The sequence below is a fragment of the Canis lupus genome, chromosome 8 (assembly GCF_011100685.1).
Source record: "Canis lupus familiaris isolate Mischka breed German Shepherd chromosome 8, alternate assembly UU_Cfam_GSD_1.0, whole genome shotgun sequence".
NCBI lineage: Eukaryota > Metazoa > Chordata > Mammalia > Carnivora > Canidae > Canis > Canis lupus.
In genome coordinates this window covers 21,825,513-21,897,601 of record NC_049229.1, presented here as the reverse complement: position 1 = coordinate 21,897,601, position 72,089 = coordinate 21,825,513, and the positions used below count along the sequence as shown (strand labels likewise).

The window sequence follows — 72,089 nt, the reverse complement described above, 5'->3', positions numbered from 1 at the left end:
GAATTGGTAGATTTAGCACAACAGACTGCCTTTCCTAATGTGGGTGGACCTCATCCAACGAACCGAACACTTACGTAGAACAAAAAGGCTGAGTAGAAGAAACTCTTCCTACTAGACTATTGAGTTGGGACCTTGATCTTTTCCTGCCCTCAGATCCAAACTGAAATAACTGCTCTTTACTGATTTCAAGCCAGTTGGCTCTCAGGCTGGAAATTACATCATCAGTTTTCCTGGTGAGTTCTCAGGTCATCAGACTGTATCTGGAACTATACCATCGGTTCTCCCGGTCTTCAGCTTGCTGACTGCAGATGTTGGGGCTTCTTAGCCTCTACAATCATGTAAGCATAAGCCAATTCCTATGAATGTATGAATGAATTCACGAATTAATGAATGAATGGTTGTTTCTTTAGAGAACCCTGACTACACAGCCCCGGCAAATTTGGCTTTAGGTAGAACTTCTAGATGGGACAAAGCATCTGGTTATACTACTAGTGACATTTATAGGGGTTTGGCCGAACATTAATCTCTTTATGCAGGTTCCGGTCAGAGAAGAGCTATTTGTCAAGTGTTTGATTTCTGGAACTTCTTTAAATAGCCTTGACCTTCTAAAGTTGCTTCATTTATTCAATGTGAGATTTCCACATTCACCTTATAAAATTTCTGTGTCCCACTAAATAGCACATATGTAAGTGTCTTTTTGTAAAGAATAACAAAGTTGAAAAAAAATTTTTAAAAAGAATAACAACGTTGTACTATATAGTGTTAATTTTCAGATATAAAAGCTTTAATTAGTTTTAATCTGCGTATTAAAATGACAAGCTTGTGATGGTGAGGAATTATGTGACCCCCACTAGCCTGCATGCTAGGAGAATTGCTCAAGAATGGGCCCTATACATTATGAAAGGCAAGAGGCTGCAGAGCGAATGCTAGGCAGACAACAGGTATTGTGTGCCAAGGCTTTCTGAATGCCGAGTTTTAATTTGGCTTTCATAGGGCCGAGATACATCTATTTGTTACCGAGTATCTATAATGTCAACAAAATGTAACCAGAGTCCATAATATCTTTAAAGCATTATAACATGGTTAGAATTTTATAAATAGTTTTCTTTAGGTCCTCTTTGATCTAATGATGTAATTAAAATAAAATGAAAATCAGAATTATGGAACTTTATTTTCATGAATATTCTGTCTTTGTGTCAGTGTAATTCTACGAACCATGCAGTCTCTAGTTTAACTAATAGTTTCAGGAAATTAAAATAATTGATGACAAAAAGTAATTTCTCCATATAATTTTCTCATCTTTCAAAAAAATTTCACACTATATAGCTACTAGAAGATTCCCTACTTAAATCATACTCATGTCTATCAAACAAATGATCAACTGATTTAAAATTAACACAGTTGAAAGGATGAAGCATAGAATATACTGTAGTGCTCTGCTATTATTTAGGAGCTTATTTTTCACTATGATTAAGAGGATATTTCTTTTACTTCTTTTTCAATTGGAGAACAGAAGATTTAAACCCTTTGCACCTATGGAGGCTACATAGGATTTGGGTCTACAAGTGTTGTAGTGTCCTTTTTACTCTGGAGATGGAGATAATTATGCCAGTCTAAATCTTGGTGAGTGAAAAAGAAGGTAACAGTAAATATTTATACTGCTTATCAACTATAATGAATCATCTTTCAATTTTCCTCATTTGCATGGCTAACTGACTGAAAGCCCGTAGAAGTTGGAGATCAAGAATTCAATTAACTTTCCTGCTGAATTTTGATAATAGTTCTTTAATAAATGGTGGTGATGATATAAAAAAGTTAATGCATGTTGCTGAGAAGGTTGCTTGAGTCAGGCCCAAATGGTTGCAAAATTCTCCATGACCCACATTTTAGACTGAAAACTAAATGAAAACTGGAGGATTATTAAAAAGTTTTATTCATTGTGTTGGTCTTCTTCTGATTTCCTACACTAAATTCAGCTGTGAGTTACAAAGTTAAATTTGCCTTTTCCTCATTTTGTCCCAATTGCTCATTTTCTCTGTTAAAAAAATAGAAAAATATTTTAAGCTCAAAAGAATTTTGGTATTTCTGTCACCTTTGTTCTGAAGACAAATTTGAAATACTATATTATTTCAATTAGGCAAAAATAGTTGAGATATAAGACATTACCTGAGAATTAATAGGTGTTAGGAAGTGCTGATACCTTGGGTAAGCTGATAGCTACTGATTTCTTAGTAAAACAGAGTTTTAAGGGACTGCTTGGTGGCTCAGAGGTTGGTTGAGTGTCTGCCTTTTTCTCAGGTCAAGATCCTGGGGTCCTGGGATTGAGTCCCTTATCAGGCTCCTGCCAGGGAGCCTACCTCTTCCTCTGCCTATGTCTTTGCTTCTCTCTGTGTGTCTCTCCTGAATAAATAAATAAAATCTTGAAAAAAATCACAGATTTTTAAATCATTATTGCATTTCTGAGATAAAACAAAAACCAAATAATGTGGTCCAACGATTTTTATTCCTTGTCTTATAAAGTTATTTTCCTATATTATTCTTTTTTTCATATCTGTTCTATTCTTTCACTGTGACTTTCTACTTTATTCTTCAACTTAAATAAAATAGTTTTGTGCATCTGCTAAAAGAAAGGTACTGTCCTAAACACCATAGGGAATGTGAATATTGTGAAGGCTGTCTTTGTCCTTCAAAGGCACACAGTTCTGTGAGAATCTCTTCAGGTAAATGAAACATAAAGCCAACTGATTTACCATTACTCTAGAGTTACAAAATACAAAGAAAGAAAGGTAGCCATACTTCAATTGCTTATAGAGGAATCCACTAAGTCCTCTGGAGAAAAAAAGTAGACTAGAAGTAAAATTTTTCCTGGGTCTGTATATCAGTTAGAATTGATTTTTTTAAATGAGTTACAGAAACTCTACTATAGAAGCTTAGGCAAATAAAAGATTTAATTTTCTCGCATGAAAGTCATCTAGAAGTGGGTAGTCCATGGAGATTATAGCAATCCAAAACTTTCATGAAGGAACCAGAAACTTTTTCCCTTTTTGCTCTATCATCCCTAGTGACAATATTACAAATATAACATATTCCAGGCAGTAGGAAGGATAGCATGAGAAAATATAACACGTGTACTTTTATATTCCTGTCATACTGCACCAACTAGCGGCACAGGTAAATTTAGTATTTTAGTTTTCCAGCCTTTGGAAGGTAAGAAAAACAGAAAGAGATTGGAATCTGTGTTGAGTGTCCCAATTTATAATGACTATAACAATTCAAATATTTGACTTTATACAACCTCTCAGAATTGGAAAGATATGGTATTACTTTTTTTGTCATTTTGGACTGCTACAATAAAAATACCATAGACTAGGTCGTTTAAACAGCAAACATTTATTTCTCACAGTCCTGGAGGGTGTGAAGTCCAGGATCAAGGTCTTGGCTGACCTGGTGTCTGCTGAGGTTAGGCTTCTGACTAGTAGAAAGCTGCCTTTTTGCTATATACTCACTGACAGGGAAATGGGGTGTTGGGAGAGGAAGGGAGAAAGAGAGAGAGGTAGAAGAGAGAGGAAGCTCTCCGATGTCTCTAATGTAAGAGAACTAATCCCATCATAATGGTCCCACTCTCATGACCTAATTAACCCCCAAAGGCCCCATCTCCAAATACTATTACATTGGGAATTATGGTTTCAACATATGAATTTGAGGTGGGGTGCAAACATGCAGTCTATAACATTCCATCCCTGGACACCCAGAATTCATCTTTCCTTCGTGACAAATGCATCTATTTCATCCCAATACCCTCAAATGTCTGAACTCACTCCAGCATCAATTCTAAATCTAACGTCCAAAGTCTTATCTCAATATCATCTAAATCAGATATGGTTGAGACTTGAGGTACTAGTTATCCTGAGGCAAAATTCCTCTCTAGCTGTGAAACTGAGAGGGAGGGAGGAGAGAGAGCACATGAGTGGGGGGAGGGGCAGGGGGGAAAACCTTCCAGCTGATCCCCCCGGAGCATGGAGCCCAATCCGTTACTTGATCCCATGACCCATGAGATCATGACCTGAGCTGAAATCAAGAATCAGACACTCAACGAACGATAGAGGTTACCCAGGTGCCCCTCTATCTCTTCTTAAAAGGATACTAATTCTGTTGTGAGGGCTCCATTCTCATATCCTAATTACCATCCAAAGACCCCATCTCCACATTCCATCAAGTTGAGACTTTGAGTTTCAACGTATGAGTTTGGGGGACACAAATATGTAGTCCATAACATTTTGTATATATGTAGAGTGTATATATGTTGAAACCCCACAAGTATAGAAAAATTAATGGAAACACTATACACAAAAATTGATGTCTTATTTTTGGCAATCAAGTTCTTATAACTATAAAACTTACATATGTATATTTTTATTGGAGTTTGATTTGCCAACATATAGTATAACACGCAGTGCCCATCTTGTCAAGTGCCCCCCTCAGTGCCCATCACCCAGTCACCCCATCCCCCCACCCACCACCCCTTGTTCGTTTCCCAGAGTTAAGAGTCTATCATGTTTTGTCACCCTCTCTGATTTTTCCCACTCATTTTCTCTCTTTTCCCCTATAATCCTTTTCACTATTTTTTATATTCCCTGAATGAATGAAACCATATAATGATTGTACTTCTCCGATTGACTTACTTCACTCAGCATAATACCCTCCAGTTCCATCCATGTTGAAGCAAATGGTGGGTATTCGTCATTTCTATTGGCTGAGTAATATTCCATTGTATATATACACCACATCTCCCACACAAATCTTAAGATTATTTGTTCTAACTCTCTGAAGAAAGTCTATAGTATTTTGATAGGGATTGCATTGAGCGTATAAATTGCCCTGGGTAGCATTGACATTTTCACAATATTAATTCTTCCAATCCATGAGCATGGAATATTTTTCCATCTCTTTGTGTCTTCGTCAATTTCTTTCAGAAGTGTTCTGTAGTTTTTAGGGTATAGGTCCTTTACCTCTTTGGCCAGGTTTATTCCTAGGTATCTTATGCTTTTGGGTGCAATTGTAAATGGGATTGACTCCTTAATTTCTTTTTCTTCAGTCTCATTGCTAGTGTCTAGAAATGCCACAGATTTCTGAACATTGATTTTGTATCCTGCCACATTGCTGAATTGCTGTATGAGTTCTAGCGATCTTGAGGTGGAGTCTTTTGGGTTTTCTATGTACAGGATCATGTCATCTACGAACCTTCTTAGCTTCCCCATACTCTAATCTTATCAGATATTTATACCTATAAATATATAAGGTGATATTCAATATGTTTAGTAACCATAATGATAAATGAACTGATCAATCAGAACTGACAGACTTTTGTGCTGAAGGAGGTCCCAGAAACCTGCTTTGCTAGCATTAAGCCTACTGCTACTGGATTCTGAGCTGTGGAATTTCTTTAGTGGTTCCTAGAAAGGACTGGGATTGGAATAAGACATGTGGGCACCTTGGCAGGACATAAACTGCAACATACCAGTAATATCAGCTGAATATTGCAGTACTGTTTCTAAATTCTATTTCAGGGATTGATTTGTGTATTAATCCTGTGCCAACACCACAATTATTTTTCAGTATAAGTGCAAATTCTTAGAAGCAGTTTCAGATTTACAGCAAAGTTGAGAGAAATGTAATAGATTTCCCATATACCTACTGCCCTTATACATGTAGAGCTTCCCCCATTATCAACATCATGCACCAGAATCATACAATTTTACCGAAAGGATGAACCAACATTGACACATCATAGTCACCCAAATTCTACAGTTTATCTTGGAGATCACTCTTGGTATTTTATATTTTATTGTTTCATATAATGTATCATGGCATACATCCATTAGTATGATACACATAGTATTTTCACTGCCAAAAAATTCTCTATGCCTGCCTGTGCATCTCTTTGGTTCATGCCTACCAACCACTTATCCTTTTATTGTCTTCATAGTTTTGTCTTTTCCAGTTATGTCATATATTTGAAATAATAAGTATGTGACCTTTTCAGATTGGCTTATTTCACTTAGTAATATAGATTTAAGAATCCTCCATGTCTTAAAAAAGAAAGATCTTTTATGTATTTTTATGGCTTGACAGTTCATTTCTTTTTAGTGCTGAATAATATTATGTTGCCTGGATGTACTACTGTTTATTAATCCATCCACCCACTGAAGAGCACAGCTGCTTCCAAGTTTTGGCATTTGTGAATAAGGCTGCTAAACACTCATGCAGAGAATGATTTGTTAATAGTTTGTTGAGGATTTTTTCAGTATCAGTCTACAGTTTTCTTGTAATGTCTTTATTGGGTTTGGTGTTAGGGAAATGCTGGCCTTGTAGAATGAGTTGGATAGTGTTACTTCTGCTTCTACTCTCTGGAAGAGATTGAGAAGAATTGGCATAATTTTTTCCGATGAATCCATCTAGGTCTGACGATGTCTCTTTTGGGAGGTAGAAGGTTGTTAATTATTGATTCAATTTCTATAATAGATATAGGTCTATTTATATTATATATTACTTCTTGTGTGAGTTTTAACAGATTGTGTCTTTCAAAAGAATTAGTCCATTTCATTTAGGCTATCTTGTGTCCCCCCTTTTTTCTTTGTTAGCCTGGCTAGAGACTTAAAGATTCTGTTGAACTTTACAGAGAACCAGCTTTTGGCTTGTTGTTGATTTTCTTTATTTATTATTTCAATTTTATTGATCTCTACTCTAATTATTAGTATTTCTTTTATTCTACTTATTTTGAATTTAATTTGCCTTTCTTTTTCTAGTTTCCTAAGGTAGGAACTTAGATGATTAGTTTAGACCTTTCTTGTTTTCTAATATGTGATGTGCATTCAATGCTATAAGTTTCCCTCAAAGCACTGCTTTCACTGCATCACACAAATTTTGATAATTTCTGTTTTTGTTTTAATTTGGTTCAGAATATTTCAAAATTGCTCTTGAGATTTCTTCTTTCATTTTATTTAGAAGTATGGTATTGATTTATTGATTCTCTTTATTTTAGCTTTATCTAGTTATGTTTCTATTATTGATTTCTAGTTCAGTCTACTGTAATCCGAGAGGAGATAATTCTTTTAAATTTATTCTTTTAAATTTATTATGGAATGTTTTATGACCCAGAATGTGGTCTGTCTTGGCAGCTATTCCATGGGAGCTTGAGAAAAATGCATATCCTGGCACTATTGGATAAAATAGTCTATAGATGTCAATTATATCCAGTTGATTGATGGTGTTGTTGAGTTCAACCATGTGCCTTACTAAGTTTCAGTCTTCTAGATCTGGCCATTTCTGACAGAGGGATGTTGAAAATAATTATGATAGTATATTCATCTATTTTTTTTTTGCAGATCTATAAATTTTTGCCTTATGTAGTCTGAAATTCTGTTGTTACGTGCATACTTATTAAGAACTGCTGTATATTCCTGGACAACTGACTCTTTCACTATTAAGCAATGCCTTCCCTTATCCCTGATAACTTTCCTTACTTTAAATTCTGGGTGTGAAATGAAAATAGCTACTTCTTTCTTTTGATAATGTTATTGTGGCATATTTTTCTCCTACTTTTAATCTATATGTGTCTTAATATTTATAATGAATTTCTCATAGCAACATATAGTTTGGTCATTTTTTTTTTATCCACTCTGACAATCTCTGTCTTTTGATTGGTGCATTTAGACCATTGACATATCACATGATTATTGATATAGTTGGATTAGTATCTACCATATTCATTACTGTGTTCTATTTGTTGCCCTTGTTTTTTGTTCCTATTTTTGTCTTTACTCTTTTTCTGCCTTTTGTGATTTTAATTGAACATTTTCTGTGATTCCATTTTTTTTCTCCTTCCTTAATGTTGAGAGTTTAACTAAGCTGCTGAGGTATTGCTACCTCTGCATCCATTTTGTTTGACCAAGAAGCCTGCAGTGACTAACTCTAGCCTCTCATATAAGTACATGTCCTAGTTAGAAGCCTACAGGATCACAAGTAAATGTTAAATTCTTGATATGACTTCCCCAGAAGCTTTGTGATCAACAGTCTTCCCTGCCTCCCAAAACCTTTCCTCTTATGTGCTCCTTAGATAAGAACTCTGGGACTAACTAAAATCTTATTGTTTTGGTTTGCATTGACCAATCTAGACTTAGTCTGAGATCCTTTTAGTACTCTGTCCACATATCTTAAAAAATATATTCACTCCATGACCCATCTCTCCCTCTATATGTACTCTGTCTTGACCTCTGCAGTGGCTTCTTGAATTTTGTCAGGTACTTCAGCCAAGATCCATAAGTAGTTAAATCCAGTTGGGCTGGATTTGAGTATTTTTCTTTTTCCAGGTGAAATGCTAGAGCCAGTTGGAGTTGGGCATTTCCCTTCAGGAAGCAAGAGGGAATTTTTTTTTTTTTCTGAAATTTATTATGGGAATCTAGTCAAGATCTCTAGGTAAATTCCACAATATTGTGGAGCCCTCTTGGAACTTTCAACTCAGAGTTGTCAGCACTTAGCCTCCAGCAATTTGTCAATTATAGGTCAAATTTTCCTACTCCAGCACTGGTTCCCCTGGCAATTTCTGCTGAAAAGTCTCTGCTCCAAGAAGTCATGACTCTCTACATTCATCAATCTGTCTCTCTAATCTTGGGAGCAGAAGTGTGTTCTGTGTCCTCCCTTCATATATGGACCCAATAAGAGTTGATTTTTCAGTCTATTCAGTTTTTTATTTGTTGTGAGGTCAGACTTTAAAGCTTTTTACATGGGGAAATGAAAACTGGCAGTCTTGGGATCCCTGGGTGGCGCAGCGGTTTGGCGCCTGCCTTTGGACCAGGGCGCGATCCTGGAGCCCCGGGATCGAGTCCCACGTCGGGCTCCCGGTGCATGGAGCCTGCTTCTCCCTCTGCCTATGTCTCTGCCTCTCTCTCTCTCTCTGTGTGACTATCATAAATAAATTTGAAAAAATAAAAAAAAAGAATATTTAAAAAAAAAAAAGAAAACTGGCAGTCTTCACAATATTTTTAGTTAATGTATTTTATAGCATATTTTATAGATTAATCTCCTAATTATATTTTTTAGAAAATAATTTTATATTTTCAGGCAAAATTTCTTCTAGCTTAACTTAAGAATCAGTTTTTTTAAGGTACTTAAAACTTCTTATTGTGATTTTCTTTAAAATTAAATTGAATTTGTGGAACACTAACTACTAAGATATTGAGCTTCATCTAAGAACATGGTATCTACCTTGATGAGAACCAGATAGGATAGGATAACTTATTCAATGGAGAGATATTTGGCATTACTATTTAAGTTCTCTTGACTTTTAGAATCAAGTCCTTCTAACTGTATAAAATATCACATTCTTAGCTCACCTACTATAATTACAAGGTCACTGACTCACTTTAAAATCCTGTTGTGCCCTTGCCCTTCAGAATCTTCTACTAGATTTCTCTTAAAGAATTCACCATAAACTCACTGTCCAGTTTATACCCTTGAAAAGGTCTACAAGTTTATCTTAAATAAGTCCTCACTGAACACAAAGTACATTCACAAATCAATTTCTAAAAATACACAGCTCTTGGATCTATGTAAATTAACCTTGGTTTTATATATGTGTCTCTCTATATGAGTGTGTGTATATATATATGCATACACACATATAGAAATATATATTTTAATATATGATCTTATATAATTTCCACAGATCTTATTTTTAGCAGTTTATATTTTTCTTGATGTGGTAATTTAATTTTCATTGTCAGAAGCTTTTGGATTTGATGATCATGCTCAACAACGGACTTTTACAGGTTTTCCCTGTGACTTGGCAGCTTTGTAGATTAAAGTGTTATAGAATGGTGTGAAGAAGGCGACTTTACATATGAAAATACCTTAATTAGCTAAATAAATATATTTAACTTATTTCACTATTGGACTATAGACTTCTTAAGAACATAACATGAGTCTGAATTAAATTTTTATATTCCAGGGTGCTGAGTGTAACTATTTTGTGACTGGTAGGTGGATGTAGTGATCTAAGGTATTGAAGATAATTAACATCCATTGAGTACCTGCTGTGTGTGTCAGTTTGCTAAGCACTTTCCATGAATTTTACCTTTTTCAATAAAGCTCTGAAGTAAGTACTACTATACTTATTTTACATATGGCTCAGAAATATTAAGAAACTTGCTAAAGTTCTCAGCATTAAACAATTATGGAACTATAGTCAATCTAGGCAATTTGATGTCAGAAGTTCATCTTGAATCTAAGCTAAGTTTTTGGTCCTGCCTATATATGCTTCCTACAGATCCCTTATATTGTGTCTAATATTCTGGTCAGGCCTTAGGAGACCTAAGGCCAAGGTGAGCTCAGCCGCTGACTAACAATGAGACTTTGACCATTGTTTCTTACTTCTAACAGAAATAGTTTGTGTCACAGGCACTTTATGATGTATTATTTAAGTAGTTGTAATGACAGGCAAAATAATGCACTCTCTACCTCCAAATATCTACATCCAAATCCCTAGAACCTGTGAATATGTTGTTAAAAGGGAAGAGGAATTGGGCAGCCCAGCTGGCTCAGTGGTTTAACGCCACCTTCAGCCCAGGGTGTGATTCTGGAGACCCAGGGTCGAGTCTCACATCTGGCTCCCTGCATGGAGTTTACTTCTCCCTCTGCCTATGTCTCAGTCTCTCTCTCTCTCTCTCAAATAAATAAATAAATAAATAAATAAATAAATAAATCTTTAAAGAATGGAATAGGAATTAAGATTATTCATAGAATTAAGGTTGTTAATCAGCTGGCGCTGAGATAGGGAGGGTATCCTGGTTTATCCAAGTATGCTTAATGTTATTAACAGGTCTTTATAAGAGAAGGAGAGAGGGAGAAGCAGGAGAGGTAGAAGAGGTAGGAGAGTTGATGTCAGAGTGGAAAGAAATGCACCAGGAGCCAAGAACTTCTGGCAGCCTCTAAAGCCAGAAAAGGTAAGATAACATTTACCTTAGAGCCTCCAAAAGGAATTCAAGCCTGCTAATACCTTGGTTTTAACTTAGTGTGAGCCTTGCAGGTCTCTGGCCTCCAGAATTGTAAGATAATGAATTCATGTTTTATAATTCACCAAGTTTGTGATGACTTTTTTTTTTTTCAGTAGTAATAGGAAACTAATATAATTACCATTATAAAACTGTAACATAGATACCATTTTCCTAGTTTTGTGGATATGAAAAGGAGGTTCGAAGTTCAAATGGCATATTAAATACAGATCAGGAAATTAACTCAAGTATTTGGACTCCAAATCCAATGCACTTTTTACTGTAAATCGGGGAGTGTGGATGACAGGCTCTCTAAGGTCCATCTAGCTATAACATTTCATGACTTAATGTGTCAAATGAAATCACAGACTAAAATGTGAGGATTTTTTGGCTCAGTTCTCAGAGTGTTTCTATACCAGAAAAGTTGTGGCATTTTTTGCTGCATACCAAAATAGGTGGGGATTTTGTTTTTGTTTTTGTTTTTTCCAAATGTGAGCCTTTTAGTCTTTGCTCCTGGCTCTGAAGTTTAGCTACTTAGGCTCTTTCATTTACCTAAGTAGTTTTTCTCCTTCTGTGCCTGTTAAGGATTTACTGACAGTCACTAAACTGACTTTCTGCTGACAGAAACTAATTTTTGCTTGACCCACTTCTTGAATGAGAGTTGTCTTTCAACAATTCAAAACATTTTGGACAAGGAGGATTAAATTTGTCATTTGTTATGAAGCCTATTACATTATTTATTTATCTATGTGTGAGAGAGAGCATGAAACAGCAGTGAGAAGGGTAAAGGGAGAGAGAGAATCTCAAGCAGACTACCTGCTGAACACAGAGATGGATGTGGGGCTCAATCTCAGGACCCTGAGATCATGACCTGAGCTTAAATCAAGAGTTGGACACTTCACTTAACTCATTGAGCCATTTGGGTACGCCTATAGTTTCTTATATACATGTTAATTAATATATGTTTATATACTAATATAAATACCTTTAAAATATTTTTAATTTTTTTTTAAAGATTTTATTTATTTATACATGAGAGACACACACTGAGGGGGGGAGGGGTGGGCAGAGACACAGGCAGAGGGACACAGGCTCCCTCATGGAGCCTGACGTGGGACTCGATCACGGGTCTCCAGGATCACATTCTGGGCTGAAGGCGGCGCTAAACAGCTGAGCCACCCAGGCTGCCCTTTAAAATATTTTTCACTTATAAATTTTACTTTTTAGTTTTAGCATTTTATTTTCAATAACTATTCACAGGATTTAGAGAAAAGTGTGTAGAAAAATAATCTATATTCTGATCAGATAATTCTTTGCTGACCTTTCACACACAGAAAAAAAAAGAAATAATCTATGCAGATGGATAGAAAATATGAACAGAATAGGTTGATGTAGAATGAAAGAAAAAGGAAATGATTTTTATGTGACTGGTTAAGTATATGTGCATACTTATTAAATTTGATAAAATTTAATCACTTTCTATAAGCAGCATCACATATTAGTATAGTATATGATGTACCCAAACAAGAGAAAGTTCTCCATGGGATGCTGCTTACCTGATCTGGTTGTAACACTTCTAAGTGTTTTTTGTTATTTTGGCTTTGGTTTTTGTTGAATTATTTTTAAGCTCCTTAGGAGTTTTGTCAGAAACACTGTTGCCAGGGTGGGCAAGAGCATTAAAGTGTAGAGGAATGTCCCTGTCATTGAGGAGCTCTGATATTCACTGGGGCTACAGATTATGTCTGAAAAGTTAAATATTAAAATAGAATTCAATGCAAAAGCATAGTATGTACATAACTAACTTACAAATACATCAATATGTTTTAATATTTCATTGAAATGTGTAATATGCAAAGGTGAAAACGAAACCTTTTGTATGTATGGATTATGAATCATTTGAATGCATGTAATATCACTTATTGGGCACTCTTATATCAGGAACTTTATATGCATGAACATAATGATCCCAACAATGGTATAGTGTATCATTATTTTTCCTATTTTATAAATCAGGAAACTAAGGGAGAAGTTAGGTAATATGATGGAGATCACAGGCTAGAAATTCATTGTGAAAATATAACCAGGAACTTTTGATGCCAAATACACGTTTGTTTTTCTGTGTTTTATTGTCATTGTCTGGATAAAAATTCTCTAGTTTTCTTACCCTGGTTATAAACTATTTATAAACTTATAAAGATGCTAGCAATATTTTATCAGGTACAAACACCTTTGAGGCTGATTTGCTACTCAAAGATGAACAATTTGATTTTAGAAATACCTTCTTCCAGGGAAAGAATAGCATTCCAAATGATTTTAAGCAAGTACCTATGCTATAAAAGTAGAACAGTGGAATAACAGATCAGTAGTTAAATTGTGAAAATTCAGAAGTTTATTCATAAGCAGAAGACACCATTTTTGCATTAATTATATAGTTATTAAAATGTTTTCAATTGTTCCTTTTTCTAGAATCAGAGTTACTGCCAAGTAATCATTTGTTCATCCAGTAGTCATTTGTTAATAATGGAAAGGAACCATATGTGGCAAAGTTTAACTCTAGTTGAAATTATTGTGTGCTTTTGTATAAGGTTATGAATTGCTATTTTGAATCAATCTCAGGATTTATTTGTGGAGAAAATATGGCACAAACTGCTACTAATTAACTCCTCATCCATTGTGAGAACATTATGTACTAAAATCAATGAATTGGACCCCAAAAGAGTCCATGTTGAAAGCTTTATAACACATGAATAAAAATAAAAATATATGTGTTTGCATTCTAAAACAATTTCATGGAGATGGAATTTAATGATAGTGATTTTTAAGTAGAAATATTTTAAGTTAATGGACTCAATTAGAATCTAGGTTATATTGATTTAAGGCTTAACTTTCTTTTTCTTTTCTTTTAAAGATGTTATTTATTCATGAGAGTCAGAGAGAGGCAGAGACATAGGTAGAGGGAGAAGCAGGCTCCTCACAGGGATCCTGATATGGGACTCGATCCCTAAACTGGGATCACACCCTGAGCCAAAGGCAGAAGCTTAACCGCTAAGCCACCCAGGTATCCCAAGGCTTAATTTTCTGAATGTCTTTTCTGAAGACATTTTCTAATATATCAAAGCTGGTGTAATTGTCATATATACAAATTACACATGTATGTGCATGTGCACATGTGTGGGTATGTGCATATATGTAACCTTAATCAGAATGAATTACCAATTCATACAGTTCTATTTTAGTCTGCCCTGAGATGCCTTTTTTTTTTTTTTAAATCAGTGTTTCATTTGGGAAAAGGGGCATTTCTTTGGATACACATATGCTGGCTAACAGTTATTTTATAATAATGGTTTTTGTCAGCAATGTGTAAAGAGGTAAAGGAGTTGCATTGGATGGGTAATTTAAGAGTAAATTAATATTAATATTAAATTTGCGATCCAGCCAGACTTTATTGACTTAATTGCTGACCATATCTCAGACATTTTACATTTACAGTATTTCATTCATTCTAAGTTGCATATTTTTAGTTTTCATTGATACATCCTGATTTCAGAGGTCAAAATACAATTGAGGATGTTTTACAATTGTTGACCAGAAAGCAGTTGCTATGTAGTTTCTATTATTATGCATGCAGGGATTTGGTTATAGACATTTATTTCCACATCAACTGAATATGTGCATTGTATTACTGTAAATGTTGAATTTGACATTTAAATGTCAAATAACTTAGATAATTTGAGAAAGGAGTACAGTTGCTGCCTGAAAACCTGCCAGTGATAAATTATGGTAAAATAAATAATCCTTAAAATGTATAGACTTAAATGGTATTTAGAAACTAAGATCTGTGCTCGCTTCGGCAGCGCATATACTAAAATGGAACGATACAGAGAAGATTAGCATGGCCCTTGCGCAAGGATGACACGCAAATTCGTGAAGCGTTCCATATTTTTGAAAACCATATCTGGGGGCATCACAATGCCAGATTTCAGGTTGTACTACAAAGCTGTGGTCATCAAGACAGTGTGGTACTGGCACAAAAACAGACGCATAGATCAGTGGAACAGAATAGAGAATCCAGAAGTGGACCCTGAACTTTATGGGCAACTAATATTCGATAAAGGAGGAAAGACTATCCATTGGAAGAAAGACAGTCTCTTCAATAAATGGTGCTGGGAAAATTGGACATCCACATGCAGAAGAATGAAACTAGACCACTCTCTTGCACCATACACAAAGATAAACTCAAAATGGATGAAAGATCTAAATGTGAGACAAGATTCCATCAAAATCCTAGAGAAGAACACAGGCACACCCTTTTTGAACTCGGCCACAGTAACTTCTTGCAAGATACATCCACGAAGGCAAAAGAAACAAAAGCAAAAATGAACTATTGGGACTTCATCAAGATAAGAAGCTTTTGCACAGCAAAGGATACAGTCAACAAAACTCAAAGACAACCTACAGAATGGGAGAAGATATTTGCAAATGACCTATCAGATAAAGGGCTAGTTTCCAAGATCTATAAAGAACTTATTAAACTCAACAGCAAAGAAACAAACAATCCAATCATGAAATGGGCAAAAGACATGAAGAGAAATCACACAGAGGAAGACATAGACATGGCCAACATGCACATGAGAAAATGCTCTGCATCACTGCCATCAGGGAAATACAAATCAAAACCACAATGAGATACCACCTCACACCAGTGAGAATGGGGCAAATTAACAAGGCAGGAAACAACAAATGTTGGAGAGGATACGGAGAAAAGGGAACCCTCTTACACTGTTGGTGGGAATGTGAACTGGTGCAGCCACTCTGGAAAACTGTGTGGAGGTTCCTCAAAGAGTTAAAAATAGACCTGCCCTACGACCCAGCAATTGCACTGTTGGGGATTTACCCCAAAGATACAAATGCAATGAAACGCCGGGACACCTGCACCCCGATGTTTATAGCAGCAATGGCCACGATAGCCAAACTGTGGAAGGAGCCTCGGTATCCAACGAAAGATGAATGGATAAAGAAGATGTGGTTTATGTATACAATGGAATATTACTCAGCTATTAGAAATGACAAATACCCACCATTTGCTTTAACGTGGATGGAACTGGAGGGTATTATGCTGAGTGAAGTAAGTCAGTCGGAGAAGGACAAACATTATATGTTCTCATTCATTTGGGGAATATAAATAATAGTGAAAGGGAATATAAGGGAAGGGAGAAGAAATGTGTGGGAACTATCAGAAAGGGAGACAGAACGTAAAGACTGCTAACTCTGGGAAACGAACTAGGGGTGGTAGAAGGGGAGGAGGGCGGGGGGGTGGGAGTGAATGGGTGACGGGCACTGGGGGTTATTCTGTATGTTAGTAAATTGAACACCAATAAAAAATAAATTAAAAAAAAAAGAAAAAGAAACTAAGATCTGATCCTAAGTGTTGCTTATTGCTAATGGTGTCACTATTTTTATACGATACACTTATTTACTTGTATATTTACTTTTATATTACTAGGGTAATATAAAATAGTTCCAGAATTGCTAACCCACTCTCCTGTGAGAAACTATTTTACCAACTAGATTACAGTGTTGCTTAATATTACATTTTATTTAGCCTCCTAGTTAAAACCCTAAAGTTTAAATGAGCTCTCCAGTACATTTTCAGACAGACTTAAAAAATCAGAAGAATGTGATCTCCCCATTCTGGTTTAAACATGAAAGAGGGCGACAAAAGGAATGTAGACAGCCTCTAGAAGCTGAAATCAACCCTGGCTGATAGCCAGCAAGGAAATGGGAACTAAATTTTTAAAAATAATAATAACCTAAATACGGGAAAAAGTAGACTCTTCCCCAAAACTTTGAGTAAGGGAGGCAGCTTTGCCAAATCTCTACATCAGCGTGTGATATCACAGAGAAAACCAGCCAAGCCAACCAGAATTTCTGACCTATAGAACAATGAGATGATTAATTTTGTGGTAATGTGACCAAAACAGAAAATGAATATAGTGTCCTTCCCAAAAATTAATAACTTCTATCATGAGAAAAGATCAAATGCATCCAAAATACTCAACCTGTATTCTTCAAAGATGTCAAAGTCCTGAAACACAAGGAATAGGAACAAATAGAAGGGATTACAATGACAATGGCAACTCCATGCTGTATGAGTCTTCAACTCATTTGAACTGAAACAAAGAGTAACAGTCATGAGAGAACTGTTGATGTGAAATGAAGTCTGCAGTTTGGTTTATAGTATTCTACCAATATTAATCTCTAAAATTTCAGAATTATACTATCATCACATTCACGATAACATTGGGAAGCACCCTGCTGAAAATGGAAATGCTCGGTACGACTTTGTAACTCTTTTCTAAATCTAGAGTTGCTTAAAAATAAAGAGATTGGGGGTGGTCACTTTCTTGGAAGGGAATCTTAATAGAGGAGCAATCTGAAATGTTGCTTTTCCAGGATGCCTTATCTCAGAAAATGTTGACAATGCCAACTAAAAAAAAAAAAAAAAAAAAAATCAAGAGAGATAAACGTTGGTTATTCTAAAAGCATTTTCATATTTTATTTGTTTAGCTCTTTTTTTACATACATAAGTAAATACATTATTTTGACTAAATTATTCAAGAGTTCAAGTATAAAAATTTAAGGGATTAGAAAGAATTGTGTCATAACTTAATTAGCCATATTTACTGTGGTATAGCGAGATGGGGACATTTACAATAGATGGTATCTTAGGTGTGGAAAAAACACATTTTTATATCGCTTAATCCTTATAGCATAAAGGCAATGAAATACACTCATTATTATTCTTTACATAGGGGTAAACTAAAGTTCAGTAATATTAAGTAATTTGCCCAAACTCATAGTATTAATAAAGGACATAGCTGAAATTTAAAGCATTCTTGTCATACTAAAGAGACTATAGTCTCTTTTACATAAAATATGCTACCTCTCATAACAAATCAGAGTGTACACCAGGGCACAGACTGAACCCTGGATTCACAAAACTAAAGTCCTAACCTCTTGGACCTGCACATCTAACATGCAGCATATGGCATAGGAACTAAATGCTGCAAATTAAGTAATTAAACTTATTTAGAAGGGTGAAATATTGAAAATGAGAAAATAATCGCATGACAATTTATTCTTTTGGATGTTAATTATGTTCTGAGACCCAAAGTAGCCATAAATTTGACTGATTTTATTTTATTTTTCTTTAGATCAAATAAAATAGTGAAGCATGCATACTTTGAATTGTTTTAAGTTATACTTAAATTATAAAATTTGTCTTATTAGAGATAGTGAAGTTAAGGGTGATGGTGCTGAATATTCTCATTTAGAAGCTCTTATAGCTTTTGTGTGAAATTGAAACACATAACAAGTTAACAAAGTTTGTAAAGCACATGCTATCATCCTAGGCTTTTCAAAGGCACTTGAGAAAGGAACACGGAAGAGTAAACAAGAAGAGTTTAGTTTGTAGACCATATTTCATCTTTTATGTCATGCCAGTCAAAATATTTCCTGTTTATTTTGCAGCTTTCTCAAATGAAACATTTTAGAATTGATATTTACTCTCAACTTGGTGTCTTGAAAGTGGTATTTGAATAGCCACAAAGTTGACATAGTAGGAATTTGAAAAAAAAAAAAAAAAAAGATGTGGAAATGCGTAATTTAGGTAGCTATCTACATAAACAAAATTTTTGATACTTTCAAAGTTGGGTTAGTTGAATGAGTCAAACTAATTGGCATTCTTTATGTTTCCAGAAACAAGATACTTTAAAAAGAAGTCTTATTTTTGGCATTATCAAGGTAATATCTGTTCATGATATATTCAAGCTATTAACAAAAACCTACATAAACTGAAATCCACTCCAGATTCTAATGTGCAGAAATAATTTCCATCAGTATGAGATAACTATTACTTAGAGACAAGAGATCCATCCTTCTATCTAAAAACGGATTTTCATGTGTGCTATTAAAATAAAAGGTTGCATGCTATTCTTCAAATAGAACAAATACGGGATTGACATTTCAGTAATTTTTCATCTCCTTATTCATCTTTACAAAAATTGAGCATTAAAAATCTCTCTAAAGTGAGATTATGCAATAAATTAAGACATTGTAACTTAATATATTTTTCAAACTTAAAAAAAAATTTAGGCATCACTGATGAACTCACTGCTTGAGAATAAGAGCAATTTGCACTCTGACATTCTCTTCCATTGCTACACTTTCAGATTAAGTGTTTTATGTGGTCAAGCTTCTAATAGTTATAGTATGTTACATAACCATAATTCACACAGTTATTTAGTAGAAGCATTATATTTAAAGGGATTTGGTGTTCACTACTGTACATTTACAATGGCTTCTTCATTCTGTATGTTTATTTTGATGTCTCTTAATAGTTTTTTTTTGTTAAATGCAGCTTATGTTTCCCCCACAAGAATTTTAAGTACTATAGATGCAGAGATATTATAGATAATAGGTATTGTCTGCTTGAATATATGGAATTTTCTTTTTTCTATACTATAAATATATGAGAGGAAGTCTTGATTTTGAGCACTTTGTACTGAATTTACCTGGAACTCTGTGTGGTCTGTCAATTTACAGATTGATTCCTTATTTTAAGGATAGCTTTCTTTATCCACTATTTCCTATGATCAACTTAAGCCTTACTTATTGTTAATAATTTGTTGTTCAATTGTCCATGATGTCTATTTCATTCCTTGCTGTAGTCTATTTTATTTAGTTATTTATTTATTATTTATTTATTTTTAAGAGATTGTATTTGTTTTTTAATGAGAGACACAAAAAGAGAGAGGCAGAGGGAGAAGGAGGCTCCATGCAGGGAGCCCGATGTGGGACTCGATCCCAGGACTCCAAGATACCGCCCTGCGCCGAAGACAAAAATTCAACCGCTGAGCCACGCAGGCATCCCAGTCTATGTTACTCAATACTGTGACTTTGTTCCTTAATGTATTTTAGTTCCCTATTTCTCTTTAATTCAGTTTCTTTATCATCACCTATATGAATTCTTATTTATCAAATTTGCTTTCATAAAAAAATGTTCTAATGTAAAACACTGTGGCAAATATCTTTCTATTCTTTGGATTTTTATTTTCCTAGCCTACATTCTTCACTTGGCCTTTGCATTCTATAGTTCCTTTTTTCCTGCTCAAGTGTTTTCTCCATTTCTTTAGGGGTGGGGGGAATCTCTCTAAATTTATCTGTACAGGATTAACCACTGAGGGACTGATTTTCTGTCCTATTTCTAAATACTGAGGGAAATCAGGGCACTTGACTGGCTCAATGGTTGAGCTTCTGCCTTTGGCTCAGGTGGTGATACTGGGGTCCTGGGATTGAGTCCCCGCATTGGGCTCCCCACAGGGAGCCTGCTGCTCCCTCTACCTATGTCTCTGCCTCTTTCTCTGTGTCTTCTCGTGAATAAATAAATAAAATCTTTAAAAATAAACAAATACATACATATATACATACATAATGAGGGAAATCTTGAATTTTGTTTAGACTTTTCTGTTTCAACTGTTTATCCAATACTTTAGGATATTTGTTTCTTAATATTCCAAACTGGCATATTAGGGGAAAATATCTGGATGAGACCATAATCTGAAAATACCATCTAGAAATTCAACACAGCCTTATCATGATCATTTCTGTATTTAATTTGAGCTTTATCTTATTACATGAATAGTTGTTTGTTAATGTTTTATTATTCTTAAAGTATAAATAGAAACAAAAGGTAAAATTTTAGTCGAAGGATACATTTATCTAATTTTTAATGGAAAAATATGGCTAATTATGCTATTCTTTGTATTTTTGTTCTTATTGTCAGAAGGTTTAAATACAATGTATAACACTAGCATTAATAGCAAGATTAGAGGGAAGTATATATTCTATATGTCAATGTATTTTTTCTTGTTAATAATGGGACTATAAACTGCTCTTCAATTTTATAGCAAGAAAATATTTTATTTTTTTTAATTTTTATTTATTTATGATAGTCACAGAGAGAGAGAGAGAGAGAGGCAGAGACACAGGCAGAGGGAGAAGCAGGCTCCATGCACCGGGAGCCCGACGTGGGATTCGATCCCAAGTCTCCAGGATCGCGCCCTGGGCCAAAGGCAGGCGCTAAACCACTGCGCCACCCAGGGATCCCAAGAAAATATTTTAAAAAGTAAACTCTGCCGCAGGCATCTGCTGTTTCCCTTCACTATTGTATGATACCTCTATAATATCTATCTGCTAGAGACAAGAGTTCCTGCTGCTATATCAAAAATGGAAGCTTTCGTTTTCATTGTAATAAATATTGTACTTCAATTCCAAGTTTAATTATGGAAAAATAGTACAGCATTTGGAAGTATGGTTTTAACTGTTTGATATAAAATATCTATGTAACATAAAAACAACTAAAATGCTCTTTCAATGAAAACATCTGCTTTAAAGATTTTTTGACAATAATTTTAGAAGTAGTTTAGTTTTTATATTTATTTATTTATTTATTTAAGATTTATTTATTTATTTATTTAAGATTTATTTATTTATTTATTCATGACAGAGGCACAGAGAGGCAGAGACACAGGCAGATGGAGAAGCAGGCTCCATGCAAGGAGCCTAACGAGGGACTCCATCCCTGGTCTCCAGGGTCACGCCCTGGGTTGAAGGCAGCACTAAACTGCTGAGCCACCCGGGCTGCCCTAGTTTTTATTTTTAAAGAGTTAGTTTTCAAATAGCTTCTGAAATACCAGTGTGTACAGAGAAAGTATCCTATTAAGGCTTCTTGCTGGGGCTCTAAATTTTGTATGCTTGAAGTTGTTTTGGAGAAATCTGATTAGACCATGTTCCTCCTGTATTCCTATTAAATGATGGCAGTATTATGCTTCCTGAAAGCCTTGGGTTTTCTGCCCTTGGCTTTATATCCGTGTTTATTTGACCACAAATACTGCTTTATTGTCATTTGCAAAACAGTTGAGCTCTAAGGCCCTGATTGCTCCTCCGTGGTAGTTGACCATTAGACTTTATGCTCGAAAAGTAGTTAGTAGGTTGAAAAAAAAAAAAAAAAGAAAAGGTTCACATGCTTTTCTCTGAATGTCACAACTGATTGCTAATATTATACCTTCTCCTTTCATTTCAGTTTTACAAATGGCAAACTAGAAATTCTAGCAGAAGGGGAAAATTATGCAGAAAGTTAATGCTGAAAGTTAAGGAGGTTGAACATTTTTTTCCCAACAGAAATAGTTCCCCACATTCCTTCTATAGCTGAAGTCTCTATTACAACACAGTCTACAAGAAAAAGCTGACAATGTGAACAGAAAAACCACTGAGCTGGGCAGCTCAGAAGAACCATCAACCCAAACTTCCCCCTTGACAGCAGTAAGTCCACCCTAGGTTACAATTCAGCTGAATTGCTTGTGTGTGTTGTCTGGAACGATTTTTCTTTTTATGAGAAAGAGGGGAAATTATCCAAAATCCATTGTCTCCAATTTATGTGATTAATGGACATTAACCAATATGTGCAAACATAATAGGAGAAAGACAGGTTAGAAGAGCCTGCCAAAGAGGGACTCTTGAGTATACTCCCTCAGGCTTAACTCAGCAGTTAATCAAACAGTTCTTCACCTGCCATTAAGGCTTTCCTCAAAGGAAGCAAAGTGGAGGATCAGGAAACATCACTTTGGAAGCCCCTTTTACCTTCCCCAGAACAAGTATCAAACATTTGTTCTCCATCAAGGTACAACTTCAGGTTTATTCTCCTATGTGTGCTCGTCAATATCCTTCTCTAATGAAAGCGTTGGAAAAAGATTCCCATCCCCCTATCCCTCCACTCCCCACCAAAGATTTTGTTCCTATGTCGGTGGTAGTGGTAGTGGTAGTGGTAGTGGTGGTGGTGGTGGTGGTGGTGGTGCTGTTTTCATTTCTAAATGAGAAGTTACTATATCTGTTTGATCATGACTATGTATTAAAATAGAAACAGCATGAGTCAACCAGGGATGATCTACAGTCAGCAAGAGTACAAATTTTTTTTGCTTAGCCCATCACGAGGTTTCCCTGTTTCTTATTTTCAAGAGGATGGTAGGAGGCTGTGATAAGCAGACCTGAGTCACTGTAGGGATTCAAATGGAAATGACAGTGCTTATAAGTTTAATTTACCACATGTAACATTATTTATAATGTATCCTAAGGACCTTTGTAATTGCAAACCTTATTTCATTCATGGAATCCGCACATTGACACTGATATTAATGATTAATACTGCTGAATTTTTCTCATAATATTATTCCTTGCAAAATGTTTCAGCATAGTTAGATCTTCAGATGTTCCACTTTCCCAATTTGTACAATGAAGCAATCCTCTAGAGTTGACTGTCCCCTGCCCCCCTCCTGTCTTTAGATAGCTTGGTTTAAGAAGCCTATCGGCTTTCTCACCACACAGAATTAGTCATTTATACTGACTCTTCAATATGACACCTGGGATCTATTCAGCTCTGGTAGTGTTATTGAAACTTCAACTATAAAACTTAAATTCCCCAAATCTAATGATTTCCTTTTCCTTTATACCATGGACACTATGGGATTATCTTTTAAGACAGGTGATCCCATCCTGATGATGAGTTGCGTTGGGAAATGGATCTAAATGCAATATCCTGAATTTGATTGTCCTAAATCGTATTTTTTCCTAAAAATAATATTAAAAAATGTTTAGTATCTTTGTTATCAAGACATACAATTTTCTACTAAAAATAGGGATTAACCAGCCATGCTATTACTATTATAAGTGTATTATGACTCGCCTTGCAAATTATAGACCTTTTCATTGTAGGTCCTCAATAATAGTAAAATTATATTTTACCACTTTTATTCCTTTTGTTAAGATGCATACACCTCTGTTTAATGTCTACTCAACTTAATTTTCTTTAGTCTTTGTCATTTTAGTTGTATCTATGTCTGTTAACTTATACTATCTCAGGGAATCTCAATCCTAGTGCCATAATGAATCCTTCTCTCCATAGACATACATTCTTGGATGATAACCTTATTTTTAAAGAGATTACTTTGACCAAATTATTTTAGAAGATTGGCTCCAGATAACTAAATGATAGCTGATAAGAGAAATCTTAGCATTATCCTTGAAGTAGATATCTGATATCTGTTTGGCAGATTTATTTGTGTGTGTGTGTGTGTGTGTGTGTGTGTGTGAATTCTGTGTTTCACTGAAATATTAACTATATCAGGGCATACAAAATAATGAGATTGAATGAGGAATTCTTTTAACTTAATAGGCAATTTTCTTTGATAGTTTCTTGCCTCTTACTCATATAGATATAACACAGGGAGACTTAAATGGCTCTGTTCCATATTTAGCATAAGATTTAAGATTAAATACAAATTTTATATCATGAAAGTAATTAAAAATTCACTACTTTTCCATTATGTGTATAAAACATCACTGACATTCTTATATTAATTAGTTTTCTAGATATTTATGATAGAGATGACATAAGATTGTATCTATGTGATGAGAAATTATCAGCTGAATACACTGAGAGATGGATTTCACAAGCCTCTCCTAATTTTTTCATCCCTATGTATATTTGTGTGTTTCATGTATTGAAATCTTAAAATATTAAGCTATTTCAATTTGGCAGCCTAACATAACAAGAAATCCGTTAACAAAAGAAAAAGTGTTATTTATAAAGAAAAAGTGATATTTATATATCGCTATATATATAATTCTATAGTTAACACATTTTTATATTAAGCAGAGAAGCTTAAGTAAATTAAGAACAGTACTATATATTATTGAAACAAAATGTGATTAAATATACCAAGGTCTAATGACTAAGTAGAAGAGAAGAAACTATAATTCAATATGAAACAATCAAATAACAATTTTATAAGATATTTCAGCTGCAGTGTTCCTTATCAACTAATTTTCCATTTAAATAAATGGACATATAAAGAGATGTGAGGCAATAAAGTGAGTTTTTTGGCTAAAACAAATTTCTTCACAATTAACATTATGATTTTAAAAACCACATTTTACCCTAAATGTTTTCACATGATTAGAAAAAAAGATTTAAAAATATATCACTGGAAGAATTAGGAATGTTGGCATAGAAATCAGTGAATGCAAGAGGCTTCTAAATTTCTTACACAAGCTAATGTGTATTTTCTATGTATTTAGCCTAGTATAAAGTTGTTTCCAGAGTCTTTTTCCTTCATAGCTGAATAAATAATATATAACATGATTTCCTCTTGAAAAACATATTAACAAAAATATAAAAAAACAAAAAAATAAAATGTAAATTTATTAACCTTTATTACTAAAGGTTAATAAAGATTGAAAGTCAAATTTTTAACATACTCACATACTGAATTGCCATTTACAATCTAGGACCATCTATTTCGATTCTGTATGTATAAAAAACAGGAAACAGATTTCTATTTGTGCACAGCACAGCAAAAAATACAATTTGAAGAATGATATATCAAACATTGTCCCAATTTTGTATGTATTAGAATACTGAACACATGATCAGCTTCTTTAGCAAATTTGTATTATAATTAATTTTTATTTTCAATGAATTACCCATTTACAAGCAGTAACAAAGTTGAAAGATGTCATATGTTCTTCACCCAGTGCCCTAAATGGTTATACATTATGTAACTATAGTATAGTATCAAAACCAGGAAATTGACATTGGTACTATATATATACATAAAATTCTATGTCAATTTTATTATATGTATAAAATCATGTAACCACCACTGCCATCAAGGTACATAACTATTCTATCTCCACAAAAATCTACTAGTGTCTATGTTTCAGTAAAGAGTAGAAAACTTACTTTAAGTCCCTTTATCCTCTCCTGTTTGTAATATAATTGTCTTAAAAATTTCTTCATACAACGGGCTCCCTGGAGGGAGCCTGTTCTCCCTCTGCTTATGTCTTTGTCCCTCTCTGTCTCTCATGAATAAATAAATAAAATATTTAAAAGGGGGAGTATTTTTAGGGATATATCCACTTATTCCCAAATAAAGCTAAAGCAAGAGATATCAGCTATTTATTATATTGGTGTTTCCCAATATGCCGATTTCTGATTAAGGGAAAAGATTTAGGATCTTCTTCAGTAGTAGAACTAGAGGTGAGAACAGCTTAATCTGTGTGTTATTTTGTGAAAAGTCCACAGATTAAATAACAAATGCTTTTTTTTCTTACAAGAAAAGTAATTTTGAATAGTTCTCATATTCATATATTCAAAATAAAAATGCATTGTGAGGTAAACATTAAATTACTATTTACCTATTACCTGTATTACTAATATAATTTTGCATTTTATGGAAGTGCAGATTTAGATTATTTTCCACTGTTTGCACACTATTCATCTTCTTGGAGACACACCATATATCTTAAGTTCCTTATAGATATTTTTTAATGATATCATCTATATTTCTAAGGCCAACAGTTCTATGAGAAATAATGTTGCATATATGTCACCTTACATAAAAGACACAGCTGTGGAATATATTTCTGGTAATTGAACAGCCAGGTAAAATCAAGGAGCATGTACCATTTTATATTTTCATCATTAATCCATGAGGCCAAACTTTCCACACTGCCCTGACAACTACATTTGTTATAGACCTTCTCAACTAAGAAATTTAATTTTTAATAGTTTTTCAATGTATTTTTTAAGACTCTGTAGTTTTGATTTGAATTTCATTTTGTATAAGTGAGATCATGTATTCTTATATGCTACAAATACTTTTCACCAGTTTGTTATTAGTGTTTCGACATTGTTTATAGTATTTTTATTCTCCTTTGGGAGTTCTCAATTTTCTTATAGTGCAATTTCTCAATTTTGGATTTTCAAATTTTGGTAATTGTTAAAATAGTTTCCAACACTTTATCTGTTGTGATTCTCCATAGCAACTATCACTTTATAATACATGATTAATTTATTACAATTACTTATTACATGCTTCTCCCATAGTCATGAGCACAGAGATTTTATTGAACTGCTGTATTTTCTGCACTTAAAATACTACCTGGCATAGAGTGATCTATAAATATTTGTTGAATGAATGAGTGTAGATTTTCTAGATTAGAACTTTGTACAGAATAATGTAAATAGTGGTGTACAGATTGTATTAGAGTTGGAAGTCCAGTTGAGTAGTATTGTTCTTTGTCCATTGATAAATAACTAAGAAAAAATTCTAATTAAAGATCAATGATTAGGAGCTAAATAGTGATAGTATGTCATAACCATAAACTGTCTGTCATAGAAAATAAGAGTCTTTGTTTATTCTTTGAAAGATAATCAAATGGCTAATTTAAGTTTATATATATATTACACACACATACACACACACATATATATAAAACATATAGATATATGTATTTTTCTATGCTTTCTAGAGTAGCTACTTAAATTACCAATGGAAACCATATAAAGGTTAATTTTTTCAGTGTCTCTACCTATACACTTTAACCCTGTTTTAAATGTTGAAAACTGACACTTCAAGAGCACTTCCGAGACTACTGAATTAAGAAGGAAACTCACCTCATGAAAAATTTGCAAAAGAAAAAGATAAAACAAAAAGGAACTGCCAAAGAATAAGTTGGTAAATTGACACTTGATGTTCCCTGAAAGGACAGAATTTAAAAGTATTTAGAAAGAGAGAAACTGGGGTGTAGATGTGGGAAAGGCTAGAAAGTGAAGCTAAAAGACCTAAGGGTTGAGTTTGGTATTGGTATTGGTAGTTTTGGGGGTTTTCTTTGCAATATGCATTAGAAAAACACAAAGATAGTGCCAAAAATGTGAAGGCAAGCTTCTTGCCACTATATATATGTTATTAAGAGATGGTCGACAGGCAGGCAAATTTTGTTACCTTTACACAATCCGTGTTACTGAAAATGGAAATTTAAAGAATGTGCTTGAATCTGTTGAGTGAAGAGTACATGTGGCCATACTGAAGAAGGCAATTGCCAAAGAGATGACTGTAGTAAAATTAAGAAGTAAGGTGCTGGGATTGAATTGTGTCTCCAGAATTCAAGTGTTGAAGTTCTGCCCCAACACCCTTCCCACCTCAGGGCAGGACCTTATTTAGACATGGGGTCATGGAGTAATATGGGCCCCTCATCCAATATGTCTGGTATGCTTATCAAAAAAATTGCACACACAAACAGACTTGCATGGGAGGTAGAGGATACAAGTAGGGAAAAGATGGCCATCTATAAGGCAAGGAGAGAGGCCTTGAAGAGGCGAGGCCCCTCTGTCACAGCCTTCAGAAGGAAACAAACCCTGCTGACACTGATTTTGGACTTCCAGCCTCCAAAGCTGAGAAAGCAAATTTCTTTTTGCCGAGGTCCCTCAACTGGTAGTACTTTATTATGGCCTTTTAATTACACAACAAAATTGTTACTGTAAAGTTTTAAAGAAATGAGTTTTCACTGAAGAATAAATATTACTTTATCTGGCATAGGTTTCCAAAAACTATTCTGATTCTTAACAGAGGTCTATTTTTTTCTCAGCTATTTTTTTTTCTTTTTATGACTACTGGCAGATTTCTATTTATTTTCTGAGGAAAAGCCCTAATTTTAAAGCCACTTGCAAAGAGATATTTCTTTTAAGCAGTTTCTAGCCTTGTCTACTAAGAGTCAAATCATTGCTAATGAATATGGCAATTAATGCACAGCACAGCTACAGGTTTATGGAATATAAGAAGCAGAATTTCTCTGGTTTTGATAGCTACAGTTCTTTAACGTTAATGTTTTTTGAACTCTAAATAAAACAATTTCTCGCCAGTTTCTACAAGCTACAGAAGATCTGGGGAACAGGGTTCATTTTATTATTCCAAGGACATTTCAAACAGAATACAACTAACCCAACTGATCATGGTCAGAGAAGCAGGTTAATCAGTTTGATCTATTTCCTTTAATTTTTTTTCTATTGAAGTGTTACATGTTTATTTCTGAATTTGCAACAAAAAAAGTAGCAGAATACACTGATAATATAAGCAAAAGCCTAAAGCACAGTGGGAATGCATTCAGTAGTTAAGGAATAGCACTCTTTTTTTTCTATTTATCATACAATGCCATTCTGAGCACTGTTACACTTGGGTTTATGACGAATTGGCTTGGAATTATAAAAACTGAATTTTCAAATAAATGACTGAGGTACTATTCCATATTAAATATTTCTAAGTGCTTCTACATTTACATATTAAAAGATAGATGTCCCACTCTCCATTGTCCTTAGATCTGCTCTATGAAAAATAAAGTATGTGACGTATAAAACAGGTTTTAACCAACACGGTTCTTGGTAATCATTTTAGGATAAAGCTTTATGATGACAAATCTTACAAAAAGTTGTTATTTTCAAATCAAATCAATTTTAGTTGTAACTTTATACTTGGCCACAGGTATTGCTATCTACCTGTACAATTATATAGAAATAGATTTTTTAACAGATATAACTTAAAATATTTAATAGTTTTATCTTAATTACTGAGCAAGAAAATTATACTAGAAATTGGATTCTAACAGAATTAAGATTGTCTAGATAAGAAAGTCACTACTACTATAATAGCTAATTTGTAAGTGTTTTGCATGTACCAAATAATTTAATCATGACTACAACTCTCTGACAAGAAATACTATTAGTGAGGTGCCTGGGTAGCTCAGTTGGTTAAGCAGCAACTCTTGGTTTTGGCTCAGGTCATGATCTCAGAGGCTTGGGTTGGAGTCCATACTATTAGGGAGTCTGCTTGAGGATTCTCTCTCTCCCTCTGTCCCACCCTCCTGCTCCTGTGCTCTTGCTCATTCTCTCTCTCCTCTCAAAAAAATATGTATTTCTTAAGAAAAAGGATACTGTAAGTATTTACTTTTTCCAGATGTAGAAATTGAGGCATGGCCAGGTGAATTGAGTGCTAAGTAATTAAAATCAAATATGATCTGTATAGTGTAAGTAAATAAATAGTATTCTTCATTCATGCTAGGGACAGAAATCATTTTGGCCTAAGAAGGTAGAAAATGAATTCATAGAGTTGGCAATGTTTGAGCTAAGTTTTGACATGAAAGTAGGAATTTTACAAAGGGAGAAAAATTTGCCAGGGGAAAAAATATAAGATGACTGAGAAGAGCTCATCTGTTCTGTTCATGTCAAGACTTTTTCAGTGGAAAAGAGCAAAAACATACTAAAGCTGGCTCAAGAAATAAGGGAAAGCTTATTTTTAAAAGGCACAAAAATCTCAGTGAAATAGTATCTAGAAAGTGTGATGAATCAAGGCAGTCTGTCCATATCTCCCTGTCTGCCTCTGTTTGAGTGTCCTCATTGACTAAATTTCTGAGCCTGAATCTCTGTTTTTCTTTTCTAATTTCTGCTCTGTTATTTTCTCTGTACACTCATAGCTGATGGCTTCTGGCTTCAAAGTACATGACTTTCTAGCTGAGGTCTCCATGGATTACTATATTTATTCCTCAATGTACAAAATATAAGTTGTCAGAGAATTCTGATTGGCCTAGTCCATCTGTTAATGCCACAGCACATAAGTTCTTTAGTATATTACACTATAACCAGAAACTGAGTTGGGCATGACCCATTCTATTGTCAAGTCTATAAACAAGCATTCATTAACTAAGTGTACTGGGTACTAATATAGGATAGTAATTGGCTCAGTATGGCAGGTATATATGCATTTGGTACCTGGGAGTAAAGTAGGATAATGGACGGCTTTCTTTTTTATGGTACTGACCTTGATCAAGGTCAGTAGGGGGAGGAAGGAGTGAAGAAGCTCTAATTTTTGAAAACTTTGTGTCATAATCATACTAGAAATAACTCTTCTGGATAGGTGAAAAAAAAGTAAGTTAAGATAGATAACAGGGGGACAACTGTAGTGATCCAGGCTAGAGAAATAATTCAAAATGACAGGCACCAATCCCTAACATTGATGGCAAATTTAAATGTTCACAGAATGTCTTTCTGATTCTGAAATGTTACAGAGGAGGGAGTGTTTGTTACTTTACTATTTGGGAGAATGCTTTGAGGGGTGAAAACAAGAAAAAAAAAGTATAATGAAACAGAGATGCAAACCAGAACCCAGAAATTGGTGAATGGAAAAGCAAAAGGAAAAAGGGATTTATAGGAGTTTTGTATCAGCTATATTATTTTTCAATAGGGAGGATATAGAAGAGACTCCTATCTTTAAAAAAAAAATAATGGCATGTTTTAGCCTATAAAAAACAAAAGCATTTTCAGACAAGAGCAGATGTAAAGAATTTAGAAGGAAAATGGAAGTAATTTGGTAGTTCTCTGGGGGTGGGAAGATATCTATAGGAAGAAAGTTAACTTAGGAATAGGCTACTAGGGAACCCTGGGTGGCGCAGCAGTTTGGCGCCTGCCTTTGGCCCAGGGCGCGATCCTGGAGACCCGGGATCGAATCCCATGTCAGGCTCCCGATGCATGGAGCCTGCTTCTCCCTCTGCCTGTGTCTCTGCGCCTCTCTCTCTCTCTCTCTCTCTGTGACTATCATAAATAAATAAAAAGTTAATTTAAAAAAAAAAAAAGGAATAGGCTACTATTGGAAAAACAGTTCCTACCTTGAAATTATTCTTGATGGAGGCATTAAAGAAAAAAAATCTAACATACTGTAACAGTAACAATAATAAAAGACAACCTCATATTAAACACTACCATATATCACACTAAGTAAGTACTCTATTCAAGTTATTATATCTAATCTTTATAGCAGCTCCAAGATGCATATAATATAATCATTTTATAGAGAAAAACATTAAGTCATCAAATAAGTTAATACTCAAGTTATTAAACATTTCAGCAAGAAGAGTAGAAATCCTTAAACTGTGTTCTTCATGTTGCATTATGATATCTCCTGGAGTACTGTTGAGAGCAGACAAGCACCATGAGAAAATGGGATCATGTAATTCTTAAGTTTATAATACTTAAAAGAGAGGCTGTTAGATATAAGCAGACATAAGCTCCATAATTTAGGGGCTAAGAAACCACATTCAAGATGGCATAGTTTTAGATTTTTGAAAGCAGATTTTTTTTTTTTTGAGAATGAGGATTTCTAAAAATTAGAAAAACTTAAGTTTTATTACAAATTACAGAATAAAGAAGGAGAATGTAAAAGATCAATTAAAGAAATCGAATATGTGAGGATTTTAAAGGAGCACAGATTTTACAAGATTGCATCAATGTTGGAACAAATGTCTTAGATAGAATAAAGATGTACAAGTGACATTTATAGTGTCAGGAATACTAAATGATAGATTGTGCCAAAAGCCTGTGAAAATTACTCTTAAAAAGAATGTATGTGTTTTAACTATGTGAAGTGTAAGAAGACAGGCAGAGACCTCTATCACTTGAAGATCTAATATGAACAAAATAAAAATGGAATAATATCTTTAAACAGGAATTTAATCTCAAATCTAAATGTGCTTAAGAAAAAAAAATGTCTTAAGAAGAATGATAACCAACACATAAAAGACCACATAGCTGTTTTAATGAGACCAGTTTTTTTCTAATTATTGAAAGAACTTTAAGATATACAACAACTCATTGGAGGACAGAATCATAACTTTTTTTTCTTCAGAAAAAAAGGAACGTTGTATAATCTATTAATGGTAAACCTAATAAAACTCTGAGATTATTCAGCAGATGTTTATAAACATTTATAAAAGAAAATGATGCTTACTAAAAGTCACCAGAGGCCTACCAACAAATTTCAACAAAAGTTAAATTTAGGGACTCCTGGGTGGCTCAGTGGTTGAGAGTCTGCCTTGGGCTCAGGTCCTGATCCCAGGTCTGGGGATCGAGTCCTACATCAGGCTCCCTGAGAAAAGCCTACTTTTCCCCCTACTTCTCTCACTTTTTTTTTTTTAAGATTTTATTTATTTATTCATGACTGACACACAGAAAGAGAGAGAGAGAGAGAGAGAGAGAGAGGGAGAGACACAAGCAGGCTCCATACAGGGAGCCCGACGTCGGACTTGATCCCGAGTCTCCAGGATCACACCCCAGACCGAAGGTGGCACTAAATTGCTGGGCCACCGGGGCTGGCCTCTGCTTCTCTCTCTTTGTCTCTTATGAATAAATAAATAACATCTTAAAAAAATAAAAATAAAGTTAAATTTATTAAAATTTTCAACATGCTTTATGGCTGTTTCTTTCTACTTCAATTTTTCCCCATTTCTTTTCTTGTTAAAGAACCTTTATTTTCTTTTGTGGAACCATCCCCAGTCTCCTTTAGGTTCTTGGTGTTGGTCAGGCATGGGTTAGGTTTTGTCAGATAATTCCATCTCTTAGACAAGCTGATTGAATCAGCTAGACAACGAACAGACGCCTGGGATGTTTCTGCAACCATCTGCAAAAAGAAAAGCCCCTTCCTCAGGCACTAAACTAGAGGAATGTGAGTTTGTGTTTTTCTGGTGGCCATTTTGTGTTGTGATTGAAACTTAACTGAGAATGTCACCAACAAAAGAGAATTTCTAGACTGAGTGAGACAGAATTCTAGCAACAAGATTGATTATTTGGAATATTCAGGTAAATGAAATATTGTTTTTGCTTATGCCACTTTGAGTTAGTTGGAACTAAAAGAGTTCTAATTCTGAAATTGGTCCTGGGAAGTGGAGTATTACAATTAGAATACTTAACTTGTGGGTTAAGTTTATTTGTTAAATAACACAGAGTGAGAATTCTCCCAAACTTTACTTGAAAAATTAGTGATGATTGTTATAAAGTGGAAAAATTACTTATATTGCCATGTTCATGCAAATTCACTTGGTTCTCAGATTTTTAGTTTTCTGAGACTAGGCTTTTGGAAATTCTGTACAGAAATGGCAGTATTTTAGAATGTGTCAACTAGTTTTTTGGTGACTTTCAGTAAGTTCCTCCAAGAAAGAGATTAACTTCTTCTCAACAGCCTCTCTGAAAATAGAAGAACCTAAGGAAGAAAAGCTCTTTGTGCCTGCAACTATTGACACCTGATGGCTGAGAATCTGATATTCCTCAGTTTGACAGGACTGTAAATCTTAATACCATGCTCCAAGCTAGAGTTCATGGTGGAAAACACAGCGAAGGAAGTAAGAAGCAAAAGAGAGATAGTGTTAAAACCCTGGAGGAGGGATCCCTGGGTGGCTCAGCGGTTTAGTTCCTGCCTTTGGCCCAGGGCATGATCCTGGAGTCCTGGGATTGAGTCCTGCATTGGGCTCCCTGCATGGAGCCTGCTTCTCCCTCTGCCTGTGTCTCTGCCTCTCTGTGTCTCTCGTGAATAAACAAAATCTTAAAAAAACAAAACAAAACAAAAAACAAAAAACCCTGGAGGAAACACTGTCCTTCCTCATGTAGCTAAGTTTTCAATTTCTGTCTGACAAGTATAAAAATTGCTCCCATTGCAGCATACCATCTATTGGAAAACAACCTTAAAGAAAGAACTATATTAGTTCTGTTGTTGCAGAAGAATGGCCAAGATGGAAGCCATCATACCTATTTCTAGGGAGGTGACAGAGCACCAAAGCCTCTTGTATAAAAGAAAGAATTCCCAATTAATGTCTTGATTCTAGAACTGTGACTGGACTAAACCTCTAGTTTTGGTTATTAGTCCATGAAGCTTTACATTTATGGTCTAACTATAGATTTCTGAACCGTAAAGAACTTTGCCTGGTAAAGACCAAGAGGCATGCTTATTACTTAGAAGTCTTGTGCTCTGCAGCAATTTAACTGTGAGTGAATCTTGCCTCTGTGTCCTTAATGACTTAAGATAAATTTTATTGGATGGATCAAAGGCTCAGATTCTCTATCTTGAGGGAAAGTAGTTAAAGAAGTTTCTTTCTCTTTGTAACCATTGCCTTCCAGGCCTACAAAGTCTCTTCTCTAAGCACAAGCCTGATGTCTGTTTAATGCCCTAAGTGACCTGAGAAACAACTGCAATTTAAGATTTAGTATTATTCATAGAGTTGAAAAAAACAAAAACAAAAACAAAACCTCAAGGTAGAAGACTAAATGTAAGTAAAATATACATATTTAGCTGTATGTTTAAGAGGGTGTAGGTACTGTGAAACAATATAATTGGTCCCTGACTGTGTCTTAAACATTTTGGTCTTGATACACTTAAATAATCACATTTAATTTCCTCCAAAGATGAGAGGCGGTGCTATTTGGAAATCCCAGATTCTACCACTAAAGATGACCCAAATCTAAGAGAAAGTTGGTACTTAGAATCTAAAGTTCTAAGATAGTAGAATGAGGATTCAAAAAGCATCCATATATTTTTTTTTTATCACCCATGCATAATTTTCAAAAATTTAAAACATTCTCTTAGAGACATAGAATAAAATGTCAAAATTAGTCAACTCATTATTGAAAGAACCAGTAAACCAGTAAATCAAGCCCAAATGTGAATTAGCAAAATAAGGATTAAAGAGTCTCCCCAAAAAGGCATTAAAAAACTGAGATTGCTAGGCTAGATAATGGTTAATATCCTACAAGGCAATAGAACAATAGCTTTTGTATATTATCCTTGATGCTGAACAGAAATGTGCAAATTAACATGTAAACTCACAGAACTTTGTTTTATAGAAAACAACAAAGATAAACACAAGTGTATTTCCCTTGATCAAGGCCAACAAATTATGCCTGTTGCCCAATCTCCTGTTTTCATAAAGTTTTAATGGAGCACAGCCATATCCATTAATTTATGCCCTGTTTTTTTCTGGGTTGAGTAGTTGTGATATATAGACCGTATAGTCTGCAAAACTTAAAATACTCTAAGAAAAAATTTGCCTATCCTTGCCTTAGATACTTAAATGATATTTAAATAACTTTTACTAACAACCTCTCTCATTTTGATAATAAATTTCTAAACAGTATTGGTGACAAAAAGGTTCTTTTTATGTGTAGTTCTGCTTGCTAACATAGGTTTAACAAGAGTTGCTAAATGACTATATAAGTCTCTTTTATTCATATAGTGTCCAAATAACTATGGAGACCTGGTAATTCTTTCAAGAAATTTTTATTTAAAAGTCACTAAAGGTCTCTACAATTTCTTCTGTCCTGAGGCTCGAAAAACCAAGTGTAAGAGCCTTTCTTTACCAGATTTCTCCAGCAGTTATCTGGAGACCACCAGATTTTTTTTAATCTTCCTAGCTTTCCAGGAGTCACCTTCCTTACCACCTGGGAAGCTGGGACCCTGGAAACTGAGTGAAAAGCCTGTTTCCTTGAAGAGATTTAAAGATGTTGATCCTACATATAAAGTGCAGTCCCTTTTCATTAGTGGTGGAATTGTTATTGACTTATTACAAAACATAACACTCCAGGTTTGCTCTTGATTGTTGCAAAATCAATTTGACAACGGTTAAATTCTTGTATAGACAAGGGTTAAGACTTGTACTTAAGTTGAATAACAATATTATGAAAAGTAAGGAGACAGAATAAAAGGAATTTTTACCAAAATCACTTTTCTTTTGAACAAAAGTACTCTTTTTCTTGAAAAACAAAAAGATATCCCATTATTTTGTATACACAGTTGTATTTCTTTGCAATTATATCCAGTGTACATTCAGTCACTCATATAAATTATAACTGAACCAGATTAACTATTATTTCATAGAGAATATTGGGAGTTGAAATACTGAATATTGGCAATTAAAAATTCTTGTTATACAAGCATTTTAGCAAAGTAGCAAAGCTCATGTTCCTACCTAATGACCACTTTACACACTCACATCACTTTTTCACCAGATTTAAGCCCTCTAACATATAAAACTAAGAAACATAGCTTTCTATGTTCTCAAACTGTACTTTGTGACCAGTGTTTCAGTAGTCTATCTCAGGTAATATTAGATATGCAGAGATTACTTAATAATGAACTCGATATTATTCAAGGCTTTAAATTTAAGGATCTGAATTATTTTGAAATTAACATACTACTGAGCAAAATTATTAAAAGTATTTTTAGAAATATGGCTTCATTTAGCAGAAGCTATAATTATGCAATTTTTTCAATCCTAAACATGATGTAAGAGTTACATTAGTTCATCTGCTAGTAACCAGTGTAAGAAGTTTAGGAATTTCAGAATACCTAGTTCTTCTATGAAAAGCAAAACCCAAAACATTAGATACTTGTATTATATCTTAAATGGATAAGGTCAGAAAAAGCCTATTTGGTTGGTTTGTTTCTAAAAATTTCAGACCATCTCGTTGGTCTAAGGATTCATCTTGGTTGACTGGATTTGCCTTTTTATATAAAAATGTTGCTAATGTAGCAGGTTCTGTAAGAGTAATTTTTAAAAGGCTATCACTTTTATATTATTAGAAGTTTAATTTAAAAGAGTTCTTGCTAACTATTGAGGAGGATTATTTATTTATTTATTTATTTATAAACATGTGTTAATCTCTCCAAACCAATCAGAATAGAGCTGAACTGTTTAAGAGATTTTTAAATCTTATTTGTTCATATCCTTCAAAGATAGGAAAATATTTTACACTTGGTAAATCCTTTTCTAGTTCTTCAGTCTCTGCAGTGGGTCAAGACAAAAGAAGTAGGAAACATTCATAATTCGGATCTCAAAGGGTAATCTTTCTAAGAGTCTAGACATATTTTCTCTATTTCTATGAAGTCATATAGAAAGTTTGAAAGACCAGAAAGAAAAAAAACAAAAATCTAGGAAACCATTTTTTAAAAGATTTTATTTATTTATTCATGACAGAGAGAGAGAGAGGGAGAGAGAGAGAGGCAGAGACACAGGCCAAAGGAGAAGCAGGCTCCCTAAGGGGACCCTGATGCGGGATTTGATGCCAGAACCCAGAATCATGCCCTGACAAAGGCGGACACTCAATCACCAAGCCACACAGGTGTCCTGCTATGTTAACTTTATTAATGAGGAAATAGTGAAATGGTAAATCTAGTTCAAAGGACAATGAGAAAAAAGTAATTATAGATATTAAAATATTGAGGTAAAATTGATAAATATAGACCTGGGTAATGTTTTACAAGTTAATCATATATCAAACTTTGAAGTTATCATTCTTATATGACAAAAATCTAAATTAACATGTAATTCCACAGTGTGAGGGCTCCAGGTGTACAATAAATAGCTAAGCCAATCAATGAGGTAAATTGTCTTCTAGACTTGAGTAATTCTCAGGCCAGTTTGTTAAACATCATTCTGGAAGTCATATTCTCCTCCTACTGCCTTATTTCCAAATTTTGATTAATTTTCCTAGTATCTAATAGATACATGACACTGTACTGGTGCTGGTATAAAATAGTGAACAAAATAGACATAAGTCTTGTCTTTATGAAATTTGTAATTATTGAGGAAATCTGACTAACAAGCAAACAAATAACTTCTGTAAGTGTTTGTAAAAAGTACAGAAGTTTCTGATATAGAAAATGATGCTGAGAAAGAGAGATGATTATAAATAATAATCAGGAAAAGCCTTTTTGAAGGATCAAACAATGGATAAAAAAACTAAAATGAAGATGAGGAAAAAGCATTCAAGATAGAGAAAGCAACATGTGCAACATATCTGAGGAGGGAAAGCATTTGGCATAGACAAGAAACGAACAGTGTGATTTTATTTTTATTTTTTACTTTTTAACAAAGTGTACTTTTTTCATTTTTTTAATAATAAATTTATTTATTTATTTATTTATTTATTTATTTATTTATTTATTTTTATGATAGTCACAGAGAGAGAGAGAGAGGCAGAGACACAGGCAGAGGGAGAAGCAGGCTCCATGCACCGGGAGCCCGACGTGGGATTCGATCCTGGGTCTCCAGGATCGCGCCCTGGGCCAAAGGCAGGCGCTAAACCGCTGCGCCACCCAGGGATCCCAATAAATTTATTTTTTAATGGTGTTCAATTTGCCAACTTACAGAATAACACCCAGTGCTCATCCCGTCAAGTGCCCCACCAAGTGCCCGTCACCCATTCACCCCCACCCCCCGCCCTCCTCTCCTTCCACTACCCCTAGTTCGTTTCCCAGAGTTAGGAGTCTTTATGTTCGGTCTCCCTTTCTGATAGTTCCCACACACTTCTTCTCCCTTCCCTTATATTCCCTTTCACTATTATTTATATTCCCCAAATGAATGAGAACATATAATGTTTGTCCTTCTCCGATTGACTTACTTCACTCAGCATAATACCCTCCAGTTCCATCCACGTTGAAGCAAATGGTGGGTATTTGTAGTTTCTAATGGCTGAGGAATATTCCATCGTATACATAGACCACAGCTTCTTTATCCATTCATCTGTCGATGGACACCGAGGCTCCTTCCACAGTTTGGCTATTGTGGCCATTGCTGCTAGAAACATCAGGGTGCAGGTGTCCCGGCGTTTCATTGCATCTGTATCTTTGGGGTAAATCCCCAACAGTGCAATTGCTGGGTCGTAGGGCAGGTCTATTGTTAACTCTTTGAGGAACCTCCACACAGTTTTCCAGAGTGGCTGCACCAGTTCACATTCCCACCAACAGTGCGAGAGGGCTCCCTTTTCTCCGCATCCTCTCCAACATTTGCGGTTTCCTGCCTTGTTAATGTTCCCCATTCTCACTGGTGTGAGGTGGTATCTCATTGTGGTTTTGATTTGTATTTCCCTGATGGCAAGTGATGCTGAGCATTTTCTCATGTGCGTGTTGGCCATGTCTATGTCTTCCTCTGTGAGATTTCTCTTCATGTCTTTTGCCCATTTCATGATTGGATTGTTTGTTTCTTTGCTGTTGAGTTTAATAAGTTCTTTATAGATCTTGGAAACTAGCCCTTTATCTGATACGTCATTTGCAAATACCTTCTCCCATTCTGTAGGTTGTCTTTGAGTTTTGTTGACTGTATCCTTTGCTGTGCAAAAGCTTCTTATCTTGATGAAGCCCCAATAGTTCATTTTTGCTTTTGTTTCTTTTGCCTTCGTGTAGGTATCTTGCAAGAAGTTACTGTGGCTGAGTTCAAAAAAGGGTGTTGCCTTTGTTCGCCTCTAGGATTTTGAAGGAACCTTGTCTCACATTTAGATCTTTCATCCATTTTGAGTTTATCTTTGTGTAAGGTGCAAGAGAGTGGTCTAGTTTCATTCTTCTGCACGTGGATGTCCAATTTTCCCAGCACCATTTATTGAAGAGACTGTCTTTCTTCCAATGGATAGTCTTTCCTCCTTTATCGAATATTAGTTGACCATAAAGGTCAGGGTCCACTTCTGGGTTCTCTATTCTGTTCCATTGATCTATGTGTCTGTTTTTGTGCCAGTACCACACTGTCTTGATGACCACAGCTTTGTAGTACAACCTGAAATCTGGCATTGTGAGGCCCCCAGCTATGGTTTTCTTTTTTAAAATTCCCCTGGCTATTCGCGGTCTTTTCTGATTCCACACAAATCTTAAAATAATTTGTTCTAACTCTCTGAAGAAGAAAGTCCATGGTATTTTGATAGGGATTGTGGTGAGGTCTTTTTCTGGTTTTGGAATTAAGGTGATGCTGGCCTCATAGAACGAATTTGGAAGTACTCCATCTCTTTCTATTTTTCCAAACAGCTTTAGGAGAATAGGTATGGTTTCTTCTTTAAACGTTTGATAGAATTCCCCTGGGAAGCCATCTGGCCCTGGACTTTTGTGTCTTGGGAGGTTTTTGATGACTGCTTCAATTTCCTCCCTGGTTTTTGGCCTGTTCAGGTTTTCTATTGCTTCCTGTTCCAGTTTTGGTAGTTCGTGGCTTTCCAGAAATGCATCCATTTCTTCTAGATTGCCTAATTTATTGGCGTATAGCCGTTTATAATATGTTTTTAAAATCGTTTATATTTCCTTTGTGTTGGTAGTGATCTCTCCTTTCTCATTCATGATTTTATTAATTTGAGTCTTCTCTCTCTTCTTTTTTTATTTTTTATTTTTATTTTTTTCTCTCTCTTCTTTTTAATAAGGTGTACTTTTAAATGGCACAAATAAAACTGGCTTGATTAAAAAAACTCAATATATAAGGTAGGGAGGGTTCATATTTATCAGAAGCTTACATAGAAAAGATATAAGAAATTGAGTAGATCATAAACTCAATACTATTTAGTTGTGTGGTAAAGCTGCCAAACCAACTAAGGTAATCAGGTCATATTTAAACACACACACACACACACACACACAAGAATAAAAAATAAAAACACATTTTTTATGAAGAAAGGAAATCATTAAATTATGGGACTTGAGCTCATGGATAAATGGCAAAAGAGTGGAAATAGAAAATGGGAAGGAGACATTAGTAGAAACCAAATCCTGTTGGGAACACCAGGAAGAATTCTAAGTATATAGAAAGAAAGAAGACCTAGTAGAGATGTAATAGTTATCATTAGGAGAAGCTACTGCTATGTAGGAGTATAATTAGATTGATTTTTGTTTAGCTTCAAAATGTGGAATTAAGCCTGGTGAATGGAGGTGAGAGGGAAGCTAATTGTAAGAATGAGTTCCATTAAAAAATAAAAATTCTATCATGTGTTGTAGCAGTTGCCAGTTGCTCATTACCAGAAGTTTTCAAATTGAAGTTGAACATTAGTGTTTCTTTTCTTGGAGAGGAATTTAAGAATAATGCCTATTCCTGAATTGGTCAAGCCATGTATTTAGGTTTATAAATTGCTTTAACTTAATTTCTCTTTTTTCTATTTCTGAACCTGTTGTCCCGTCCCACTCCTCGTGTCCTCCTCCCTTTGCCTGTCACTTGTTAACAAACTGACTGTTGTGTGGTGTTGCTACCAATGCAGCATTGTTCATAAATATTTTTTTCTTTACTTCAATCTAGAAAATAAAGAACAATGTCATTTTCCAATGGTTATCTAATATTAGAATGAGGAAGGATCTTAAAGTTCGTTTTTTAATAGACTATTTTTTAGAACAGTTTTAGGTCAAAGCAAAATTGAATGGAAGGTACAGAGATTTTCCATAAGCCATCTGCCTCCCACATATGCATAGTCTCCCCCATTATTAACATTCCCTATCTGAGTGATACATTTGTTATAATTGATGCATTGACACATCTTTATCACACAATCTGTAATTTATATTAGGGTTCCTGTTGTACATACCATGAGTTTGGACAAATGTATTAATACCTATTCACATTATAATATCATACAGAGTAGTGTCAATGCCCTAAAAAATCCTCTACTTGACTAATTGATCCCTTCCTATTTCTTAATTTCTGGAAACTACTCATCTTTTATTGTCTACATAGTTTTGTCTTTTTCAGAATATCATTTAATTAGAATAATACAGTATGTAGTCTTTTATAATTGGCTTCTTTCAATTAATAATATGTGTTTTAAGCTTTCTCCATGTCTTTCAATGAATTGATAGCTCATTTTTTAGGGTCAAATACTACTCCATTGTTCAGGTTATGAAAGTTTAGAATAAATAAACTTACGTACACATACAAAAGGGCATTTTAATCGCTTCTGTGCTTTGGCAATTAAGAATAAGGCTACTATAAATGTCTGTGTGCAGTTTTTTGTGGGGACCTAAGTTGATGACTCTTTTGGTAAATACTAAGAAACCGAATGTTGGATTTTAGGATAAGAATAAATTTACAAGGGATCCCTGGGTGGTGCAGCGGTTTGGCACCTGCCTTTGGCCTGGGGCGTAATCCTGGAGACCTGGGATCGAATCCCACATCGGGCTCCCGGTGCATGGAGCCTGCTTCTCCCTCTGCCTGTGTCTCTGCCTCTCTCTCTCTCTCTCTCTCTGTGACTATCATAGATAAATAACAATTAAAAAAAAAAAGAATAAATTTACAAGAAACAGCCAAATTGTCTTCACCATTTTTTTCATTCCTACTGGCAATATAAGAGAATTCCTGCTGCTCCACACATAATCACCAGCATTTGGGTTTTCGGTGTTCTGGATTTTGGTCATTGTAATGAGCATGGTGGTAACTTTGTTTTAATTTGCATTACCAGGGTGACAGAGTGTCGTTTTTTGCACTTATTTGCTATCTATATATTTTCTCTGATGAGGTGTCTGTAAAGGTCCTTGGGTAATTTTCTAAATGTGTAATTTCCTTTTTTTTTTTTTTTTTTTTTTAAAGAACTTAAAGGCAGCCAGGTGGCTCAGAAGCCAAGGGCCAGATCCTGGAGACTGGGGATCGGATCCCACATCAGGCTCCCTGCATAGAGCCTGCTTCTCCCTCTGCCTGTGTCTCTGCCTCTCTCTTTCTCTCTGTGTGCGTGTGTGTGTGTGTGTGTGTGTGTCTCATGAATGAATAAATAAAAATTTTTAAAAAGTAACAAAAAGAACTTAAGGCATATAATGTTTTTATATACATAGTGAAATGAGTAGTATATTAACATATTCTTTTCCTCACATAGTTACTTTTTTGGTGGTAAGAGCATCTGAAATCTACTTCTAGCAAATTTCCAATATACAATACAGTATTATTAACTATAGTTATCCTGCTGTGCACTAGATCTCTAGAACTTATTTATTGTACATGAGCAACTTTGTACCTTTTGACCAATGTGTCTCTGTTACCTCACCTCCTTATCCTGCTAACCAGTGTTTTACTTTATGTTTCTATGATTTTGAGTTTGTTAGATTCTGGATATAGTTTAATTCATGTAGTATTTTTCTTTTTTAAAAAATTTTATTATTTATTTATTTATTTATTTATCTATTTATTTATTTCTTTTTTATTGGAGTTCAATTTGCCAACATATAGCATATTACCCGTGCTTCATGTGGTATTTTTCTTAATGTGTATGCCTTATTTCACTTAGAAAAATATTCTCCAGGTTCATCCATGTTATTGTCAATGACAAGGTCATTTTCATTTTTAAGGCTGAATAATATCTCAGTGCTTGTATATGTGTGTGTATAATTATGGTTTCTTTATCTATTATTCATCCATCAGTAGACACTTAAATTTTTTATGTCCTGGCTATTGTGAATAATGCTACAGTGAACATGATTGGGTTGTTTTCTCTTGGATAAGTTTTAAGAGTTCTTTGTATATTTTGGATTACAGTGCTTTATCAGATATCTTTTTCAAATATTCTAGTCTGTGACTTTTCATTTTCTATTGTTTTTTACAGAAGAATTTTTAATTTTAATGAAGTCCAGTGTATCAGTTATTTTTATGGCTCATACCTTTTGTGTTGTATCTAAAAAGGCATACCTTACCTAAAGTCATCTAGATTTTCTCCTGTGTTATCCTCCAACAGCTTTATACTTACACATGTTATATTTAGGTCTGTGATCCACTCTGAGTTAGTTTTTGTGAAGAGTACAACATCTGTGTCTAGATTCACTTAAATCCCACTTAGTCATTGTATAGAATTCTTTACACATTGTTGGATTTAATTTGATAATATTTTGTTGAGAAACTTGTGTCTTGGTACATGAGAGATACTGATCTGTAGTTTTCTTGTAATATCTTTGTCTAGTTTTGGTGTCTCAGTAATTCCAGCCTCAAAAAATGAGTTAGGCAATATTCCTTTTCCTTCTATATTTCTGGAAGAAATTGTAGAGAATTGGTATAATTTCTTACTTAAATGTCTGGTCAGATTCACCAGTGAACTCATCTGGGCCTGGTACTTTCTACTTTAGACATTTACTTACTATTTATTCAGTTCATTTAATAGTTTAGAAAGAGCTTGTAAAAGAGATTTGTTCAGGGCTATTCAGATTGTCTGTTTCTTCTTGTGTGAATTTTGGCTAATTGTATCTTTCAAGAAATTGGTCTATTTCATCTAAGTTATTAAATTTATGGGTATAGAGTTGTTCATAGTATTTCTTTATTAGACTTTTAATGTCTATGGGATCTGTAGTGAGGTCTCTTATTTCATTACCGTTATTAGTAATTTGTATACTATCTGTTTTTTTCTGAGTTACCCTGGCTAGAGGCTTACAGATTTTACTGATCTTTTCAAATAATTAGCTTTTGGTTTTATTTATTTGTCTCTATTGATATCCTATGTTCAATTTCATTGATTTGTGTTCTAAGTTCACCTAATCTTTGTTCTTTCCGAAAACATTTATTGAGTTTTGGCATATGCTTGATACTCTTTCAAGCTCCTGGAAATGAGTAATGAAACAACAGATGAAATCCTACACCAGAGATCCCTAGGTGGCGCAGCGGTTTGGCGCCTGCCTTTGGCCTAGGGCGCCATCCTGGAGACCCAGGATCGAATCCCACATCGGGCTCCCGGTGCATGGAGCCTGCTTCTCCCTCTGCTGTGTCTCTGCCTCTCTCTCTCTCTCTCTCTGACTATCATAAATAAATAAAATTAAAAAAAAAACAAAAAAGAAATCCTACACCAAAATGGCATGTAAAATGTTCCTGTGACAAAAAAAATGAACAGGACAGAATGTAGATCTTATAGATGATATAAAGAATAGTAGTTTTTACTCTAAGAGTGCTGATTTTTTTAAATAGATTTTAATATTTTTGATAGAGTTGAATAGGAAAAAGTAAACATGTAGAGGTCATTTATGAAGTCATTCAGTAGTACAGATGAGACTTGAATTAGGCCACTTGATATATATTTGTGGTGGTACAATTGGAGAAATGAACTGACTTAGGAGAAGATTTATTGGTACAATTAAGAGGTTTTTGTGGGGGATTGATTTAGATATATGAGAAAACCACGTATATTTTATCAATTATGATACAGATGTTATTTTTTGGCTTGTGGAAAATATGCATAGTATTAGGAAACAGGAATTGTTTACTCATACTAAATAGCATTTAAAATAATACAAGTGCTCCAAGTAAGCTGTCTTTTTTGATATCAGCTTCCCCCACTTCCATACACTTTTTTTTTTTTTTAAGCCAAATATAACCTGTCATTCACTGGCTCAAAAATGAGTTGGGATGTCTCAATTTAGAAATTATTGTGAAGAATTCTTGCAAAGTAAAGGCTTGGTATCTCTGTGTCCATTAGGAAATATTTGTAGAACAAAGTGTATCAAATATACATTTTATTTATGAGGACACCAAAGCATTAATAAATTTTATATTCTAAAATTTATCACTATTATCAGTTGAATAATAACTTTTACTTTCTTATGTTTTACTATTTCAGAATATTGGGCAACATCTTAATTTCAAGATGCTTAACATTAATACAGTAATACATTTAGTAATATAACTTGAATTTTTATATGTGCTCTGTTCAGTAAACATCCTGTACAATTCCTACTAACCATATTTTTGAAAACCTAATGAGTATACTTTTAAACCTACTCATAAAATAGATGATGTTGTCTACTCATAAACTATCTAATAACTAATATGTGTATTAGTGACTTATATTAGTCTTTCTGCTAACATCTCTTAGCTTACTGTATATCAAGTGTATATGTCTTATACTTCTATATACCAGTCTTCAGTCTTTAAAATAATATATCAAACTGAAAGTTACCATAAAGATTTTACTTAGGGAATAAACTTTTAGTCTGATATTTAAAGCTCTACTCATTTGGTCTTCAAGTTTTTCTTCTACTAACATGATCAAAATAAAAATTACTTAGGAGCATTAAATATATGTCAAAAATTTTCTACAAGTGTTTAATATTTCTGCAACAGTATATAGAAAAAACAAGATTTGTATTACAAAGAGAATCTTATGTTCACTTTGGCAGTACAAATACTAAAATTGGAATGATACAGAGATTATCATGGCTCCTATGCAAGGATGACATACAAATTTGTGAAGTGTTCCATGTTAAAAAGAATTTTAAAAAAGAAATATTTTCTGCAGCTCAATTTTCAAAATCATTATGCCATGAGAAAAATCAATTCAGATAATAACTGATTTATGATCAACTCCTAAGGGATATTTATTTTTTTCTGTGTATCCATTGAATAATACTCAAAGAGCCCTGTTTTAGAGACCAATGCAACATTTATCTCTACTTTTTTTTTCTTTCTTTGTTTTCCTATGCTATTGATTTGGGATAGTGAATATCGTTACAATTGAGGTCTGATATCCTGGGCTGAGCTTTTCCTAAGAACATCATTTGTGGCACAGATTCTGTAAGATGTGGATTTTGAGTGGTACATTTTGACTGCTAAGTGCTTAAGCTATTTTTACTCACTTGGCCAGCCCTACTTGCAAGCAGTATAATACATTTTCTTAGGTGACTGGCAAGATTTAAGAATGTAGTTAGAAACATTTATTATAGACGTTGGCCTAAAGGGTGGCCTCTAAGACATTTTTTGACCTACTTTTAAGCAAGAAATCACACAAAAATCTGTTGATCATTGGGATAATGGAATTTAAAGTCTAGGAGTGCCTAATTACACTACAATGTTAATTATGAATATTTGCTATCAAATGCATTTTCACATAATCATTACTTCTGAGGATCAGAAGCATCAGATAACAAAATACTGTGTTTTAACACTTTTATAGTGACCATTTACTGCCCTTTGTCATAATGGCATAAGGTATCAGATTTGACTTACTCAACATGTTAATTCAATATGAATTTCCTCTGTGGATTATATTTCTTTCATGGTCAGAACAAAGTTATGCTTCTCAAACAACTGGGTTTCTTTTTAATTCTTTCATTTCACCTCATGTGTCAAAATTATAATGAAGATACATAGTATTGTAACTCTTGTGTTATCCCCCTGGGTCATATCAGGTTATGATTGTCTGCATGATTAGGTTACTGATGTTGCCAGGCACATCTTGCTTGTTCTGCTAATTTCTTTAGACACATTCTCTCAAAGAGAAAGAACAGATCAGATCTTCTGCATCTTAACATCCTTAAGATTTTTTTAATATTTTGCAATATATTTGTTTTAAAAGAGGATTTATCCACTTTTGAATCTTTTAAGTATTATAAATTAACATACAATTACAAAACTTTATAGAATAGAGAAGATATACAGTGCTTTTTATCATGATTGTAAAGTGATTGTATAACAGATAGGAAATAGTATGTGTCATATTGTCAAACAACAAAAAATATTAAATAGGTAAAAACCAAGATTCAGGTTATGAACATCATCATGAATACACGTAAAAGGAATATGTGCTGTCTAATGTTCCTAAATAATAATAAATGTATGTCGCAATTCAGGGAAATTATCATATAAGATAGGCAATCATTAATTGAATCACAGGGCATAAATGAATGAATGATTTACAGATTCCAACTGAATAACAATATAGATACCATTTCCAACATATTGTTTGGTCTTTGTAAAAATTGCAATAAACTGTCTTTAACCCAGTTCCCTTGGCATAGACTCTGAAATGGAGATTTGTTAACAGTAAGTTTATTGTGTGTGTGTGTGGGTCTCTCAATATCAAAATCTGTACTGTAGGGTGAATGTGGTGACCCCCAAAATCATACATTGAAATACTATCCCTGACGGTGATAATATTAGGAAGTGAGATTTTTGGAGGTGATTATTTTATGAGGGTGGAACATGCATGCTTGGGATATTAGTATGCTTATAAAAGAAATTCCAGAGAGTTCCCTCACTCCTTCTGCCAAGTGAGATTATGGAAAGAAGAGGGTCCTTATCTGACACCATATCTGCCAGTGCCTTGATCTTGGACTTCCCAGCCTTCAGAACTGTAGGAAATAAGCCTGTTGTTCATAAGTCCCGCAATCTATGGTATTTTGTTATAATAGCCCAAATGGAATAAAACATCCTGTGAGGGAGGGAATGAAGGAAACAGGATCCAGTACACATACTGCAATGCCATGGGGAGTGCTGCAGGTGGGAGGCCCTGGAAGTTGGGAATTGAGACAGAAGGGCTGAGGCTTAGTGTCCATATATAGATCAGGAACTGGGAAAGGCTTTCAAGCCAGTATGAAGCAGCTCCCTTGGGCTGATGGGAGTTCTAGGGGAGAGATTCAGCTGTGAACTGGCAGCAGGTGACACTTGTAGCAACTGAGGAAATGAGGGCTTTAATCTGAAATTATGTAAAATAAGCAGCACACCCTAGCATTTACTACTGATCAATAACCCAATATAACCTGGTGTTGTTCAGGACTCTAATATACTCTTCTAGTTGTCATGAAAAGGTAATGACCATTTATCAAGCCAACTAATATTTAAAGATGCTTATTTAATAAGTATGGTTTAAACAATACAGTAATATGGTGAAATGAAACCATTTAATACAAAAGTAAATTATACATGGATAAAATAGAAGACTCAAGTTATAAATGCAGCAAGAACTTCTTCAAAAATCAGTAAAACTAAAAAGAAAATGTAAAATATGCCAAAATACTAACAGTAATAGTTGTTTTAGATGTTTTTCAGAGCAACATTTTTTTATACTTTTCTTTCAATTTTTTTTTTATCAATGAACATAAAATAAACAAGTGATTTTAAAAATAATGACTGGAGGAGTAGCTTAGTATGTGTAAGTTCAGAAGAGAGATGTAGAAATCATGACATTATTCAAAGCTAGGTTTCAGTGTCCTTAGGACAGACACATTGCATACTAGATAATTTTGCAAGCTTTGGATTTCTTGGTTTTGATTTACTTTGTTTCCAGGCATTCCGTTGTCATTTTTAGCTTGGTTATTTGCCCTGAAGGTTGCATATTATTTCTGCTAAATCAAGACCACACTGTCCTGAAAAACAGCATATTATTCTCTATATAATGTTCGTAGATAACAATAATTTTTCAACTTTATGTTACATTTTACTGCATCCTTAAGGAGTTTATCCAGATCTCTTTGAGTTGTTTTGTTATTTTGTTCTTTCATATCACATATCTTATAGTCTTATGTAAGAGTCCACCCTACTCCTACTCTTGAGTTTTTCTTGCCCAAGTATGGTGATCTCTAATAACTTTTCTAGAAAAAGTGAGCTATTTAAAGCCTTGGGATATGTGAGGCATTTTTGGAAGAAGAGTGTTGGGAGAGAAAGAAGAAGGAAAGAAGAAGAAAGAAAGAAAGAAAGAAAGAAAGAAAGAAAGAAAGAAAGAAAGAAAGAAAGAAAGAAAGAAGGAAGGAAGGAAGGAAGGAAGGAAGGAAGGAAGGAAGGAAGGAAGGACGGAAGAAGAAAGAAAGAAAGAAGCCCGCAGACCTCCCGCCGTCCCTCCTACCTCATCCTCCCCTACATCAATCCCCATCCATCCCTCCCTCCCGCCCTCCCTCCCGCCCGCCCTGCACCATAAGTTGAAAAAGAGAAAGAGAAGGAGGCAAAATAGATGGTGAGAGAAAATAGAAAAATGATTTCCAGTTAGTATGTCTGTCTTCATTCCATTAGCAAGAGAAACAGCATTGTAAACCCCTTATCTTTGCTGCAGGGCTAATCACATTTCCTAGATGCCTAGGTAAAGGCTGTGCTGTTTTAATTTTAGTGCAAAGGTATCTGTGCACTAAACCTATGTTTTAATAAGGTAAATAATCTATTTTAGATATCTCCTATCTAAATATAGTGCTTTTGTATTAGCTGAATTTTCGTGTGATAAATTCTCCAGGCTGTCACCAAAATAATATGTGGTTGTGTATATATGAAATAATTGCTCCTATAATGTGCTATGCCTGGCCTCAAAGTAGATACTGAAATGTTTATCAGCCCTGGCTTGTTTCTCGTTATTAGAACACAGTAGTTCTGAAAACTCACCAGAATGTTATTTTTTTAAGCTGCTCCTTATCAGCTGCTTATCCACCAGAATCAGGCAGTAAGTGACATATTTTATGGAACATTTTAGTATTTCTAAATATCTATTAGATAGTATTTATTTTTACTGCCATAACTGGATAATATGGGTAACTGGTTCCTCTGTAAGAGAGAAGTGGAATTTGTATGTAATATGCTAACAGAAAAAAATTGTAAAATATAGGAAAAGACAGATTCATGCAGAAAAAATTAATATAACCTTAAAATGTCAAATCCTTATAGCATTACAAAAGTCAAAATATAAAAAATTATCCTTTGAGTAAAAGTAGGATTGTTAATAGTGTATAAATAGTTTACATTTTATTCTACAAGTGAATATGCCTTGTCACAGAGAGGCAAAGGAAGGATATTGTTAATGTCCCCTGTATATAAAGTTAGATTTTAGTAAAAATTTTAAAAGTAAGCTCAAACATCAAAGGCAATACATCTATGAATCACAGCAAACATATAACAATAGTTGATGTCTATAATTACCTTGAAAGAAGTGATTTAATATCTAAGACTAGAGCATATTTCTTGACTGTACCTTTTTCCCCTTTTAATTCCGGTATAATCAACATAGGGTGTCATGTGAGTTTCAGGCACACAATACAGCAATTTGAGAATTCTACAAATTACTCAAGGCCCATCATTATGAGTGTGCTCTTAATCTCCTTCACCTGTTTCATCCATTCTCCCATCTACCTCCTGTGCTTTTATATATACAAGGCATCTAGACACATGGGTATGTGGAAATCATACTATATAGGAAGAAACTCTGCATTAGGATATGGTGGTGATATCACTAATCATTATCTAAGAAAGTAGTATAGAAAAATAGATAAAACAGTTACATTTAATATTTGTTTTATAGATGGATATAAATAAATAACAGCCTGATCATTTTGGTCACTCTTGCCATGCTGGATTCCCAGAACTGTGAGTGCATGGACTGAAAATTTCACTTCAATGTGAATAACTTGAATCCAATCAAAAGATTAATTAATCTGTGCAGTTTGTTCAGTAGTGGAAGCTTCAGTTTAGCAGCTTTTTAAATGCAAGTTCAATTTAGTTGTTTCCACCCTCTTTTTCCTCTCTTGCATTTTATTCTTTTAAACTAAGTGCTACTCATCTAAGATACAGATGAAAAATGGAGATTCAAAGAACAGTGCTGAAGAAAATGCAAATGCATACTTTGAAGGCATAAAAACGTATAGGTTATCACATAAAATAGTATGGAATGACCAAGGGAAATTATATAAAGCAGTAAATGGAGGTGGATTAGAGTGAGTTTGCAAAAGGGCAAAGGAAAAGTTCATTGCCAAAAAAAAAACAAACATGAGCCTAGGATCAATATTTTAAAATGACAGCATCAAACTACTGTCACATTTTTTAAAGGTTAGTTAAGGCAGGGGTTTTAAGATTCTTAAGGAACTTAGCAAATGCTCATTAAATACAAGCTGCTACTATTATCTGCCATATAGCTTTTTAAAAACAACTATTTATTTATTATTTATTTTAGAGAGAGCAAGGGATGGGGAGAAAGAAAGGGGGGGGGGAGACAGAGAGAGAGAGAGAGAGAGAGAGAGAATCTTAAACAGGCTCCATGCCCTTCATGGAGCCTGATGTGGAGCTTGATCCCATGACCCTGAGATCATGACCTGAGCCAAAATCAAGAGTTAGATGCTTAACCAAATGCACCACCCAGGCGCTCCTATATGTGTCTAGTATTATCTTACATGAAGTGATTTTATCACAAATAGGCAGGGTTGCTGCCCTTTAATATTCTTAGATAATAAACTTAATATATGTATTTTAAAAATAAATGTTAAATAAAACCTATTCTGATGTTTTTCAAATTAGGAAAAAAAAACCTTCACTTCTCTGGACTGCCTTAGAAAAATTCAAATAGTTATATCTGTTAGAAAATTACTGCTAGAGAGTAATAGAGGATATAAATATTGTTAATATTTATACCTACATTTGGGATGTAAGGTACGAAAGAGACAAAGTGAAATTTAAGGGCTACAATAAGTAGCTAGCAGATTTGCAAATATTTTACGGATTTTAAAATGAAAGCTTTAGATACATAATAATAGTAATCTCTTTTTTTAATTTTGGATTGATTAACACACGTTTACTTATGATATGACTGTTAAAATCTAGTTAACAGTGACATAGTGCTAAGTCTAGATAATGAACTTTTTCTCTCCTCTAGAAAATGGTCCTGTTCTATCTTCTGTGTATGAAGGCAAAGGACAAGGAAATACAAACAAATCCTTTCACTTGCTCTGACCAAATAAAATTTCTGATAAGCTTCCTTCTGCCCCACCTACCCCAGCTTTCCAGTCTTCCACATTCCCCCCTTCCTTTCTCCCTTCCTAACTTCACTGAATACTTACCATGGTATTATGCTACCCAAATAGTCATTTCTTCTTGAATTTGATTTTTCTTTCTCTTCCAATAAAGAAACTATGCTCGATGATCTTAGAAGAGTGGCCATGAAGGGTGGCTGGTTGGCTCAGTTGGTTAAATATCTGCCTTTGGCTCAGGTCATGATCTCAGTGTCCTGGGACTGAGACCCATCTCTGGTTTCTCTGCTCAGCAGGGAGCCTGCTTCTCCCTTTGCCTCTGTCCACCCCCCACCCCCAATTAATGTGCTCTCTCTCTCTCTCTCTCTTTCTCTCTCAAATAAATATTTAAATAAATCTTAAAAAAAAAAGAATGGCCATGACTCATCACAAAATCCTTAATCTCCAACTCCAAAACACATTTGAACAAATTCTTTGTTGATTGTCAATTATCTACAACCATCATTAATGTAATATTTTTATTTAGCTGGGTAGTTTAACTTTATTATTTTTTTCCGAATAAGTTATACTCATTGATTCATCCCCTTCCAGCAAAACTTCAACAGAATTGTCCAAAATTAAAGGACAAAATGTATTTTTCACCTATATTCCTAATTTTAATCTTATTTTTTAATATCAGTTGGAAAAATCATTTTTCTTTCTAAAAATCTTAAATAAATGCTTGGCTAATTCCATTATAAAATATACAGAAAGCATTACTTGAACATTTATGTCTTAATTAATTATTTGTTGAGTGCTAAACAGCAGTTGTGACCCTGTAGGTGTCATAGTGATTTTCAACTGGATATCCCAATCCTCCAGGAACTCAGTCTATAGGAGGCAGACATGTTCATAAATAACCCTTATGAGAAATACTATGAAAGCTATTTAGCAAAGAAAAGAGGCAGATGGTTTGCAAAGACTGATCTCATAATCATTGAACCTTCACATTTTTGATATTTAGTGAAATGAGAAACATATGAAAGTTAGAAAGCCCCATATAATAAGTACAAGCTTTGTATCATGCTCAATAGATTCTACGGTTCAGAAGGAGCAATCTTTTCCATTTATGAGACCTTATGATAGGTATTACAGGAAGAAAATGGAACTTGATAAGGCAAAGAATGGGAGGAAATTCAAATGAAGATAGCAGACTGTCTCTAAAACAAGTTGAACTGAACTCCTCACTTTGATCCTCTGGTGCAAATATTGTTTTGCTGCAGTAAATGGTTTTTTTTTTGCTGCAGAGTTTTCTTTTTTCTTTTTTTAAGATTTATTCAAATTCCAGTTAACATACTATGTAATATTAGTTTCAGGCATAGGGTTTAGTGATCTGTCATTTACATACAATACCCAGTGCTCATCACAAGAGTCTAACACCCATTAGCCATTTAATCCATCCCTCCACCCACTTCCCTCCAGTACCCTTCAGTTGGTTCTTTATAGTTGAGTTTTCTGGTTTGCCCCCTCTCTCTTTTTCCCCTAATGTTCTTCTATTTTGTTTCTTAAATTCCACAGATGAGTGAAATCATATGGTATTTATCTTTCTCTGAATGACTTATTTCACTTAGCAAAATAGTCTTTATCTCTATCCACATTGTTACAAATAGCAAGATTTCATTCTTTTTTATGGCCTAGTAAAAATTCTATATTCCATGTGATATGTATATGCTACATCTTCTTTATCCACTCATCAGTGGATGGCCTTTTGGGCCTTCCCATAAATTGGCTATCGTTAATACTGCTACAAATATCTGAGATGCATGTATCTCTTTGAATTAGTATTTTTGTATCCTTTGGGTCAATACTTAGTAATACAATTGCTGGATTGCAGGCGTGGAGAGAGGGGAACCCTCTTATATCGTTAGTAGGAATGCAAACTGGTGAAGCCATTATGGAAAACAGTATGGAGTTTCCTCAAAAAGTTAAATATAGAGCTACCCTGTGGCAGAGTTTTGATTGAAACCATGTGCTAGTCATCGCTGAGTAGAAAGATTAGGAATAAACTGGGAATCAGGAAATTTTCATTCTGATACAATGGTTGACATTATTGTGTGAGTGACATTTGCACAAGAAATGAAATCTAATTTCTTGATCTAGGAGACAAAAATAATTTTGAATATACCTATATTGCTTACAGGATGTTATAACCATGAAATTAGATAGTAGCCTTGAGAAATTAATGTATAATCTCTCTCTCTCTTTTTGGTACAATAATCTTGGGCTGTATAGGTATAACAAAAATGCCAACTAGTTGATTTCTTCTTTATTTCACTGGACTCTATCTCTCTAGTTTCTTCCTTTCTTCCCTGGAATTATTAAGATATATCATTATAATGCTGAAAAATTATATTTGATGAATTTCCAAGATAAACAGTCCTTATTATTAATAGGTGTTAGGTACAAAAACTTTATTTCAACAGTTACCTTTTTGGAAATTCTAAAATATCTTTAAAATATCTAAGACAGATATTATAATGCATTTAACTATAATATGGAATCAGAGTTAAGTTATATAGCACAAGGCTAATTAATGGCAAAGTTAATACACAACCTGAATTCTGGAATCCTATTTCATTGTTTCTCCTGAGTGTATAGAGCAATATGTTTGTTTTAAATTTTTATTATATTTGAAAAGGGAAAGTGCTGCCCGTAAGAACCACTTTTAATTGCATATCACTTGCTGTTTACTTTAGCTAATCAGAAGCATTAGTTCCCCTGTGGGGAAAATTAACATTTATAAGATATATTAAAGATCTTGTTAGTTTATCATATCTCTGGAAAGTGTAAGTGTATTTCCTAACTAAATCTATGCATAAATTAAGTAGAATTATAATTGTGTCTTCTATTAATTTGCATTACGCTTGTCTATTTTTGTTGTATTATAAATTTTTCTAAGTATGTACTTCTGTTTCATAATTAAGAATAAACCATTAATTATTTTCCACTATAACCACCCAACTCTTTAGGTTTTTGATAATCTACGAAGCATTTAATGATTAATTTTTATATAACTAGTAAAAAGCTTTAAAATATTAAACTCTATGGGCTTGAAATTAATTACTTTGGACCTATTTTCAGTATAATACTAAGCATGAACAAGTAGTTATTATTTCTGATATTACTACATAAAATACCGATAATTATATCCAGAGTGGAAATTCAATTACAAAACTTGACATCCATGACAAAGTTGCAAACAGGCTATCTACTTTGATGATTTTGAATTGTTGCTAGGATTGTGGGTTTATCATTGTATAAAAGTCAGCTGATTCCATTTGTTAAACTGTATATTGGAAGTTATTAAAGTATTATATATATTATATATGCATTTGTGTATTTCACTCAGGTTGACTTTATGACCATTCTCAGCTAGGCTTATTGGAAGAGAAATTTAGTAAAATACATATGGTATGAACTGAGGCAAGAGTTTAAAAAAATACTTTTAAAAGCAGTTTATATATCAGTGCCATTTAACCTAGAAAATAAGAAAAAAAATCCCTCCAAAGTTCCATTATTTACCTATCTTTTTGAACATGACCTAGAGACCTATTTTAGGGCATTTTAGAAAGTGGTTTAATAACTAACATGAATGGAGTGTTTGGAGTACATGGCAAGGGAAAGTTGAGAGATGATCTGTTAAAATAAAGCCTAAACAAAATCTTTATGGGGCTCTAAGATTTAAATTGGCTGTAGTGATGTGAGAACATTTTATTGTCTGGTATACATAAAATTTATTGTTCTGGTTTGGTAGATGCAATTTATTTGCAAACTGGCAATTACAGAACAGGGTATAGTTTAATTATAGTGGTCTATATAAGTGTGAGATGTAGTGGGATTCTTACATGATTGGTTTTATGAAGGAATAATGAAAGCTTCTTCAAGATTAATGAATAAAGATGACAGTCTTGAATTCAGTAAAACTCCAAAGTGCCTTATAAATGTATAGCATTAATATTCATGCATGTTATCTCCTTCAAATTATAGCAATAAATAGTAAGTTTAGAATCAGAACATAAATTTTTTTAGCTTTTTATTAATCTTAAAGATTAATTAATTAATTAATTATTAATTATCTTGAGGGATAAAGAAAAAGTATACTAAATTCATAAAGTTGGTTTATTTGTGTTGCATAGTTTACTGAATTTTATAATGGTAAACTGGTTATATAGGAGTTACGTTGTAGCCTATGTAGGGTCATAAGATAAGGATCAAGATATCCTCTAAGTGATAAGGCTAGAGAACATATCTTTGTTATTATTAAAATAATTATTATTTTTGTAAAATATTTTATTTATTAGAGAGAAAGCATGAGTGGAGGGGAAGGGCAGAGAGAGAAGGACAAGCAGACCCCTGGCTGAGCAGGGAGCCTGATGTGGAGCTCCATCCCAGAACCCTGAGATCAAGACTTGAAGTGAAGGCAGATGCTTAACCGACTGAGCCACCCAGGCACCCCTAAAGAATTATTCTTTTTTTTAAAGAATTATTCTTAAAGCTGATGTCTACTGTGACATTTCGTCTATTTTCATACTTCAGGTTTTAGAAATATGAAACCAGTGAAAATCTGCTTTTAGACATGAGATTTTTTTTTATAAGCAAAGATGAGAATTTCTTTTTTTTTACATATACAAAGTTACTTTATTTTATTTTTATAAATTTATTTTTTATTGGTGTTCAATTTGCCAACATATAGGATAACACCCAGTGCTCATCCCGTCAAGTGCCCACCTCAGTGCCTGTCACCCAGTCACCCCCACCCCCCGCCCACTTCCCCTTCCACCACCCCTAGTTCGTTTCCCAGAGTTAGGAGTCTTTCATGTTCTGTCTCCCTTTCTGATATTTCCCACTTATTTTTTTCTCCTTTCTCCTTTATTCCCTATCACTATTTTTTATATTCCCCAAATGAATGAGACCATATAATGTTTGTCTCTCTGATTGACTTATTTCACTCAGCATAACACCCTCCAGTTCCATCCACGTCAAAGCAAATGGTGGGTTTTTGTCGTTTCTAATGGCTGAGTAATATTCCATTGTATACATAGACTACAGCTTCTTTATCCATTCATCTTTCAATGGACACCTTCCTTTCGAGGCTCCTTCCACAGTTTGGCTATTGTGGACATTGCTGCTAGAAACATCGGGGTGCAGGTGTCCTGGCGTTTCATTGCATCTGAATCTTTGGGGTAAATCCCCAGCAGTGCAATTGCTGGGTCGTAGGGCAGGTCTATTTTTAACTCTTTGAGGAACCTCCACACAGTTTTCCAGAGTGGCTGCACCAGTTCACATTCCCACCAACAGTGCAGGAGGGTTCCCCTTTTCTCCGCATCCTCTCCAACATTTGTGGTTTCCTGCCTTGTTAGTTTTCCTCATTCTCACTGGTGTGAAGTAGTATCTCATTGTGGTTTTGATTTGTATTTCCCTGATGGCAAGTGATGCAGAGCATTTTCTCATGTGCGTGTTGGCCATGTCTATGTCTTCCTCTGTGAGATTTCTCTTCTTGTCTTTTGCCCATTTCATGTTTGGATTGTTTGTTTCTTTGCTGTTGAGTTTAATAAGTTCTTTATAGATCTTGGATACTAGTCCTTTATCTGATAGGTCATTTGCAAATATCTTCTCCCATTCTGTAGGTTGTCTTTTAGTTTTGTTGACTGTATCCTTTGCTGTGCAAAAGCTTCTTAATAGATGAGAATTTCTATGTGGATCTAATGTTCCCAATAGTAATCACACATATGATTACATTAATTACATATTCCATAAAATTACTATACATATCTTTATATATATGTGTGTATGTATATATGTAAAATAAGACATAACTTTTTGTAATATAAACTTATTGTTTGTGGTTGTCTAGTTCTTGTGTGTTTTCCTTTATAACTTAGAAGAAACACACAACATGAAGCAAAGTCTATCATGCTTCTTTGGTAAATGAAGTACTTGAAATCCCCAGGTACTTTTGTAGGAGCTTTTATAGAAGCGTGTGAATGACATAGCAAACATTAACAAAAATACTGGTCTAAAAGGATACAACCTTGAGCTTTGTTTGCTGTGTGTTTAAGACAAGCCAACTTGAATTTCCTAACTGTGTGTGTAGCTGTAAGAGAGCATCTTTATAGAGCATTAGATGTTAACCAAATGAAAGACAACCCAAAAGAGAAGAGGAAGGAAGTAACCTGAGACACATTATGAGGCTAATGTGATCAGTGAATCTCCCACAAATATTATGGTATTAGGTCTTTCTGTCTGATCTTAGGCATACTATTGTAATACTACAGTCTTGGAAGTGTGAAATTAATTTAAATGCTTTCTATAAAAGAGACAACTACTACACTAATATGTAGGTAATAACCAGACATTAAAAAATTCTGAAGAAGATTATCATAGGAGGTATGAGATATTTTACTTGGAAATGGTGACTTCTAAGATACAATTGATAAGCATTTTTCATATTTAGAAATATGTAGTGCATGACTTTAGGTTACATTTTGTTTTATATATTGGTGTACACTAACCTGTGTAGTTAATAAAGATTAAGCTATTAGAAACATCAAGAAGGCCAAGTGTACTTCTACAGAAAATATCAAACTAGAATGCAGTAGTTTTGTTTAACATTTTACTTAAATTGTTTACATTCTACACTAACCATGTAAAATATGATATTCAAAATAGTTGATTATTAAATATATTGAAAATAAATTATTTAAAGGACACATTTCCTTTTCAATTTTCATAGTGCATGATTTTAGATTCCTAACTAAGATTATAAGGAATTTAAAATATTAAGCAGGTCTGATTTAAATTTCCGAGAGGATAGCACACAGATCACCCAAATAAGCAGCCCCAGGAAAGGGTACCTTAAAGTAGTCATAATATAAAATCCTTTTACTGTATTTCAGAATTTTAGTTTCCCAAGGACTCAAAATATTACTAGTAAATGGAGAAACCAGTTAGAATAAGCTCTTTGTAGCAAAATAAAAATAAAACAAAACAAAACATATGTTCTCCCAAACTAGTGAATCTTTTTAAAGACGGGAAGCAGTATACAATCTTGGAGTTTGGTCCCATGACAGCTGGTAATCAACAGAAGCTAGCAGCCCCACTGGGGCTCACTTTATTCTTATTCCTTTGATTCTGAACTGCATTTTAAGATTGCACACCAGCTGCTCTTTTAGAAACATACATCCATACAACATTCTTGCCTTGAGATTAGTTACTTGCACATGTTGAGTGCTGTGAGAACAGATTGAAAGTTCCCTTTGGAGGGTTGCCCTAGTGGCACACCAATAAATGGTGAACTGGTACTGGTGCTTGATACATTAAAAATTATTTTGTAGCCAGAATAGATCCTTAATATAAATTATAGATTTAAATAAAACTGGTCACACACTAAAATTTGGTGGCTTATATATTTTAGTGGTAAGAATGGCCCCAAATTAATGAATCTTGACAAGCCACTTAAAGTTTACTCTTGATTTAATTGAAGCAAGGTAGGCAAAATGCTCGTCATTTTGAAGCTTTCCATCACCTTCTGAAATCACATCTAGAAATAAAACTCTTTGGAGCTTTTCTTAATAAACTAAATGTATCTGGATAAATGAGAGTAAGAGCTTTTCTTTTAGAAATGACTTAACTCCTCCAGTTGATAAGTTAAGTATCTAAATTGGGTTCTTGGATTATAGTTCCTAAATCTGATTCTTGACTTCAAGTAGGAATAATTTAACAAGCTAGGATTGATTTTTTAAATGTATTTATTTAATTTATTATTTTAAAATGTGCCTTATTTTTTTCAGGTAAATAGAAACAAATAACATTTTTTCATTCTCTTGAACACACAGAATAATTGTTCTCAGCAATGACTTTTTAAGATTATAGATAAAAGCATCAGGGATAATTTTGGGATATTTTTAAATGATAAGTTTATTGAACTTCTGGTAATGAGTGACATAAAATGAAGATTATGGGATATCTTTTGAGTTAATTTCAGTATAAACTTAACATTAATATTATTAAAATAGGTAAGACCAAGACATCAGGCTGTTTTAATTGACATAATTAAGACACTGAGTCATCATACTGTATTGTATTATAGTCTTATCTTTTTATTAATTAGAGCAGAAAATTTCGGAAATGCTGTTGCCTTTTATCACTTTGTTTCTGGCAACTCTCTAAAATAATTTGAGGCTATTGTACTAGTTCAAAGCAACTTTTTAGGTGCTTAAAAATTAGAGTAAGATTAGAAAACTACTAATCCTCTTTCCCCAAAGTGAGCTGGTATGATGGATCAGACTTAGATAAGTAGTATCATCTCTTTTCCTCCCAAGGACAGGTCCAAGGATTCCTTCCTCATAGTAGAAGTAATAGATAGTTTTTTAGACTAAAACCCCCAGAAGTTAATAAAAGTATTAACTTGTGGGCAATGGCATAGCATAGAGGTTAAGTGTACAGCCATACAATCCAATGGGTGTGAGTCAAATCCAGTCTTGATTATTTTTGACTTAGACAAGTTACTTAATCACCTGGGACCTCAGGTTTCTCATCAGCAGAATGTGGGTAAAGTCTCTACTTCATAGGGTTGGGGTCATGGGTGAATGATGTGAAATACATAACATACTCCACAAAAATTAATGGCCCAGAAAGGAAAAAGGTCTTGCAAAAAGTAATTTTGGATGTAACATGTGCTGGGATAGATGGATTCATAGAAGAATGAAGAGAGAGTTCTTGGAAAACTACACCCTTAGACTAATAAGGCTTTCAAAAAGACGTAATGCATGAGCCACAACTTTCTAAAAGATAGATATTGTCTTACCTATTCAAGAAATGTTAACCATGGGAAAGGTACTAAAGTATGAGAGATTGAAGTATGCAAATTAATTACTATAATACAGGGTATAAAGTGTAGGAAAAGTAAAGAAAGTGTTATGGGTTATAAATTATTTCAATTTAGAGTGCCCAAGTCAGAGTCCTTAGAAGCAATCATGTTTGCACGCTGTATCTTAAAGAGTGGGCAATCTCATTATACTCATTCATGCTTACTGGTCCCTTTATTCATTTTTTTTCTTTTTACCATTCATTTTGTCTGTGAATCATCTTGCCTTACCCTTTTATTTCTTGCCACTCTAAGAAAGCTTGTGCATTTTTGAAAAATCACTTGATTTAGTTTTGAATAGGTAGTGCATGCAGTGGTTAGACAAATTAAAAGCTAGGATGGAATATAACATGAAAAGTATATTTTTGAAAAGTATATTTTTCTCATTTCTTGTTTTTAAATAATTGCTGTGAGTTTTCTATTATTTTACAAATATACATTTTCAGTATATATACTCAATTTTTTCTTTTTATATAAATATATTATGCATGTGTGTATACACATATACTATTCTGTTCTTTCTTTTTTATTCAAGAATATGCCTTTCATAAGTACATACAGAAATGAATTTTTTATTGTATTAGCTAATCAGTATTTTACTATATGAATGTGCCATAATTTAGCTATAATAGCTCCATTGGAGAAGTTTAATGTATTTCTGATAGACATTCTGCATTCTGATAGACATTTACTGCTTTCCCACTTTTAACTGTTAAAATTTTAAAATATGTTTTTTTATTACATATCTATGTTAAAATATATTTTTTGTCTTAGGAACATAGTATAATATGTCAAAATATTTCAAAGAGTGAGCCATCCCGAAACTTCTGAGAAAAGTCTAATTTTGATTGTATTTATTATTTGGTTGCTGGATACTGTAGGCTAATATTTGTAGAATTTTTGAATATTTTTTTTCTGTTTCCCCCCATTATTATTTCTTGGGTGTAGTATATGTTAAATTTTAACGAAAGTTTCCCTTTTCATTCCTCAATACTTTGAAACCATTTATATAGCATTAAATGTGTCAGATTCTTTTTTAAAAAAATGTGTCAGATTCTTAAAGGAAGTTTTTGTTTGTTTGTGTTTGTTTTGTTTTGTTTTGTTTTGTTTTAGAATTCCCCTGCAAATGCTTTTGTAGAGAGTTTATTTAATTCTGGAAGAATATGTTGGTTGTCTTTGACAAATTTCTTCTTGCTTTTTTTTTTTTTTAAGTAAGGCATTTGACTCACATATGGTTGTTCACCAGTTAGGACATCCTATTCATCTCTTGGCATATATTCTACTTTAAGAGTAGCTGCATACTCTCTAGGCTTTGTCTGAGACAGACCACTGAAAGTGTCCACTCTTGATGGGATCCCTGTGGTTCACTAATCTTCATTACATTTGGCGGTTTTTTCCTTATTTTTCTGTGTAGAAGTTATGAGATTTTCTAATTTCATTAGAGATAGGTTCTGTATTTCCATGTTGGTTTCTCTGCCTTGTTTTGGGGGCCTACATAGTTCTAAGTATAAAAAATTAAATACTTTCTCTTTGAAATTAAGTATAGACTGAATCGTGACCCCAGAATTCATATGCTGAAGCCCTAACCCCCAATGTGACTATATTTGGAGATCAGATCCTTAGGTAATTAAGGTTAAATGTGGTCATACATTAGGTCCCTAATCTGATAAAATGGATGTCCTTATAAGAAGAGAAACAGAAACCAGACCTCCTCCTAAAAAGGCCATTTGAGGACACAATGAGAAGGTGGCTGTCTTCATGTCAGGGAGAGGGTTGTCACCAAAAAGACCACTTTGAATTTATAGTTTCCAAACTCCAGAACTGTAGAAAAACAAATTGTCTGTTTAAGTAACTCAGTCTGTGTTAATTTTTTAAATGGTAGCCCTAGCAGACTAATAGATTATGTAAAAAAGAGCCATGATTGAAAAATTAATAAGAAAACTTGTTTCCAATACTTGCCTAAATGTTTTAATTCCAGTTAGTTAACATACAGTGTTTTATTGCTTTACTGTGTTTTCAATCTTTAGGAGTGAAAGAATATCCAAAACTTTAGCGTTTGTCCTTAAAAGGAGAATAAGATAGATATAAACAGGTTAAGTGCTAATTTTAATATCTGATAGTATCTAAATGGCTCCATTTCTCAAGATGCTCTTTTATGTAAGACCTAAGATTCTTATGTCCAATTATATTCTTTGTGAACTACTGTTATAATATAGCAGCAAATAATTAGATGACACATTAAAATAACCTGTGTAGAAGCAAGAGTTCTACCTTTCTATCATTGTCAGCTGTATTTAACAGTTACTAATACTTAGTCATTCATATCTGTAGTTTCCACAAAAGATTATTATATAAAACCTAAACTTCTTATGAATATTAACACATAACCCAGCTTATGAAAAATGGTACATGTGAGAGGAAGAGGGAGAGAGATTCTAAAATATGCTTTGAAGTTTTGTAATTCTTTAATATGTGGTCTTGTCTTCTGAGTAAGCAGTATTTTTCTGCTATTGTTAACAACCCTTTACCGTAGGTATGGCTGGGTTTTTTTGTTTGTTTATTTGTTTTTTTTGTTTTTTTTAGATTTTATTTATTCATGAGAGACAGAGAGAGAGACGTAGAGACACAGGCAGAGGAAGAATCAGGCTTCTCGCAGGGAGCCCAATGTGGGACTCGATCCCGGATCCCTGGGATCACAACCTGAGCCAAAGGCAGACACTTAACCACTGAGCCACCCAGGCATCCTAGATATGGCTGTATATCTGATTCCAGAAAACATATTTTTATCATTAAATGACCCTTTTTGTAATTTTTAATCGTTAGTGGTGATACTTCTTTTCTTTCTCTTATGTAGATTTTACCCACTAATCAAAATTTAGATACTGTTATGGACTGAAATGTGTTCCTTCAAAATTTATATGTTGAAGTCCTAACTTCATGTCACTGTATTTACAGTTAGGGCCTTTAAAAAGGTTAAATGGTTAAGGTTAAGGTTAATTGAAGTCATAAAGGTAAGGCCCTAATCTTATAGAAATGAAACAGATACCAGGGAGTGTTCTCTTTTCCTCCACATTCCCACAAAAAAGAGGTTATATGAGCACACAATACTATGGAGCTGTGGGAAGCCAAGAGGGAAAAGTCAAGAGGAAAAGGCCTCAGAATAAAACAAACTTGGTCAGCACTTTGTTTCTGTTGGGCATGCCAGCAGTCATGACAGCCTAGGCAGACTAAGATTCTAGCCTAACAATCAATAAAACATGATAATTCTGTAGCCATTTAATATCCTTTTTAAAACTCTGTTTTGCCTCTAATTTATATAATCTTAATTACATATTTTTTAATATCTTTCTCATTTTGTCAACTAAATGATAGATTCTGAGAGCAGTTTCATCTGGTTTGTTTTATACAGCTCTATCACCTAGCAGAAGGGTGAGTACAAAAACAGAACCCTAATGATTTGATTGATTAGGTATCTTGAAAGTTCTTAAAAAATGGAAAATTTACCTGGAAAATTATACAATTATTTTTTTACTCTTGAGTATAACATTTTAAGATGAATGATTTGATAAACAGCTCAAGTTTTAAATACTCTTAATTCAGTAAGTTTTAAAAATTTGACTCAATACCTATAAGATAAATACTTATTTTTTCTTATTGTGATAATCACAATTAATACAGTATTATGGCAATAAAATAAGGTGAATGTATTTGAACCTTTGAAGATGGAGATCTTGCCTAGGACATAACATAAATTTTAATGAATATATATCCTATGATTTTTGAAGGAAATTTATAAATAAGTATTCAGAACTATATTAGAAAAGTGATTTAGAAAGGATAGCCTTTATATTTCAAATAAGTGTTTCCAATTAATAATATTTAGCATGGGTCTACATTTTGTCAAAAGTTTATACAAATAGAATTTTGAATACGTAATCGATATCAGATCTTGAAGAAATTAATTTAATTTTCCATGAGTACAATGATAACAGAATTTCCATAAGTTATAACAACTTGTCATCAAACCTGCTGGTTTTAATGCACAGGACTTATTTTTTAGTTGCTGAGTTGAAAATTGGTGTTGGCAGACAAAAAGAAGCTGGTTTCATTTCAAGAACACAACTAAATGCTAATTATAAAAATGGATGTAATGTTTACCAGAGGGAACATTTTTCACAAGCCTTATGAAAAGAACTGCTAGTCAGTGCTCAATTAATTAAGACACCAAGAGAGTTCTTTTTTCCTGTATTGTATTAGCTCAGTATTAGTCATGGAGGAGATAAAAGCAGGAAGTTAAACTTTTTATTTGCTGTGTTTTTACTTTTGCATTTTAAAATGATCCATCCTGCCTTTCTATACCAGTTGTTGGCATTTTGAGTTACATTTTTCCCATCTTTGATTATGAAGCATCATGGGAGAAAGTAGAGAAAGGATGTTTAGATTGATAAGTTAAAGGGGCTATTAATATTCATCAGGGAGTGTATAGTTTACTTTCAATGGCATAAACATAATGAAACAGAAACTCAAACACAAATAGGTTTTCATATTTTCTTTCTACTGTGTTTCTTTGAATGGTAAATCATGTTATAAAAATATTTATAAGAAATATAAAGAATTTATATGGGTTGAATAATTTGTGAGGAATATAAAGAAATGATTGGCCAAGAAGGGTAATAGTCTTAAAGATCTTATGTTCATTCATTCATTCATTCATTCATTCATCTCATTATGTATTCCTTTATTTATTGTCACTAATGGCCAGTAATCTTGGATTTAAATCATTAAATCCTAACTTTCTCAACTCCTCATCCTACCTTTTCCCCAAAATGTTATTAAAATTGTAGGCATATGGAAGAATTTTATTTCTTGCCCCAGTTTTGCATAGCCATTTGTTGATATTTGTTGGAGTTCCTAATATTTCAGTAACTGAAGTAACCCTTGATGAAAAACGTTTTTTGAAGATTATTTTTTAATGACTTTTTCCCCAAGCAGAAGTATATGGTGAAAAACACAAACACAAAAGCCTCTAAAGAAATCGAACCAATACATCAACCACTGGAATTTTTTAAAACACATGTATTTTTAATTCAATCACAGTCTTTGAATTTTAAACATGAATCTTTCTCAGCCTGTTGCAATAAAAACGGAGAATAGAGTCCTGGTACTTTTCTTTTTCTCAGGAGGAGGTCAGCTGGTAGTAAAAACTCGTGCAGTTTTCGGTGATTTATTTAGGACAAAATCTGTTGAAGAAACTTTAAATTAATATTATAGCTACTTAGAAAAACTTTTGGAGAAAAGAAATTAGATTGAATAGCATAGTGTTACTTTGTCAAAGCACAGTCAAGAACAAAAGATCCTTAGGAGATTATGAATGCGGGAACATCCCACCTTTGGCTTTCGATATGAAATGTTAAAACACAAATGGGAACAAGTCTGAAATAAATGCTCACAGATTATAAATTTGCTTATTTTAGGTGAAACAGAAGAAATGATACAGCGTATTAACATCTGAAGAATGCCAGATAAAAAGTTAAGGAATTGGGACACCTGGGTGGCTCAGCCATTAGGCTTCTGCCTTTGGCCCAGGGTGTGATGCTGGGATGATGGATCGAGTCCCACATAGGGCTCCCTGTGTGGAACCTGCTTCTCCTCTGCCTATGTCTCTGCCCCCTTCTCTGTGTCTAGATTCTTTTTCTTTTTCTTTTTTGAATATCAGTTGTTCTAGTGTCATTTATTGAAAAGACTTTGTTTTCATTATATTGTCTTTGTTCCCTTATCAAAGATTAATTGTTTATGTGGGTCTATTTCTGGATTTAATTTTTTTTTATAGTAAAATTTCATTATATTGGGTTTGCCTAAGTTGGTGGAAAATGTTATGTCTTTCTGACTTTCTTTTATCCCAATATTCAGCTGATTCTTACTTATTCTTCATGTTTCAGATTAAATGCCATTGGGTTATATGGTTCATAGTACCTATAGTTTCTTTATTCATTATAATCATGACTAATATCTTTAGAAAATGTGTCTCATTTTAAAAGGCCCTTATATAAGGAATGCATATTCTGTGTTACATACCTATAAAGAAATACTACTCAGCCATAAAAATGTTAACTACTGGTATATACAACAATTCAATGAATCTCAAATGCATTATGCTTAGTAAAAGTCAGATTCAAAGGCTACATATTCTGTGCATCTATATAGGATTCTAGAAAAGGCAAAATCAGAGGGTAAGAATCAGATTAGTGTTTGTAAGGGGGTTAGTTTGGTGAAATTGTTGAGTGGAGGGGTACTGGGGAAATTTTAGAGGGTAGACATGCATTTGTCAAAACTAGTAGAATTATATATAAATAAGTTATATGTCAATTATATCTTAATATATATGCATAAGAATTTTGTTTTATAATTATTTTAAGTAAAATATTTTTCCAATTACTATTTTACATTTTTCTTGAATAGGTGAAACTTATACCTGGCCATTTTAACAATTCCTTTACCAATTTCAATTTTTTTATTAGAATCTCTTTGAGTGTCTGTATGCAGTCATCAACAATAGGAGTTAACTTTAGTTCTGCCTTTTAATTTTTTTCTGCCAGATTTTGATGTTCTGATCTTACAGAATTTTCTAGAGACTCCAAGAAATACTGAAGATTAATGGTGGCAGTAGACACCCCTCTATAGTTTCTGATTTCATTTAAAATTATTTTTTACTTGGAAAATATGTGGTTGACTTTTGATAAATTATCTCTGCTATACTAAAGAGTTTCCACTTCATATTTTATTGAAAACTAAGTATTATTTATATGGAATATATTAGATATAGGAAATATGTTAGATTTTTATCATCCTTTGGTATAATTTATGATATTTTGCTATAGACTCACTGCCTTTTCAAGAAGATAATTAAAATTCTTTTTATTAAGAGATACCATTTAATTGAAAATTTTAAGTCCTCTTGCTTTTGCAACTTTAAGGAAAATTGGAGCTACTAAATAAAATTTGAAATGGTGATTTGTTAAATCTGCATCTCCATTACAGGAGTACTAATTTGGAGATGATTTGTCATAGTGGTCTGGACAAGCAAGATGATTCTTATCTTTAACACTATAAAAAGCTGGACATTTTAGACAGTTCTATCACTTGAACTTCATCTCAAAGGTATATACTACTAGCTACACATTACACAGATGCTAAGGACACAGAACTTAAGATAAATATTGTGTCAAAGGCTATATAACTGGTAAGAGACAGTATTGGAACCTTAGCCTGTCAGAATAGTATTCTTGGTTGCAAGGTTTTTTTTTCCTTCCAGCACTTTGAATATATCAAGCCACTCCTTTTAGGCCTGTAAAGTTTCCGCTGAAAATCAGCTCATATCTTTATTCAGTTTTCCTTGTATGCAACTGTTTTCTCTTGCTGCTTTTAAAATTCTCCTTTTATTACTACTTTTTGCAATTTTGATTATTATGTGTCTTAGTTTAGCATCCTTGGATTGATTTTGTTGGGAGTTCTCTGCATCCTGGATCTAGACTTCTGTTTCCTTCCCCAGATGAAGGATGTTTTCAGCTGTTATCTCTTGAAATACAATTTCTGCCCTCTTTTCCTTCTCTTCTCCTTCTGGAATGCCTATAATGCAAAAGTTATTGTGCTTAATGGCGTTGCGGAGTTCCCTTCACCTAATCTCATTTTTTATTATTCTTTTTTTCTTTTTCCTATTAATTTGGTTGCTTTCCATTACTCTTTCAGCTCACTTACCCACTCTTCTGCTTCCTCTATTCAACTATTTATTCCCTCTAGTGTATTTTTATTTCAGTTACTGAGTTCTTCGTCTCTGATGGGTTCTTTTTTTATAATTTTCTAACTTTTGTTGAAGATCTCACTGACATCCTCCACTCTTTTCTCAAGTCCCTATTGTCTTTATGACCATTACTTTGAATTCTTTATCTCTGTTTTGTTAACTCTGTTGTGATTTTTTCCTGTTCTTTCATTTTGAGCATATTCCTTTCTTTCCTTATTTTGTCTAACTTTCTGTGTCTGTTTCTAAGTGTTAGGAAAGTCATCTATGTCACCTGGCCTTGAAAATAGTGGTTTTCTGAAGAAGAGGTGCTGTAGTACCCTATAATGCAATGTTCCCTATTTACCGGAACCTGGAGCTTCAAGGGGTATCTCCTATGTGTGTTTTATATGTCCTACTGTTGTGGTTACACCAGGTTTGCCTTCAGTCCAGTTCCCTACAATGGTGCATTTTGCCTGCTCTGGGTGCCCTTGACAGGGGTTGGGGCTAGTCTGGGGCTGCAGAGAGCTTTTAGTGGGTATTATCAGCAGTCAGACCAGATGCCTGCCCTTAGCCTGTTTTGTGGGCTAGCAGTCACATCAAAGTACAAGGTGCTCTCCCTCTGTTGCTCCTCGAGAGCCTTTATTGGGGGGTGGGCTGGCAGTCAGACTAGATGCTTGTCCCCAGTCCAACCTGCCAGAGCTACAGTTGCACTGATTGGCAAGGCACTCTCTGTGCTGCCAGCTATTAGATTCAGCTACTGAGACTGTGAGTGTGTTGGTGTGTATGTGGTTATTTTCCCCTCTTCCCAGGGCAGGAGTCACTTTATAATGGTGCCAGTCCCCACTGGGGTCACCTGCAGAGTGTGATGGGGTAAGAGCTGCTTTGGAGGGATTCCAGCAGTGTGGAGTGGGATGAATGGGCGCAGATCTGTAAGAGAACAGAGGGAAAGAGCACAGTGTACTAGCAAGATAGGTGGAAAGTGTTCTCACTGGTTCTTGCCTGTATCCATCTATTTAGGTTGGGGTAGGGGTTGGGTGAATGGCACCCACCAGCACTTCTGTTCTTGGAGAAGTCTCCTAAAAATCCCTGCTCCTCCCTTACACATTCTGAGATTAGTAAATAAATCTCTGATACCTTCTGTGTTTTTCAGACTGCTGCTTCTATGTTGTATCTCTCCTGGATTGTTTGTTATGCTGACTCATTAAGGACAGAGACTGTTTCCTATTGCCCTCAGGCTCTCCTGGAGCTAACCCTGCTGTTAGTAAAGATTCATGAAGCTAAACCAAAGCCAGATTTTCAAAGCCAGAATGTTATGGAGACTTGCCTTCTTAGTGCAGTTCCCTCTGCAGGGTACCTGGTACAGTGATCTTCTCACTTCTCTGTGCTTTTGCTTGTAGTGTCCCTCCCATTTGTGGTTACTGTCATGGGGGGTTTGGTTCTAAACCATATCTCCTACCCATTTGGATTCAGTCTTCTCTATACAATTAACTGTGGAAAGTCTGTTCTGCCAGTTGTCAGGTCATTTTCAGAGTTAGTTTCACTGATGTGGTTGTTATCTCAGTTTGTCCATGAGATGAATTGAGGTCAGGATCCTCTACTTTACCATCTTCTCAGAAGTCCAGATATTTGAAAATCTTAACTGTGCGAAATAATAACCAACAAAAAAGTTATTCAAAAATAATGAAAGGGAAATTTATTATCCAGTAATATGTATTTTTCTACCGCCTCCTGGCTTCTTTTATATAACCTATGAAATTTATGCTGCAGACGGCATAAAGTTTGTGTGTTCACTTTGATAGTTTTACCTTCAAAACAATCTTCAGAAAAGGTTATTTTTATTTCCAACTTCAAGTTCAGCACACTTTTTCCCAGTGTATAACTTGCTGTTATGCACTTCAACAAGTGTAACTGCTTGGGTTATGCCGATGAGTTTCGTGATATCAGCTAATTCCATTTTTGTACTTTCAGATTAGTTGTCTGGTTTGTCATACACTTCTGTTGACTATTCAATTGTACAGTTTAACAATTAACAATGGACAGATCTACCATGGAGCATTTCATTGTTCTGGTTCTATCAAAGCCACTTGAATTTATAATACCTTCATAGTTGTCAACTTGTTCCTGCCATACTGTCCAACTTTACTTGAACTTCTTATGAAAAGGCTCCGATCTTTAATTACAAAAAAGAAATATTCGTTAGTTAGCAAATAACAATTCCTTATGATGTAAATTATGTTCCAGTAGTGGTAGGTAAAACAATGCTTAGAATAAATGTTTTTATTTAGAATATTTTTCATTAAGAAAATAAAGGAAATTCATTTAAATTCTAGTCTATTTTGATAGTGTAATGAAGTGATAAAAATTATGAGCCTCAGAGCCAGATAACTTGACTACAAATCATATTACCACAT

The 72,089-nt window shown here is 34.0% G+C and overlaps 2 non-coding genes across 2 annotated transcripts; both read left to right on the top strand.

Annotated features, from left to right (window-relative positions):
* Window positions 1-14,886: 14,886 nt before the first annotated feature.
* On the top strand, window positions 14,887-14,992 carry LOC119873169. Its single transcript, XR_005363950.1, has one exon. It is a non-coding gene; the product is annotated as a U6 spliceosomal RNA (small nuclear RNA).
* A 31,678-nt stretch (window positions 14,993-46,670) lies between these two features.
* LOC119873047 lies at window positions 46,671-46,772 on the top strand. The gene has a single exon (XR_005363852.1). It is a non-coding gene; the product is annotated as a U6 spliceosomal RNA (small nuclear RNA).
* Window positions 46,773-72,089: the final 25,317 nt, after the last annotated feature.